A 72,089-nucleotide genomic window follows, 5' to 3' on the forward strand; every position below is an offset into this window, starting at 1 on the left:
CCGACTGCAGCAGCCAGTCGCGGTGGTTGTTGGCGTCGGTGGTGTTGTTCGAAAAAAAAAATTCTTTTTTTTTGTTTTTAATACTAAATCTAATTATTGTTCTTGGGTTTTGTGATGATTTTATGGTATTTGATTATAAGTATGAAGCATATAAATTTTTAGATTCGATTTTTTTGAATTAAAAAGCCCCAAATTTCAAACCCTAAATCTCTAAGTTTATGTATATTGGTGGAAATTGATTATGGGTGATTTAAATGATTGAAATAGGAGTTTTAAAATATATTTATAGCAAGTTTTGATGATTCATAAAGCTAGAATTTTTGTATATAATCCATAATTAAGGTTCTTGAAAGGATTTTTGACTACCCATTAATTAGGGATTAAAGTAAGGGTTTTAAATTAAATTTCAGCTTATTTTAAATGATTAATGAGTGATTTAAGAAGTGTATATATTGCTGAAAATTTGTATGGAATAGGTATTAATGCCTCTTTGTAATTTTGGATTGTAGGAGATTTCCAAGTGAGTGATTTTGTGTAGTCGTGGCGATTTTGAGATCGTATTCAAATTACGTTCGCGTATTTAGCAATTATTTGAATATATAGAAGCATGCTAGGCTTTGATTTATTAATTCCAAGTAGTATCATGATAGGTATTTATTGGAATTTTGGATTGATGTAATATTGGTGATTGAATGGTGAAGTATGGATTAGTTGTGGTGATTTGATGATTGGAATTAATTTTATTGGCATGTTGAATATGAACAACACTTTTATTATTGGCATGATTGAGAGCATGTTTAATTAAAATAAATATTTAATTTGGTTTGGAATATTGAAAGAGAATTTTATTATGGTTCATGTATTTTTTATTGATGCTATGAGCATGAGGAAAGAGCACTTTAAGTGTCTAATGACACGGAGATTAAATTACAGGTTTGGTGCCTAAGTTCACTTAAGGTGTTTCCAACGCCGAGGGTAAGATTTGTGGCGCATTATGCGTTTAAGGTGTCTTTGACATCGAGGTAGATTAAAAAGGGTTCAACATTAAAGATTCTGTGGTCACTAATCATTCAAGAATTAAATAAATATACTTTGTTGCTTGAATGGTATTGAATATTGTTATTGATATGGTTTGCGTGTCATCACCGAGTTAAATAATATGTAAATAACGTAAAGTGAAAGAGATTACACACCAAAACTCTTGGAACGTATATACCTTGATTTAGAACATATAATTGGAATTTTGCGACTTTATATTTGACCATAACTTCTACTAGTTCCTTTTTTTAATTAATGCACAGGAATTTCAATTCGCCACTTGCGAGTGGTTCTTTATATTGGCACGGTTAGCTCTCGTGTTAATACCCCTTTATTGGGGCCGGTTAGGGGGAAATCCGTTCGATGCGTAATCAAGTTAAATAAATAATTTAGTTATATATTAAATGTTCATTTGTTATGTTGTATGCTTGTAAACAGGTGCAACAAGGCAAGTTATGTGATTGATAGGATGAAAGCATGTTAGTGTGTTTCATTACGTTTATGTACCCAGCTTTGTTGATTGTGTGTTTGCATGTTTGTTTGGTTGTTTCTTTACCTTGGCCATACGACGACCCATTGCTAATGAGGAGTAGTGGGGACAAGTAGAGAGAAGCTTTTCAGGTGATGAAGCATATTTATGATGGGCATGAGTGAAGAGCGAATCATGCTTAGTTCTCATAGGAATATGATGTGTTTCGTTGCATTATTATTATTGTTTATTTGTCGTGCTTGCAAACTAACGCAAAGGTTTGGTATTTCATAGTTTTAATAAGGGCTTACAATGGTTTCAAGTTGTAGGTTGACTTTGTTTGACTTCTTTTGACTTTGGTTTGATTTTAATTCCGTTGGATTTTAACTTTAAAGATGATTAGTTTTGAAAGGTTTTAAAAATAGTCTTCCTCTATGTGCCTTTGATAATTGCCTTAGCCGTTTTCACGGTGGTGGTAATATCTTAGATTTTCTTATTTCGTATTTTAAAGAAAAGGAAATTCTAGTGTAGCGCTTTTCTCTGGCGCCGGCACCGCGACTGATCTCCCTCCCCTGAACCACCATTTCACCTCCCTCCCACAAGAAAACCCGCACCTATTTTCTTTTTCGTTTCTCGACAAAAACCCACCATAATCCGTCGTCGATCCACAAATCCACCATTAACGGAGGGCGTCGAAGCTCGTTTAGGCCAATCTTCTAGCCGTTACGGCACAACCAGCGACATCTCTCCCTTTCCCTATCCCTATTCCAGTCGCACTCCCATTTCCTGGCTCAAATTCGACCTTCCTCATCGTTCCTCACTCCAATTTCGGCCTCCTCACCTTCCTTCGTCCCTAATTCAGCCGCCCAGACCTTCCTTTGCCCCTAATTCAGTCGCCCAGACCTTCCTTCGCCTGATTTCAGCTTCCTCACCTTCCTTCACCCCAGATGCTGCAATTTGGCGAGCTCCGATCTGACGGTTGTTACTAGTTTCGATCGAGTGCGGTGGCTGGGGTTGGTGGAGGGGGTGGCTGACTCCCCCTTTTTTTTCTTAAAAATCATTTTTTTTTTAATTTAAAATTTTAGACAAATTGTATAGTGACATGTGTATGTAATACTTCGTATTTTTTGTTATATTTTTATATACTACCTTCGTTAATTATTATATGCAACAAAGGGGTATTATTTGTGAGACATAAAATATTCCTGTGTTGCAAATTATAATTAACGGAGGTAGTATATACATTATTTATTTTATTTATTTTGTTTATTAAAATGATTCATTTTATTTTAAAAGAAATTAATTATTTAAATAATATGTAAGTGTGTATAAATTAAATGAGTCGTTAATTGAGGCTTTCTCTTTATATTAATTTATTGGGAAGTTAAGAAACTTGAAGGCCCAATAAGTTTGCCCCAAAGTTAAGGTGAGTAGGATTTAGTAATGACAATGTTGTAATTAAGAGTTTTTGTTTTAAATGGGGAGTATAAATACTTTAAAAACTCAAGATTTTTCCACTCAAGATTCATAATTGTCAGATTTCATAAAAATTTCAAAGGTTTTCTCTTTATATTCTCTCTCCTTTTTCTCCTTATTTTTTCCTCTTATTTTCCCCTTCTTTTTCTCTCTTCTCTTCCACGCCTCTTTCTCTCTTCTTCTTCCCCTCATCGGCGCCACCACCACCACCGGCGGCAGCAACAGCGCCGACATCCACCACTGTCGGCCACCATCTTCTCCTTCTGTAATCCCCCATATTTTCAACCTAATTAAAGTATATTTATTTATTATTTATACAAATACTTTTATTTTAATTTTATAGTATGAATTATTTTGATGTAAAAGTATTAATATTTTTATTATTAGTAAGATAAAGTTATTAAGTTTTTAGTCTAAATTATAACCCTCTTTTAGTTAGTAGCAAGGGCGGAGCTAGGGGGCTGGTGGAGACCCGGCCCCCCTGGCCCAATTGCCAACTCCTTTATTTTTAAATCTGACCCCCCTAAATAAATAGTATAAATGTTAATTTCTCCGTAGTTATAGTGATGTTAAGTTATTAGCTCAACTGGTTATACCCCTATACTCACCAACACTAGACCCAAGTTCAAATCTTATAAGCCTTAGTTGCCTTTTTTTTTAAAACCCATTTTTGCTTCTTAGCTTACGTAGTTACATTTTTTTATTAATGAGTAATTACAATAATAAAAGCAGTATATACAATTATACATTACTGTTTTACTTAATATGTAGTATAAGTCTTGGCCCCCCTAAATTTTATTTCCTGGCTTCGCCCTGGTTAGTAGCTCAATATTTAAATGTTATTCAAGCCCAAACAACAATCCTACTCCTACATACTTCGATTAAGAAAGTTAAGCCCATACCCTTACAAAAACATAAAACCCCAAAAACCCTTACTTTCCCTCACTTCTCTTGCTCCTCTTTCACGGCGTTCACAAGAGAAAAAAAATTCAAAACTCCTCACTTTGCTGCTAGCCGACGCCCACCTCTCCGGCCACCATTTGCCAACAGCCGCACGCCACTAGGTAGCCTCCCACCTTTGACAGTCTGCCCTCCTCTCTCTTCTTTCTTCACTTCGCTTTGTTTTATTAATTTGATTTAAGTTTCAATCTTTGATTAAATTTTGTTCTAAATTATCATTATTATGATTTGATTATATACATTTGATTAAATTTTGTTCTAAATTATCAATATTGTGATTTGATTATATACATAAGTTATAAAATATCGTGAATTTATGAATTTTGATATGTTTAAACTATAATACAAAATTTCAGATTTGTTTAATTAAGAAAATAAGGGTTTGAATATTGATTTTTCATATTTAAGGGCTTGAAAACGTGTTAAACAAGTTACCAAATCATACTATGTTTAAATTACGTTAAAGTATAATTATTTTGATTATTTATAAAATTTCAAATTATTAAAGTTTCAATTTTTATGAACAAGTTGTGTTAATTTCATATTTTTATACTTCTAATCTTAAAATAATGTTTTGGGTATTTCATGATTAAAAAGCCTTGAACTTTAAATTCTAATCTCAAGAATAAATTTTCAGATTATATACTTTTTATTTTGAAGCCTCTAACTGCATTGAATTGATATTTTTTGGGTTTTTAACATACTAACCTGCTATATAATGATTATTTCAAGTAATTATGTTTATGGGGTTATTTTATATACTTAACCAAATTTTTAGATTATTCACTTACTTTAAAGTTGCTGGAATTTTATGTTATAAGCTACTGTATATTTTTATGATTAGAGCACATAAAATTAAAGTGAACTAATGAATTATTAACTTTGACTATTGGGAGTAATTTAAAAACATTATTTTGATGGTTTAAGAGTTTTTAAAGTAGTTTGGTATTGCTGTAAATTTACTTGCTTGGGTGTTGATTTAATTCTTGTTGTTTGATTTAGGAGAGAACTTTGTAGAAGGCAACTTCTAGTTCCTAAAGTGGACAACCGAATCGTTTATACAAAGTACGTACGAGTTACGAAACCTTGCCTTTAGATGCATGTGTAGGGATGTATTGAGAACTTAGTATCATATATAGAGAAGACTGGGTTAAATTGTTTGGTTATACATTGTGATTTCCATATGTTGTGCACTATTCTATATTGCAAGTGTTATTTATGCATTAATTATGCAAGATGCGCTTAGAGGAAAAAGGTATGTGATTTGGTGAAATAATTCAATCATTACTCATTCATGATCATGGAGATAGAATGATTAAAGAAAGAATTTAAGTCTTATAAGATGAGGTTAAGATTATATTGTGGGGTGCTTTATGCACTCAAGGTGTTTATACACCGAGGTAGTAAAAGGAATAAATAATAGCTTGTCACTAATAAATCAATAATTGAAATTGGAAGCTTGCTTTACTTGATTGAATTGATATTGGATTATTGTATTGTTTTGCATATGAGTCATCACCAAGTCTAAACTTGTAAATCACGTAAAGTGCAAGATGGATGAGCAATAAAACTCTGGATTTGTGCACATCTGGAGTAATGTCAATCAGGGTTTGGGGTACACGGGGTATTAGCCGTGCACTTTTCTAGAAGTCGTATGATCTACGAGTCTCTTATTTCAAATATTTTTCAAAAACTAGGATTTAGATGATGAGGTCTCATACTAGCTACGGTCACGGAGTCGCGCCCGTGGTCATTGGGTGTTTTATTATTGATGTTTCCAAAAGGAGGCATGGGGTTTTTCTTTTATTGATTTTCCAAATGGAGCATGGGATGGACAACCTTGTCTATTGCTTAATTTAATGAATAAAATAAAACGATTTAACTACTATTAACTAGTGAAGTCTTAGTAAACTGACAGTTGAGTCGTGTATTGAGTCTATAATTTGATGATGCGTGTTGATTGATTATTAGTAGCATGCTAGGGATGTCTTATTATATTTCGCAACTTGTATTTACTCAGCTTTGATGATTGCGTGCTTTGTGTGTCTTTCTCTTGTCATGGCCTTCACCTTTCAATGACCCTGTGACGATCTAATTTTTACACTTGTAATATTGTGGAGCAGTTAACCACAGGTTCTTACACATGCAACATTCGTATCTAGGTGGTGGGATCTTGAGTGGAGTGTTGGTTGCTTTTCTCAATTTATTTGCTACTTATTTTGAAGTTATTTAAACTCGATTTCATTTTTATACTAATTCTACTGGTTTGAGTTTTGAATAAGGAACTTAATGGTTCCAAGTTGTTAGACTTAATTTGGTTTTGTTCGTTGGTTTTGAAACTTATTTACAACTGATTTAGTTTTTCTGCTGCTAATTTCTGATATAGCCTTAACTTTGAACACGTGGCGGTAGTACGTCAGTAATTCTCTTTGATATTGTTCAGGGTACTCACAGGTTTAAAGAGAAAATTATTGGGGTGTTACACCTTCTCTCTCATCCTTGCGGTTTGGTTTTAATAAAAAAAATTATTTCTCTTCTAATTTAATTCTATGGATTTATTGTTTTAAAGGCATGATCTTAATTATGTTTTGGTATTGATTTTAGGATTATGATGTTGTTAAATTATTGATATAAATTTCAGATTTTTATTAAATCAAGAACCCTAACTATGAACCTTAGAAATAGGGGATTTTCTGTAATTGGTTAGGGATTAATTAATAAGCAAAGCTTATGTTTATTGAAATGAGCTAAAGTGGCATTTATTGAGCATAGTTCATGATCTTATTCTCACCAATTTATTATTGAGTTGAGTCAAGAAAGTAAGTTTATTTATTTACTCACCCACATAAGTTGAGGTCGAGTCAAGAGTTAGTTTATTAGTCACTCACGTAGTTGAGATTGAGTCAAGGAAGTTATTAGTGCCTTTATGCACCAATGTAATAATCGTGTAATTTTGTGCACAAAATTAGGCCAGGAACCTTAATTAAAATAAATAGTATGTGCTCACTAATTAGTTCAATAATGAATTGGAAGTATGTGTTGAATGTTGTTATGTTTATTCTTGATTGATTGGTTGGAGCCATCACGAGTTTAATTGGTAAATCACGTAAAGTGTAAGAGGATACGCACAAAAACTCTTAGAATGTATACACCTTGAGTATGAATACATGGGGGGAAGTTATGTGATTTTATATTTGAGCATAGCTTCTACAGGGGTACAGGACGCTGTGATTTATTTTATTATTTATGCGCTGAAATTCCGTCACCAAGTGTGACATAGTAGGTGCCAATTTGGGGGTGACTCTCTGATTGGAAGCTCCATTTTTAATGGCTATTTTTAAGGAACGAAACTCGTTCGATACGTAATCCAAAGCTATTATTTAATAAATAATATTGTTAGTTATGAGTTAAAGGTAAGTTGACTTGTGTTGTATGACAAACATGTTTTATTTATTTAATTAATTAATTATTGTCTATTGCTAAGATATTCATGCTAGTGTGATCATTCCTATTGGTGCATATGCATTAAACTTTTGTTGATTTGTACTTTTGTGTTTGTACTGTTTGACTTTTCTTTGGATTGACCCTACAATTACCCATTTTATATGACGAGTAGTGAGGTTGAAATAAAGAGAAGTACGGGTAGAAGGAGCATGTCAAGCATGGTTGTATTGGATTATTTACGTAATTGTGACATTAAGGTTAATTATTGTTTATATTTTAGTTTGGTTTTTAAGGAGGGCATTTAATGATTCCAATTTATTGGTTTAATGTAAGTTGGTTTTAAACTTGAGTTTGCTTTTAATAAACTTTATTTTATTTGAGTTTTAAAAGTTAATATTCCGCTGTGTGACTTTGAAAATAGTCTTAGCCGTTATCACGATGGCGATAATACTTTGAATATTTCCTAAAAATGAGTTTTATTTGGAGTAAGAACGTATTTTAAAGGAAGAGAATTTTCAGGGTATTATAGTGTAGGGCTGAGCAAAACTACCCGAAAAACCGAAAACCCGAAAATCCGTTCCGTTACCGTTTCGAAAATTAGGGTACCCGATCCGATAACCATAACGGTTCGGGTACCCGTTCCGATAATTTGTTATCGGATATGGTTATTGGGTATCATTTTAAAATTAACGGTTACCCGTTCCGAACCGATAAGCATTTTTTTTGTTTTTTATCCTACTTAAATCTATTTTTTCCAAAATCTAAACTCTTACTTTACTTCATAATCACTATATAGTATTAATGATTAGTAATATAATTAATAATTTAGTCAAGATCATGTTGTATTGTTGTTAATTAGTGTTAAAATTTATCATAATAAATAATTTATTAAGTTTAATTATCACTATTAGATACTTTATTGGGTACCCAATAACTGTTCCGAAAATTCGGGTACCCGAACTTATCGGTTCGGTTTATGGATATCACTTTTAGTGATATTGGTTATCAGGTACCCGAACCGTTAATACTAATGGTACGGGTACCCGTCCCATGCTCACCCTATTATAGTGTACTTCAAACCCAAAAAAAAAAATTACCTTATTAATAGATAATAGGTCACATGAGACCATTGGAAACAGATTAAGGGTAAATGTACAATTATTTTTATTATTATTTTTTTTAAAAACTAAATATGCAATTATTTATAAATATCCAAAAATTGAGATTATTTTTTGCGGACGATAGGCAATTTTTCCTACTAGTATATTAATTGTGGGTCAGATTTGGTAGCGCTGCAAAGCCTGCAATGCAAAAAGATTTCAAAATAGTTGTCTGACTAAACTCACGTTTTTCATAAATTTTCATAGGGTACGGTGAATGTGGATATAATAAAAAAATGTTTTAACTTTTTGGCTTCAATACAAACAAGAAATAACAAAGAAGCAACTCAACGTGAAACTTCTTGTTTTTGTATTTTAGGTGTAACTAGGAAACTTCTTGTTTTGTTTTTGTATTTTAGGTGTAACTAGGAAACTTCTTGTTTTTGTATTTTAGGTGTAACTAGCATAGTGTCGTGAAATGCACGGTTCATAAATCAAATTATTAAACCCGTAGAAAAAATAAAAATAAAAACAAAGATAATGTATTTACTATTAAAGGATTTGGTTACTAATGGTCAATAAAAAAAAAAAAAAAATTAAAGAAACGTTATTTGAATAGTATTTTATGTTATTTGAATTTCTTTTAATTTTTTATAATTTTATTTTATTAATTGAATAATACTCCACATAGCTATATAAGAAGTGGACTAATTTATTTATATCTCCCGTTGAGAAAAAAACTATAATTTTCTTATCATACCATCCGCATCAGTAGCTACAATCAATCTAATATATACATGTTTTATTTACCTGTCGCACTCATTAAATCTATAGACACAATAATAACCTTATATTTGACCTACCAGAACATATATTTTCCTAAGTTAACCATTGTGCTAAAAACTATACATTATATAATAGTCACATATATAACCAACAGCTGATTAAATATAGTATACAACACAAATACTTCGTATATAGGTATGGATACTGATAATTTTATATAAATAAAATATACGGAGTATATATTACTAAGATTTATCCCTACCTTAGTTATAAAAAGGTTAACAAAACTCTTATAATAGTGCATGGACATTTATATATCTAAAAATGTTCTTTTTACATATATTTTCCCCCATTTAATTTTAAAAGCCTTTAAATTGTCTCTTGAATTCGCTAAATTGATTTAAAATGTTATATTTATTTCAATATTTAAAGCCATTTACTATTTTTTATTTCCTTTTGTTTTAATTTTTCTATTTAGAATTTATTAGACTATTAGGTTTCAAGATCGAAGTCAATATCTTTTTACCGTACAATCACTAAATCAAAGTCGCTCAACTAAAGTTTTGGAAATTGCATAGCTACACAACATTTAACACATTTAATGATTACATGCAAATAATTTTAATAAAACTACGCATTCGATATAAGTTATTAAACAATTTAACTATATATACATTTTGATAGGTTTATATCTTTCATATTAACAAAATTTTACAAATGTTATTATTATATTTTGAAAAAAAAAATTAGACTTCGGAGTTTTGTATAAGATAGATAAAGGATAAGTTAATTCCCGTCATATATGCATTGAATTTTGGGTGTTCTATCCGGTTTACCCTTTAAGCTATTCCAGATTTGAGGATCAGTTCTAGGTTATTAGGTTCTATTCCCCTTTCGATTGTTGTTGCAGGGGAGCGAACACAGGTCCTCCCTACCTAGTGTAGTCTCAATCACCACTACACCAACAACCAATTGGTGTAGTGGTGATTGAGACTACACTTGGTATTGGTGTAGTGGTGATTGAGACTACACTTGGTATGGAGGACACGTGTTATAAAATATTATATTATATACATATACTTTTTTATATTATAAAAAATATTATATTATATACACATACTATTATAGTTAAAAGTATAATTATGTATAAAACAACATAAATTATTGCACATGATTGTTGTATATCTAGTATAGTACATGAGCAATGCACGATTTTTAAATCAAAATGTTAGTTTTTCTAAAAAAAAAATTCATAAGTAATAGCATTGTTAATACGAATATTACAATTTAAAACACGAGTAATAGTTATAATACATTTTATATCTTTCCCTTTTCCGTCAAATGTCTAATTCAATTTAACTTTTATTGTTTTTGTTTAGATTGGTTATATATTGGTTCAGTTTTTTTTTTATGCAAGAAAAACAAAAGGACATTGTAAAAGACATTGTATAGAAAATGAAAGGCCGATTAAAATTAAATTTATGTTCAAGATTATGTATTTTTTTCCAAGACAATATTTCAGCTCAGCATTCAGTATTTGTCAAGGAGTACAACAAACGATAAAAGTAATGTTTACACTATTTTGTATCTTTATCAAAAACTTTTGTATTCATCCGATTACTTGAATTGAATTAGGATAACTTAGCTTGTAGACTATTTTGGGTAACTTTTATCAATAAAGCATAAACAACTTTCATTCATTACAGGGTAGCTTTTATAATAGGTGCACAATGTTTGTATTGATTTCATAATTGACGTCAAACTAAATTCTATAGGTTTTATTTAATTTTCATTAAAAAAAAAACAATATTAGCCTTTCAAAATACGAAATATTTGTTTCCTTAATTATGTCACTTTAATCATATTGCTTCAAATTAATTATTATTCTTTAACTTCACTATAAATAAAGATTGGAAAGACTTTATGGATTATTTGTAGTATTGGAAAATATATATTTATTATAAAAAAAATTAAATAAATATTTATGTTAGGAAATCATGAAAATCTTATGCATGTATAGAAACTTGCTTTTATTGTTTGAAGTTTAACAAAAATAAGTATGCTTGAATATGTAAATAGTAATTATATAAATATATTTTATACATAACATAAGCCAATGAGAGGGTGACATTTTTCATCCTCACATTGAGGCGCTTGTCTTTTAGTATAATATATCTATATAAAATGTTTGTATTGATTTCATAATTGACGTCAAACTAAATTCTATAGATTTTATTTAATTTTCATCAAAAAAAAAAAAAATATTAGCCTTTCAAAATACGAAATATTTATTTCCTTAATTATGCCACTTTAATCATATTGATTCAAATTAATTATTATTCTTTAACTTGACTATAAATAAAGATTAGAAAGACTTTATGGATTATTTGTAGTATTGGAAAATATATATTTATTATAAAAAAAAATTAAATAAATATTTATGTTAGGAAATCATGAAAATCTTATGCATGTATAGAAACTTGCTTTTATTGTTTGAAGTTTAACAAAAATAAGTATGCTTAAATATGTAAACAGTAATTATATAAATATATTTTATACATAAGATAAACCAATGAGAGAGTGACATTTGTCATCCTCACATTGAGGCGCTTGTCTTTTAGTATAATATATCTATATAAAATGTTTGTATTGATTTCATAATTGACGTCAAACTAAATTCTATAGATTTTATTTAATTTTCATCAAAAAAAAAAAAAACAATATTAGCCTTTCAAAATACGAAATATTTGTTTCCTTAATTATGCCACTTTAATCATATTGCTTCAAATTAATTATTATTCTTTAACTTCACTATAAATAAAGATTGGAAAGACTTTATGGATTATTTGTAGTATTGAAAAATATATATTTATTATAAAAAAAAATTAAATAAATATTTATGTTAGGAAATCATGAAAATCTTATGCATGTATAGAAACTTGCTTTTCTTGTTTGAAGTTTAACAAAAATAAGTATGCTTGAATATGTAAACAGTAATTATATAGATATATTTTATACATAAGATAAGCCAATGAGAGAGTGACATTTGTCATACTCACATTGAGACGCTTGTCTTTTAGTATAATATATGGATTTCCATGAGAATTTGTATTTCATGGGAATTAAATACTTATATTTAACACCTAGTAATTGTCTAAACTTGTTTAGTTAAGATAAAAGAAGTCGTAAATTATGAGAATTTTGAGTTACTTAGGGGGGTTTGGTAATTAACTTCCTATGTTTTGTGAAAAGTCACAATTCCCATGAATTTGCAATTCCCCCAATTACATTTTTTATTGTCACCAAACAACTCACTCATTTGCAAATTCCCATGAATTTCCACTTCTCCCATTTTCTTTGTGCAACCAAACAAACCCTTCCTTATTTGTTGGGGACAAATATTCATCTAATTTCATCTAGTACTCGAGTTTTAACTTGCACTGTTTTAGCCTTTTAGGCCGCCTTGTACGAACAAACAAATAAAAAAATAACCTTTAAATCATGTTTTGCACTAAAGGATAACTAGTGATTGTTATATACATCCGGATGTACGTTACATCTAAGGGTATTTGTTGTTCATTTGATGATAAAATGAGCAATAATCATCGAAATGGGCAAAAAGTATACTTTGGTGCACCGGGGTGAATTGTGTAAAAACAATTTCTAAAGAAATTGAGCAGATGTTTAAGTTTCAAATACAGAGTATAGGTTATTTTTCTAGCTCACATATTATACATTTATACTCTGTTTGTAAACGATGATACATTACGTAAAATACGAAGGGTTTTCTAATTTTGTAAAAAAGAAATAATAAGAGCTGAAAATTCACAAAAATAACCGAATTGATCAATTCAAAAAATTTCTTTCAAAAAAAAAAAAAACAATTCAAATATGATGATTGTGCAAGTTTTTTTTTTAATTATTCGAAACGAATCGAGTACATACTTTAGGGTTCGTTCGGCATTGCTGTGATTTTTTTTTTTTTTTTGGTTTTTTGTTGTATAAAAGTATATGATACATGTCACATAATAAATAAAAAATTATTTAAACTTATTAAAATCATAATAATTTTGAAAAATGACAACAAAAAAGTGGAAACACCTTTTCTTGTTTCTTGTTTTTGGTTTTTAGTTTTCAAAAAAAAGAAACTAAAAACAAAAAATGATGTCAAACAACCCCTTATTTTTTAAAACTAATATACATTTTAGGAAAAACTATTAAAATTAAGCAAAAGCTAATAAATGTCCTAGATTTTTTTTTTCTAGTCTCATTTTGACCTTTTAAAGTCAAACTTTAAAAAATGTGATAAAAAATTCACATTAATATAGTTATGTGATACAAAGTATATTGTTAGAATAGTCTCGGTTTGTATTATTATCAAGAATTTATAATTTTGGAAATATATAATTAATTAAAGTTATTAAAAGTCAAATGAACAACTTAGAGAATGTACAGAGCCAAAACGAGACTATAAAAAGAAAACAGAGAGAGTAGTTATCAATGCATGCGCTAAGGGCGGTCGTTAACAATATTCATAAATTTTATTTGGCAGCTCATCAGTGATCAAGTTTGATAAATTCCATGGTCAATTCCCAAGTTTGAATCTGTCTGCAAAATCATTCACACGTCTATAAAATTTTTAAAATTAAAAAGAGCTATAACTGCCCACATTAACATTGGTTCAATGCATCTTTTTCATTTTAGGTTTGCTCAACATTTCAACCATATCCCTGAATTGTCAGTATTGTTATTACAAAAATTACTTAGATTAAGTGTGACAATAAATAAGTAATAAGTACTCGAGGAAGTACTAATGTAGGTTTGATATGTATTTGCAAATACATATCAAACCTTAAAGTATTGTAAAGCACATAAGGGTGAGAGAAAAGGAGGAGAGAGATGGGCACGTGAGACCAGTTTTAAATGTATCAGTGGAAGCTTGTATAAAATCATTGACTATGTAGTGATACTATTTTTACACGTAGTTAAGCCCTGTTCTGTTCACCTTAAAAAAATAATATTAAGTAAAAATTATTTCAGTTCAGTAAAAATAATTTCAGTTCAGTAAAAATAAGTTCAGTTCTGTAAAATTAATTTCAGTTCAGTAAAAATAATTTCAATTCAGTAAAAATAAGTTCAGTTCAGTAAAATTTAGTTTTCTTAAAGAAGAATTATAATAGAAAATCAGTAAAAATAATTTCAGTTCAGCAAAAATAATTTCAGTTCAGTAAAATTAATTTAAGTTCAGCAAAAATAATTTCAGTTTAGTAAAGATAATTTCAGTTCAGCAAAATTAAGGTAAAGAGAACAGGGACTTAGTACCACTAAATGAATATACAATACCATTGAATAAATATATAGTACCACTGAATGTTCAATGATACTATTTGATCATCTAGTGATACTATTAATCACCCAGTGGCACACTTAAATTCAGCACGTGGGGTTGAGAGAAAGGAGGAGAGAGATGGGTAAATTTCATGCGAAATGTCTTTTATGCCCTTAATATGTATGTCCAGGTACCTATCAAACCTCTATTTGGAAGGCCGTATAAGTACTCATTCCATTCCTTAATTAGATTCTCATTTCTCTTTATTACGTGAGCTCTCTAATAAAGGGACGAAGAGAGTAAATTTTACGGAGTACATATTTAAAGCTACTTCCAATTCTTTTTATTTATTATGTTTTGACTTTTGTGATCAACTTTTAAAAATTTTAAGTATAAAAGTACTACTCATGTCATGTGTGGACAAGGATTATTAACATGACTATAAAAGCTCCTCTTAGTGAGGACAAGGATTATTAAATCAAAACCAAATCATATGGGATGCGTGTTAGATTCGTCTTGAAATGAATTTTCTAAAATTTGATTTGTAATAATTTTAACACAAAATCTATTTGAACATCTTTTTGTACAAAGATATGCATTGGAGATAGTAAAAATCAAATTGTAACATAGAAAAAAAAATGAAAGAGATGAAAGAAATATTAATAAGAAAATAATTAATTTAATTATTTTAGGGATCATATACTCATGTCGTTTGCTGGAAACTAAATATGATACTATCTTTGGGTACGGTCATGCAATTAGGCTTACTATTAACTATAACTAGACCCTATAAGGTCACACAATTAAGATAAATGATGCAATTGGACTCTGATGTCCCCAATCTACATCGAATAAACATTGGTGGCACCATTAAATTAAACAACAATGCTCAATCATATTGATAGAGTATAAAACATATTCCTGAGCCTCAACCATCAGCTTAAACTTTTGGTTGAGTTGGTCTTCTAATATGGTATCGGAGCCAGCGTGACATAAAGGTCACGGGTTCGAATCTCATCCACCCCTCTTTCAAAGTGGAATTAATTCGCTGGGTATGGGAGGGTTTGTGCTGCATCCACATTTCAAGCCCAAAGAGCCTTTCATGTAAGGGGGAGTGATAGAATATAAAATATATTCCTGAGCCTCAACCATCAGCTTAAACTTTTGGTTAATTGGTCCTCTAACACATATTGCGATAAATGATGACCCAATACACCAAAAGTATAAAATAAACAATCATATATAGGTAGACCACACAATATCAGAATTTGAACACACGAAAGAGGTTAACCAAGTTTTGCTTCTTGACTTATAATTCATCTGTATCATGCAGTAGCGGATCCAGGATTTCGAAGCTTGTGAGTCACCCTAAATTATTTATGACGTGTAAAAGTACCAAAAATAAATTTCAAATCCAAAAATATTAACAAAAAAACACATATGACAACCAACTTGATTTCAATCAAACAAATAAGACATAAATATCCATAATACAACCAATAGTACTTAAATAATTCATCTTACAAGTTACAAACCAAAAGTACTACAAATAATATATTTCAAGCACATAGTACAATAAACTGTTACAATTGTTATTCACGAAGAGTTTTCATTTTTTGATATCGATCTATAATGTGATCTATTTTGACATTGGAAAACAAATCACTTTCTAGAAAAAAGTCAAATAATCATTCAACATTTGATCTCCCATGCTATTACGCAATTTATCTTTCATGATCATCATACCAAAAAATACTCTTTCAACACTTGCGGTTGCAACGGGGAGAACCAACACCAACTTCAAAAGCAAGTATATTCTACTATGTGTTTTGGAAAATCCCATCTCAACGAGTTTATTTGATAACTCAGTAAGACTCTTCAAATTCAAACACCTTTCATCTTATCTAACGACGACAATGAATTTTTGAGGTGCATGTGTGTTCAAAGTAAATCAATTCCGAGCTTGAAAATTCATTTGGATAGAATGTTGCTAGCTTGGTCAATTTGGATTTGTCAAAAGAAGAGATCCGATTAGCTGGACTAAAACAGGACATACACACAAGAAGTTCTTTACTTATCTCGGGAAATCGATTTTCAAGCTCTTGTAACTAAAGATCAATGACACTTATAAACACCTCAACTCGAAAATGATAAAGATTGGACACCCCCGGATGCTTACCTCCGAACATCCTTCTTCCGGGAGCAATACATGACGCAACCATATCTGAAACCTCAATCTCATATTTGGTTGTGAAATACATACAAGATCTTCTCCATAAGGGAATCCCATCCCTCAACTCTTGCAAATTAGTCTTGTTTGCGTTAACCATGGCCATTGCATTAACAATATCTTGATCATGTTTTTGCAAAGCAACATTCAACTCATTTGTAATTGCAAATACAGTAACTATTAAGTGAGCCACAAACACAAAATCAAAAGTCATTAACCAACCAATAATACTTTGTGCTCCGTTAAAATCATCTTTCATATATTTTGCTTCAGCAGCTTTAGCAATCTCATCAAGTGAGCCAAGGATCGCAGGAAATATATCAAACTCATTTACAATTGTTTTAAAGTGGGAACCCCAACGAGTGTCACAAGGTCTTCTTAACCCCCATTCTTGATTTAAACCCAAACCCGTTTCAAGTTCACCTAGGGATAATGCATCAACAATTGCTTGAGCTTGTTTTTCACGAAGAAATTCTTTTCTCTTTGGTGAGCATCCCACAAGATTCAAGAAAGGTGCAAGCATGTCACTAAAGATCCAAGCAGAATCGGGATTCTTTCTAGCAAGTGCAACTTTGGTCCGCTGAAGTTGGTGAGCAAAGCAATGAACAAAGTATGCTTGTTTACATTCTTTCTCTATTAAGGTTCTAAGGCCATTAATTGAACTTGCCCCGTCATAACCCTGACCCCTAACTTGAGATTAAGACAAAGAATGTTGAATTAATAATAATAAATATTAGCAAGATCATTTTCACTTAATCTAACACCATCTCTCAAAACATTAAGAGGACAAGATTCTTCCACTTCATTTTGAGGGGAGTTATGAGTGGAATTTTGAGGTCAGCTATTTTGAGGTGATCTTTGAGGGGAAATTTGAGGTGAATTGTGTGTGGAAGAGGTATGTCGTTCACTAGCATGATGTAGAGTGGAAATTTATTCACTTGGAGAAGAGTTTTGTTGACTTGAAGGATTACATTTAGTGAAGAAACTGGCGATATTATGCATTTTATTTAGAGTACGCTTCTGCTTCATTCTGAAAATCATTTAATAGATAACAAAAAATTCAGCAATTCAAATATCCAATAAAGTATACAGATTTTCACTTCATTTGAATACAAATAATACAATCAAATCTGAAACAAATCAAACTATCAAAGTATGCAACAATACCTTGTTCAGTTGCTCTGCTTCAATCGATGGTCACAAGTCACTCACTCGATGTCTCGATCACTCCGGTCGGTGGCGCCAGGCGGTGTGGCGGTGTGCGTGCGACAGGCAAGAGAGTGAGGACTAGCTGGTGGTCACAGATCTATAGCAAAAAGGTGCGCTGGTGGTCCGTGGTCGTCGTAGATGGTGGCTGGTGCGTACTGCGGTACTAGTACGGTGGGCTGGTGGCTCATTCGACGTTGGCGATCGGAATGTGAGAGAGCGAGTCAGAGAGAGTTAGGGTTGTGTCGTTTGAGTTTCGTTTGTTGTGTTCCTTTGTCAGTCTTCGCTTCACGCGTTTTGCCTTGTTTCTTTTTTTAAAATAAACTTAACTTTTTTTCCCTGTTGAGTCACGTGACCCAGCAGGCATACATGTAGGTCCACCCTTGCCATCATGTAACCAATTAAACTAATAAGCAATCCCTAGTAATCAACTCGATAGATGTCACTACTAGAATAAGTCTAATTTACGACGAAAAAATCCGTCGGTACAGGCTGAAATTTTGTCGCAAATCACATTTCCGACAAAATTCCGTCGTTAGCGTCCGTAAGAAACATGGTCGTAGGAAGTTTGCATTTTTTTGAGGAAAAATCCGTCATAAAGTTGGTTCCGACGGATTTAAGTACTTCGCAAAAAAATTGACTTTTGTTCAAAGTCCGTCGCAAGTCTCCAACGAACAAATTCCGTCGCTAATTCTGTCGTTGATTTAGGTTAGCAACGGAATATTCGGTCGAAAACCGAATTATTTACGATGAAAATTTCATCGCAAAATTTAAAAATTACGAGGAAATATTATTCAGTCGCAATATTTCGACGAAAATATCCATCGCAAATTTGCGACGAATTTATATTCCCTTGCAATAATTAAATTTTGCGATGGATTTCACATCCAATTATTTCGTCGCAACAGGTTAATTTTTGACGGCTTATGCCATATAATTTCTGTCAGAAATCAGTGATCATTTCTACAAATTCAGATTGTATTTTCAAAAAAATAAAAAATTGCAACATTCAAAACCTATACTCCTGCACCTAATTCCTGTTAAAATTTAAATCATAATCGAATTACGGAAATATTTTTTATATATATTTCTACAAAAGCTATGCCCCTAGTTGAACATAATCAAAAGCTACATAATATGTAGTCATTTCCACATGAGCGGAAATATAATGAAAAGCTACATAATTTAGATTAACTACATGTCCATACTACATAAACCTGAGTTAGGCTAAACAACTGTCGAGGTACCCTGGCCTGCTCCTCCACTACCCGGGTCGTCCCTTGGGTCTCGATGCTGAGGCTAAATGGTGGAACATGTGTCGTTGCTGGAGAATCGACTCATGAACTCATCCCACCTCTCCTGGGCTCCCCTCTCTATTTCCGCCACTTCAGCTTGAATTCGGGTTTGCATCTCAGCTTCCATTTCACTCCGAATAATTAAAATAAACTAAACTAACATATTTCTATATACAATTATATTTCTATATTTCACTAACATGTCATGTATCAACTAAACTAATAATTTTAGGGTTTATATATAATGTCACTCACGCAAATGTATGTATAATCACATTAGTCACAAAGCGTATTGATTATACATTATCCATCAAAGTGTCATGGAAATGCAATTAATATGTTATTTTAGTTTAATTAACTTAAATAAACTAAAATAAAATATTATTTTTATCAAAGTAAACTAAACTAAAGCTTATTTTTAACCAAATAAACTAATAACATACATAATTAAACAACAATAAACTAAATAACATATTTTTTTTTTCAAAATAAACTAAACTAATGCCTATTTTTAACCAAATAAATTAACATATATAATTAAGCTTAATTTAACTACAATAACATATGTTTTTTTTCAAAATAAACAAAACTAATGCCTATTTTTAACCAAATAAACTAATATACATAATTAAAATAAACTAAACTAATATATTTCTATATACAATTATATTTCTATATTTCACTAACATGTCATGTATCAACTAAACTAAGAATTTTAGGGTTTATATATAATGTCACTCACGCAAATGTATGTATAATCACATTAGTCACAAAGCGTATTGATTATACATTATCCATCAAAGTGTCATGGAAATGCAATTAATATGTTATTTTAGTTTAATTAACTTAAATAAACTAAAATAAAATATTATTTTTATCAAAGTAAACTAAACTAAAGCTTATTTTTAACCAAATAAACTAATAACATACATAAATAAACAACAATAAACTAAACTAACATATTTTTTTTTTTCAAAATAAACTAAACTAATGCCTATTTTTAACCAAATAAATTAACATATATAATTAAGCTTAATTTAACTACAATAACATATGTTTTTTTTCAAAATAAACAAAACTAATGCCTATTTTTAACCAAATAAACTAACATACATAATTAAAATAAACTAAACTAACATATTTCTATATACAATTATATTTCTATATTTCACTAACATGTCATGTATCAACAAAACTAAGAATTTTAGGATTTATAATGTCAATAACCTCTAGATCTGCACTTTTTATTGAAAATGATTTAGAGTTTATGATGTGAGATTTAATTATAGTGTTTTAAAAAAAAAATTAAGAACAACAAGACTTACTGATTAGGGTAAAAATATCCTAGACGCGTGGACCAATGAGAGGAGGCCACGTGTCGAGTTCAGGATGGCCCACGTGGCTTAATATCCTCTTGACACATGGCCTCCTTGGGTACATCTCTGAAATGGCGGCCTTCGAGGGCCCAAATCCCAAGAAGCGCCGTAAAACAGCACAGCCCACTAAAATCTAGGTCAAGTGACCTAGATGGGGGCACATTCTCCAACGACCCTATAAATAGGGAGATATTTCCCCATTTTGGAGACACATTCAATCATTTATTACACCTACATTCTCTCACATCAGAGAAACACCTGAGCTTGGAATCCAAGCAGATTCCCACCTAAATTTCCGCATTCTTTACCCTCTTTCAAGTTACTAACTTGATCGTCGGAGGCGAAGCTCCAACCACCCAGAGTCTCCGTTGTTTTGCAGGTACAACTCAGCCGGATCAGACTTCGTGACGTAACTCTCCCGAGGGACAAAATCACCCAAAACATTTGGCGCCGTCTGTGGGGAGAGTACCTCAAAGATGGTTCAAGTGTCTGTACCACCTCCTAACCGTCTGGGCGATGACCCGGAATTTTTTACAGACCAGGAGGATGATGATCCTCAGGTCGAAACCTATACAGCCAATGATGGCTCTCTGATAATCAAGCGCATCCGGCCCAGAGACACTCTGGAGCGGGGTGCCTCCCAGGCGGGTACAAACTGACCCCTTAGGCAGCCGGAAGGGGAAACCCATACGGCAGCTAGATCAGCACCTGTCACCCGAGACGAACTCATGAGGTTCATGACAAGTTTTAAGGGTGAAATTAAAGAACTGATCACTAAGAGCCGGGCTGGCCCAAGTAGGGGTCAGTCGGCCAAGAAGACTCCTCTGGAAAAGGGGAAGTCAGTCAGAGATCGGCAGCCAACTCCTCATCCAAAGGAGAAGGAAGTCAGGACCATTGATTGGTCCGAAATTCTTTCTAAGAGAAATACCAACAATACCTGCCGGACTCAACAACCGGTGGGAAGTAAAAAATCAACTCTTGATGCCCGGGAGATCATGAACCGGAAAAGAAATCAACAATTGTCTGAGTCGGCTTCTACGTCGAACTTTCCCGATAGCTTCAAAAACACCTCTGCAGGGAATGCACTTTCCCTGCATGAGAGCCAGACAGGCGGTAATACCGTCCATTTTGGCCCTCAGATGATTGAAACTGTACCATATGTACCTTCTCAGGTCTACTGTCAGTATCCTCCTCACTTCATGCAGCCAGCCTTCTTTAGAGGTCAGGCGGCATATAATAATGTCCAGCCACTGGACTGGCAGCTTCGTCTGCTCTGCCTGGGTTAACAACCTTCTACATTCACCCGGGAGATAACCGAGGCGGCACAGCCGGTCAAGGTTAAAAATGTGTTGGTAGGTACCTGTGATGGTACCACCAACCCGGAAGATCACCTCATGGCATATCCCAACCTCATGTACTTACAAGGGTTGGATGATGCCACTTGGTGTCGATGCTTCCCGGCTACATTGAAGGGCATTGCCCAACAATGGTTTGGCAACTTGCCAGCCGGGTCTATTGATAGTTTCAGGAAGCTTGCCTTCCTGTTTGCTTCCAACTTCTCAATGAACATCCCTGCTAAGAAAACAAGTCTTGACTTGAGCACCATTAAGCAGGGAGATAGAGAAGGGCTGCGCTCCTATGTTAGGCGGTTCAATCTGATCAGAATTCAGATTCAAGGACTGTCTGATGAGGTAGCTTTTACAGACTTTTTCAAGGGTCTGAGAGACGGGTCGACCTTTAAGTTCGACCTAGTCAGAAAAGGGGCTTTCACTTTACAGGCGGCCCTAAGGGAGGCGGAAAGCTACATTCAAGCAACCGACCTCTGCTCGCCTGGAAACCAGTCGGACTCCAAGAAGTCCGACAGGCAGAAAGACAGCCGGCCTGCTCAGCCGGCCAAAAATAAAGAAGAGAGCAAGAAATGAAAAGAAATCTGGGCGGTTAGTGACTCTGACCAGCCGTCCCAGAAGAAGAAGAAGGAATTTAAACCGTACGTTGCTAAGTACGAGTTTAACAAGGACTGCAACTCCATCCTCATGGAAATTAAGGACCAGCTGTCCCTAGAGAAGCCGAATCCAATGAAAAGTTCCATCCAATCAAGGAAAAAAAACAAATTCTGCCAATACCATGAGGAAGTTGGCTATGACACCAACGACTGCTTCAGCCTTCAACGGGCGTTGGACCGTCTGGCTGATAAGGGGATGTTAAAGTCCTACATTTATAAGTCCAAAGGGACTAATAAGAAGAATCCGGGGCAGTCATCTAAGACACCCCAATCTGCTAGTAGTCCGGATACTGACAAGGAGCCGGTCTACACAATAGCAGGCGGGTTCTCATGTAGTGGCCCAACCATCCAGGGCACCAAGAGCCATCTTCGAAAGATGGAAAAAGATAATGATGAGCAGGCGTTTGCTAGCTCCTCCTTCCTAGACGTCCTGATCACTGAAAAGGACAGGGGCAGCGTCCGCCGTCCGCATGAAGACCCGGTCGTCATTGAATGTAAAGTTGACAACCAGCTGGTTGGACTGATCCTTATTGACACCGACAGCTCATCAGACATAATCAGCCTCCGGTGCCTACAAAAGCTGAAATACAATGTCAGCAGCATGCATCCGGTCACCCACCCCTTGGTTAGTTTTGGGGGTGGAATGGTTTACCCAGTCGGAAGGGTTGATTTACCAATCCGGCTGGGTGAGAAAGGAAAAGGGCGACACCTGGTCGTCAAGTTTTTGGTCGTTGAGGAGCTGACTGCCTACAACATTATTCTGGGCCGGCCAACGCTCAACGAAGCCAAGGCTGTAATCATCCCTTCCCTCATGCTCATTAAGTATGAGAGGGATGATGGCTCTGTTGGCTCCTTGAATGGGGATCAGAAGACGGCCCGGGAGTGCTATCTCTCAGCCGTCAAAGATATTGTGGCCCCAGACGGCCAGGAACCAATAGACCTTGACAATGTCAAGGATGCCGACCCAGCCCCACCAGCAGCCGGAAAGAAAAGAAAGGCACCTCTGCTGGTGGAGGTGAAGAAAGAGAAAAAATAACAATCACTGACCGGTGAACGGTCATATGAGCTCCGTCCCCAACCGGCTAGAGAACATGTTGATATACCTCTGGACGACAGCCGTCCGGAGCGTACTATAAAGGTTGAGACGGTTGCTTATGTAAAGTTGGGTGCAGACTTGCACCTTCTGCTGAAAGAATTCAAAGACGTTTTTGCCTTTGAAGTGGAAGAGATGCCAGACGTCAGCCCAGATCTTGTTGTTCACAAACTCGCCATGGATCCTAAAAAGAGGCCCATCCGACAAAAGAAAAGAAATCACGACGAGGTTAGAAGTCAGGCGGCAGCTGCCGAGGTAAAAAAGTTGTTGGACGCTGGGTTCATTCGGCCATGTAATTTCCCCGACTAGGTGGCGAATGTTGTGCTTGTGAAAAAGCCGAATGGTACCTGACGCATGTGTGTTGATTACACAGATCTCAACAAGGCATGTCCCAAAGACAGTTATCCGCTTCCTAAGATCGAGAGTCTGGTCGATTCGACAGCCTGACATGCCTTGATGAGTTTTATGGATGCCTACTCCGGCTTCCATCAGATACCCCTGTGGAAGAAATATCAAGAGAAGACGACCTTTGTCACTGATCAGGGGTTATTTTGTTATATTGTGATGTCGTTTGGCTTGAAAATTGCGCCGGCTACATTCCAACGGATGATAAATACGGTCTTCATTAATCAAATTGGGAGGAATGTGGAGGCGTACATTGATGACATGATAGTCAAATCCAAGAGCAGGCGAATCACCTTGCTGATCTCCGAGAAACCTTCACCACACTCAGGCGGCATAAGGTTATGTTAAATCCTAAGAAATGCGTCTTTGGTGTTGACTCTGGGAATTTTCTCGGATTCCTGATTGATCAAAAGGGGATAGAGGCTAACCCCGAGAAGATACAGACCGTAATTGACATGAAGTCACCCCGCACTATCAAGGAAGCACAGAGACTAACCGGTTGCCTGGCGACCTTAGGGAGATTCCTCAGCCGGTCAGGTGACAAATGCCTTTACTTCTTCCAAACAATCAGAAAGAAGACTAGATTTGAATGGGGGGATGATGCTGAGGCGGCCTTTCAACGGCTGAAAGAACACTTGCACTCTTTGCCAAGGCTTGTTAGTCCATTGCCTAAAGAGGTGTTATACATGTACCTAGCCGTCTCAGATCATGCCCTCAGTGCCGTCTCCTTGCAGAGAGAGATGACGTTCAGCTCCTGATCTATTTCATTAGCCATGTTCTAAAAAATGCTGAGTTTCGGTACCCCATGGTAGAAAAATTTGGCCTTGCTCTGTATACGGCCTTTAAGAAATTAAAGTCGTATTTTCTGGCCCATCCGGTGGTAATTTACACCGACCAGCCCCTCAAGCGGCCAATGTCTACCTTGGAATCACCCGGTAGAATGCTGAAATGGGCTATTGAAATGCAAAGTCTTGAAATCACTTTTGAACCTAGAAAGGCAGTGAAAGGTCAGGCGTTTGCCGACTTCATTGTTGAAATGACACGGCCGGTGCAACCAGACAACATTGACCAGGTTTGGAAAGTGTATGTAGACGGGAGCTCAACGAAGAACGGTTGCGGTGCAAGAATTTTATATGAGTCCCCTGAGGGGGACAGATTTGAATATGCACTGCGGTTTAAATTTCAAGCCTCAAATAACGAGGCGGAGTATGAAGTCCTGCTAGCCGGAATCCGCATGTGTAAGGCAGCAGGGGCAACCAAAATTGATGCCTACTCTGATTCACAGTTGGTCGTTAGCCAGTATGAGGGAAAATATGAGGCAACTCATCCGGCTATGATCAAATACCTTAAGGTAGTCAAAGAAGAGGCTGGGGCACTTGAGGAATTTCGTCTGAATCAAGTGCCCAGGTCAGATAACAATCAGGCGGATGCGCTGTCCAAATTGGCTTCATCCGCCTGCTGTGATACGCCTCGGTCGGTCTTCTGGGAAGTTCTTGAAAAGAGAAGCATATATGAAGAGCCCATTGGAATTCTAGACCGAAGCTCTACCTGGATGGATGGCATCCAGGCATTTTTAGCAGACGGCAAACTTCCTGATTCTCCACAGGAGGCAGCCGTCATGAAAAAGCGAGCAGCAAACTTCGAGTTGAGAAACGGAGAGCTCTTCAAGGCGGATTTCCTTAAACCTCTATTGAAGTGTGTTACCCCAGAGAAGGGGAAAGAAGTTCTCGAAGAATTGTATGCTGGGTACTGTGCCCCACATATAGGCGGCAGGTCCCTAGCCGTCAGAGCCAGGCGACATTACTTTTGGCCTACTCTTGAAGCAGATGCTAAAGAGTTGGTGAAGAGATGTGACAAATGCCAAAGGTTTGGGAAGCTTATTCACCGCCCGGCTACTGGCCTGACGGCAATCCACGGCCCAATCCCGTTTGCTAAATGGGGCATGGATATCTTGGGTCCTTATACGCCTGCTCTCGGCGAAAAGCGCTACATTTTGGTGGCTGTGGATTATTTCACCAAATGGGTAGAAGCTGAGCCGGTCAAGAATATCAAGACAAAGGATGTCATCTCTATCATTTGGAAGAACATCATCACCCGATTTGGGGTACCTATGTCTATGGTCTTTGATAATGGCCCTCAGTTTGAAACCCCTCATCTTAAGACTTGGTTGGGAGATCAGGGCATCTCACATTGTTTTGCATCAGTCGGCCGACCCCAAGCAAATGGCCAAGTTGAAGCCTTCAACAAACTTATCTCAGACGGCATTAAAAAGAAAATTGAGAGAGCCGGTGGCTTATGGGTAGAAGAGCTAATTCATGTCCTATGGGCCATCCGGACTACTGCCAAAGGGGCAACCGGAGAAACCACATTTCTTATGGTATACAGTGCTGAAGCCGTCTTGCCAATTGAACACTATGAGCCGACTCTCAGAGTCATGCTCTATGATGAAGAGGCAAATTGGGAGGCCATGCGGCTGACATTGGACTCCCTCCCAGAACGCAGGGGCAACGCTGCCCTGCGCCATGAGATATACCGTCTGAGAATGACCAGAACCTACAACAAAAAAGTGCACAAGCGCCCTTTGAAAGTGGATGACTTTGTGTTACGAAAAATGAAGGCAACTGGTAGGGCCAATGAGGCTGGAAAGCTAACCCCTAATTGGGAAGGCCCTTACCGGATCCATGAAGAAGTCAGGGACAGCACCTACCGTCTGGAAACCCCAGACGGCCGCCGCCTGCTTAGAACTTGGAATGTAGATAACCTAAAAAAGTACTACTTCTGATAATGTAAATTTTTTGTAAATAGTGAGTCAATTAATGAGAATCCACACTTTGTTTGCAAAATTGTTTTGATATTTTTTATTATCCGCCTGGGTAATACTCAGACGGATTCTTTACTTAACTAACTAAGTTTGATACTTGGTAAGGTTATAATTGCTTGACCGCCTGGGTAATACTCAGACGGACCCTTTGTTCATCTACCTAAGTTTGATACTTGGTATAATTTAATAATTGCCTGTCCGCCTGGGTGATACCCAGACGGACTCTTTGTTTAACTAACTAAGTTTGATACTTAGTGTGATTCAATAATTGCTTGTCCGTCTGGGTAACGCTCAGACGGACTATTTCTTTAACTAACTAAGTTCGACACTTAGCGTAAATTCACTTTTGTAATAACGCTCGGCCGATGGTCCGATTAAAAACTGGGCACAAAAACGCTTAGCGGCTATACAACCGGTCTCAAACAAGACCAAAAGGCCGAAATGGCCGGATGGTTGCTTATGTTATAAAATCGCCTGTCCCAACATGGACAAAGGCGTCCGGCGACACCCCTCCGGGTGCAATCGTCACAGAGAACAGACTATTCGTCGGTTCTACGAACCTATGCAGACGGCGAAAATTGAACGACCAAATTGGTCAACTCATAGTCGTTTGACCAGAATAATCTATGAAGAATGATTAAGTTATCGAATACCGGATGCCCCGAGGCATCAATCGGTATCCGGCTGAAGTTCTCACTTAGGTTATTTATTCCAAAGTTGCACTTTCTCTCCCAATTGGGGCAAAAGTTTTTGTGTAATGGCTATGTTATAATCCCAGACGGAATATAACCGCCTGGGTAAAATGCTCAAAGCACCCGCTCTAATGGCTGGCTGTGCACTTGGTTTGGGGCAATCACCATTGTGATTGATTGGCCTAAAAACACTCCATACTTCTCCTAGTATCAAGTGTTTTTAAGCTAATCAATCAATTTACAACAAAACCAACCACACAGCCGCCCAGGGGCAAGAGCACCCGGATTGCAAAACTGCCACATGCTTTTTTAAGTTAGACAAAATATTAAATAATTGCGAACATACGCAAAATTTAAATTGAAAAATTCAAACATATATAAACACCGACTGAGTCAGAATACTGCATAAATATCCAAATGGCACAAAGGCCAGAACAGGTGTTAACCGGAATCACATCCGGTGAAGAAGCTAAAAATTAATTGTTAACCCAACCCCATGGTTGGTAAAGATACAACAATGCACGGCATACAAGCCGGTAAAGAAACATAATGGCATACTGCCGCAGAAAGTGGGAGGCCCGCCTAAGGCTGAGGTGGATGCTGCTGCTCCGGCTGATTGTGGCTGGTTTGGCTTTCATCCTGATCATCCGCCGCCGGTTCCTCGTTGTCAGAGACTTCATATCCCTGTTCAGCAGCCAATCTTTGAAACGAGGCGAAGGAGCCTTACCCAGTACTTGGGCATCATACACCTTAATGGCGTAATCATACCTTAGCTTATAGACCTCAAAGTCTATATCTGGGTAGAGGAGGCTCCAAGTGATCTTCAGCCGAGCCAAATTGTCACGCTCATTCTCCTCAATCAGCCGTTTTTGCTCTTGAGCGAGCTCATCCGACTGCTTGTTTCGCAGAGTGACAAGCTCAATCCCCAGGCGGGAAACGTCTGCCTAGAGTTGAGTGTTTTCTTGATCAGCGTCCTCCAATGCCTTGAGCTCAAATTTAGCATCCTTCAATTTTTGCTCAAGGTCATCAGCCCGGCTGTTAGCTTCATCGTTCGCAGCCGTCAAGCTCCGGATCAGATCCTCCTGTTTCAACTTTACTACTTTAATCTTTAAATCACACATATAATTAGCATATTCAGCAGAGTTGAGGTTTTCAAGGGCCCTCCGTTTGGCGTCATTTACCTTTTCCTGCTTCCGCCTGAAGGGGCCACGGAGCCCGTCCACCCTCAGCATTTCCTGAGAAAAGAGCAACCGGATTATGAGTTACTTAGTAGAATTAAAGGTAAAAGATATCAAGGTTGTGGGATTCTTTACCTCAGCCAGTTGGCCCATTATCCGGTCAAAGTCCACCACCTGCAGATCAGGTATGGAGTTCTTCTTTGACCGGGTGAGGGTCCTCACCATCCGTTTTGCGAAGCCCACAAGATCCGGCTCGTCGGATGTAAGATTTGCATCAAAAGTAGTGCTCTGTGAGAAAGAGGCAGCATAGTTGGCATTCATCCGTTGCCGGCTGCTGACTGAACCCTCAGAGGGATCAACTTTAGTCTTGACTCTCATGAAGTCAAGTGGCCAAGGTATTCCAATCCTTCCCTTACCTTGTCTATCCGGATGGGGCTTAGGCGTCTGCTCCCCCCCCCCCCCCGGTTGTTGCCGCACCGTCTGCAACATTAGGTGGCTCTCCACCCTTTGATGCCGTAGAGACATCCGGTGCTTTCTGTTGCGAGCGTTCCGAGCTTTCGCTCAGAATTTTCATAACAGAAGGAGATTTGCCTCCGGTCGTTGGATGATCGGATTTGGCAGCAGAGTTTGTCCGGGGAGGAGGATCCTTCCTTGCGGCCTTCGCAGCCGGAGCTTTCTCCAGATCTTCTCATTGCCTTTTGAGAAGCTTGGAGAAGGATCGTGGCACTCGCTTTGCAGAGTCCTGAGAAATGAACAAGGGTCAGTATACCCAACCGGCAAATGATATGCACGTGAGCCCCGTGAGGGGCAAATGATTAGGGTAAAAATACCCTAGACGCGTGGACCAATGAGAGGAGGCCACGTGTTGAGTTAAGGATGGCCCACGTGGCTTAATATCCTCTTGACACATGGCCCCCTTGGGTACATCTCTGAAATGGCGGCCTTCGAGGGCCCAAATCCTAAGAAGCGCCGTAAAACGGCGCGGCCCACTAAAATCTAGGTCAAGTGACCTAGATGGGGGCACATTCTCTAACGACCCAATAAATAGGGAGATATTTCCTCATTTTGGGGACACATTCAATCATTTATTACACCTACATTCTCTCACATCAGAGAAACACCTGAGCTTGGAATCCAAGCAGATCCCCACCTAAATTTCCGCATTCTTTACTCTCTTTCAAGTTACTAAATTGATCGTCGGAGGCGGAGCTCCAACCACCCGGAGTCTCCGTTGTTTTGCAGGTACAACTCAGCCGGATCAGACTTCGTGACGTAACTCTCCCGAGGGACAAAATCACCCAAAACACTTACCACCTTCTGCACAGTGGCCGTAGGTTAGAGATGGTGGTGGTTATTGTCGCCGACGCGAGTGGTGGCCCCTATCAAACCAAAACAGGTTAGGGTTAGGGTTTAAAAAAACAAAAAACAACAACAATACTTACAATCGGCCGACAAACGGCGGTGGATGGACGGGAGAACGGCCACGGGAGACACAAGGGGACGGTGGTGGCTGGTCATAATGTGGTGGGGTTAGGGTTTACCGAAAAACAAAATCAATAAAAAAAATTTAGACCACAATTCACTTACCGTCGGTGGCAAAGCGGCGGCTGGTAGACGGGAAAAAGGAGGTGGCGACGCCGGATCTTCCTCAGGGGGAGGGTGGTGGCTGGTCAGGAGTTAGTTGGGGTTAGGGTTTACATAAAAAAAAAACCAACTAACTTACCGTCGGTGGGCGATGGCGGCGCCAAATCTTCCTCTTCCTCTTTCTCTTTCTCCCTTTCGTTCTTTCTCTCTCTTCCCTTTTGTGAATTAGTCAGAGAAGTGAATAAGTCTGTTTTGTTATTATTTAGTTTCCGACCGAATTTTATTTCCTCGAAAAATTATTTTCCAACAAAATATTCCATCGGATATTACTTTTCAAAATTTCGCCTATTTCTAGTAGTGTGTAATCATGCAACATCAGGGCACATATAGTGGTGGAGCCACTCATGGTCCTGGCGGTGCCTGACCAACTATATGTTTATCAAAAAAAATAGTTTACTTATACTAGTCATATACGGAGTAGTAACATTTTTTTTTATGAAATATGGTATATATATATATATATATATATATATATATATATATATATATATATATATATATATATATATATAGAGAGAGAGAGAGAAAGAGAGAGAGAGAGAGAGAGAGAGAGAGAATTAAAAGTCATATATACATAAGAGGATCGATACAACTTTAGGGGGGGGGGAGCCATCAAGGTTTAACCACTACAATACCAAAGTATTAATTCACCAAATAGAGAAAAAGACATATATAAGTCATCTAATTCATAGTCAATGTAGGATGTCATTTATTAGTGTGCTATTTAAAATTGTTTCAATTTCCTACGCTAAATTGATAGGTTTAAGTTGTAACGTATAAGTTTCGAATATTTAAATTTCAAAAATGTTAAATATGACAGCTCTTTAAACAAAACATTTAAGCGGGTTTATTAAGAGAGCGACACGCGAGCAGTGGTGATGTGAGCATTTTATTTTTTAGTAATAGTTAATATATTAGAATTAATATGTGATTGTGTTTTCTATTTTAGTAAATATGTGTGGGAAATGTTGCTACTCCGTATATAAGATGAATGTGCAGTTTAAGGGTATGTTCTCATTTACTGAAATGAGCTGAACTAAACTGAACTAAACTGAACTGATTGGAGCTACTGAACTGAGCTGAAATGAATATTTTATGAGAGAAGGAAATTAGGAGCTGAACTGAACTGATTGGAGCTGAACTGAACTGAACTAAAATTAAGCTGAAGTGAACAGACCCTAAATCATTAATATTAATGTATATACTTTTTTTTTGACAAAAATGTATACGTTTTAGATGCCCAGGAAATTTGTTTCGTGGTGCAAATTTTTCTCTGTAATTTGGTGTTAAATAAGGTTTTTATTTCAATGAACTTGTTGTTTCATTCTTTAGTGGTGTATAATGCTTAGGAAAAATTGATGAGAATAATCCCACCTTTTGAGCATCGGAGATTAATAATCCCACCTTTAGGATTCTTTTTAATAATCCCACCTTTGATATCAATCCACTTTAAATAGTCCCAACTAACCGGTCAAGTAACCTGTTATAACAAGTTACTTGACACGTGGTGGCTTATGATTGGTTAAAAAAATAAAAATAAAATAAAATTTAAAAAAAGTGAAGTATTTTATAAGAAAAAAAAAAATAAAAATAAAACCACCCACCAGTTGCCCAAACTACCACCAGCCCCACGACTCCGGCACCCAACCTCCAACGACAGCTCCTGCTCCGGCACCGTGTCGCAACTCACCCCTACCCTCGTAAACCCAGCTCCGCAACAAAAGCGAAGCGAGCTACCACCAGCCCCCTCCCCTCGAAAACCCCTTTCGATCCCGTTGCGATACCAACCCCTCACCGTCCTCCATCCCTTATCCGGTCGCGTCAGCCTTCCCTATCCCCCATTCCGACCTCTTCGTCCTTCCCTGATCTCGATTCACGCCGTTTTCGAAGGGGTTGCGATTTTTTGAAGGGGTTAATTGGTTTGGTGGGTGGCGATTTTCGAAGGGCATTTGGGGTTAGGCTAGCTGGGTTTGGTTCCTAGTCGGCGTAGTGCCACAGTGGTGTCTTGGTGGCAGTGGTTTCGGGTTGGATCGGGCGATGGTTTCGGGCTGGGTTTTGGTGGTGTGTGGGGATGGTGGTGGCTGAAACTCAGTTGGTGGTGGTGGTGGGTTTTTTTATTTGATTTTTTAATGTTTTTTTTTTTAATTTTGGACAAATCAAATTGTTACACGTGTAAAATAAACTAAAATAAAAAAAAAATACCTCTTCAACCGGTTACTGGTCACCTGGGACTATTTTCAGCGAATTGATATCAAAGGTGGGATTATTAAAAAGAATCCCAAAGGTGGGATTATTAATCTACGATGCTCAAAAGGTGGGATTATTCCCATCAATTTTTCCTAATGCTTAATTAGTAACACGAGTCATTACTCATTATTAAGTTGATCGATTTTTGTTTCAATTGAATTGTGAAATATTAGTTATATTTATTTCATTCTATTGTAAGATTCGATAATTTTTTGAATGTATAAATTAATTATGAGTATAACTTTTGTTAAGATGAAGGACTCTATTGAGCTGGTACCTCTTTTAGCCAGCTTAACTCCGCAGGTTATCGCTTGAGAATAGAGGGGGGAGGTAAAATCCCTCTACTCCCAAGCATTTTGTAGTTGGTGGGGCTTAAACTCATGACCTCAAAGTCACAAGTTGAGTTTCCTACCAACTCCACCAAGCTTTGCAGTAAAACATATAAATTAATACGAGTATAACTTTTTATTTTTATTTATTTATTTATTTTTATTATTATTATTAATAATACCTTCAATTCATTTTAGTTGCAACAAAGTACAACTTTACGCAAACCTAGGCAAAACTTTTAAGGGGCTTAATGCATGTGAAGATTAAGTAATTAAGGGAGTTAAAAAGGAGGGAAAGCATATGGTCCCCTTTTTTAATAAAGTAAAACACGTGGGAAAGTTTGGTAAGGTGGAGTTTTCCCACCCAAAATAATCTGACTTTTCACATGGGTGGGAATTCCCTCCTAAATTTCCAGTCAATTTTAAGAGGGACTTCCCTTTTTTTTTATTCCCACGAATTTTCCTCCCAGATTTTCAAGGGAAATTCAAATTTTTTGCCAAAATACCCCAAAACCTGTTTTCTTAACATTCAAATCAATTCCCCTTATAAAAAAGGGGAATTTCAAAAGCACAAATAGTTTGTTTTTCAACCAAAAGACAGATCAGGGAGGGGTTGGGGGGGTTTAGGGTGAATAATTCATTGTTTACAAAACACAAGCCTACAAATTACAAAAGCCTACAATTAGTTTAAAATTAGCCTAAATTCACAATGCTAAGTTAAACAAAAGCAGCATCCATGTTCAGTTCTTCTAGGCTTCGTTGAAGACCATCCAAAAAATTCCAGCCACCACTTCATCACCTTCAGACAGCCTGAAAAAAATGGGTAAGGGACTCATGGAAGAGTTCTTTGAAGAATTCTTTTTTAATGAAAATCAACTGTACAATGAGGAGAAGACAATGGTAGCATGGCATCATTTCACAGAAGAAGAAACTGAAGAAGACAACAACAACTCAGAAGAAGAAGAAGCTGGTAGCTGGTAATGATGCAGATGATGATGGTGAAATACATGGTCCACTGCATATGTATGGCAGACAAAGCAGAGAAATGACAGTGGAAGAAAAGCGCCAACTAGTTGATGAGATCATGCTCAATATGGAGGGGGACTCTTTGCCAAGAGGATTTTTATCCAGTTTGGCCAGAAAGCATCATGTGCATAGATCAACAACAATAAGATGGTTTAAGGTAATTAAGCAACACGTGTTAGAAGGCAATGTTGTAGATGTTAGGACCAAAAAAATAGGTACTATTGGCAGAAAACAAAAGGAGTACACTGATGAATTCTTAACATCTGTGCCTTTGTACAAAAGACAAACTGAAAGAGGATATGCTGCAGCACTTCATGTGTCTAAGTCTGCTATTCACAGGTTAAGGAAAAGGGGTAGACTGAGAACACACACAAGCACAAACAAACCAGCACTCACTGACCAACATAAAATAGCAAGACTGAAATGGGTTCTGAGTCACATTACCCCAATTCCAGCAGAAGGGGACCCTTCATTTGAAGACATGCAACAATGGATACACATTGATGAAAAGTGGTTTTTTATAAACCCAGAAACAAGGACATTCTATCTTCTTCCAACAGAAGACAATCCATACATAGCACAACAGTCCGGAAGGTTTAAGATAAAGGCTATGTTTATGGGCATGATTGGGAAACCATTGTATGATGCAAACAAACAATTATTACATGATGGAAAGTATGGTCTTTTCCTTTTGTCAAGTATGAGAAAGCAAAGAAAAAGAGTAAAAACAGAGACAAGGGAACCACAGAGGCTAAGGCAGACCAGAGTATTAACAAGGAAGCAATAAGGGACATGCTACTTAATCATGTGTTGCCAACGATACATGAACAATGGCCACCACAGCTTCCCAAGGACATAATTATTCAATGGGACAATGCTAGGTGTAGGGAATATTTCAAGCGTTAACCCCTTAGCTTGAACCCCACTATGATCATACACTAAAGTACGGTGGCGTCCAAATGGAAAAAAGATAGAGCAAAAGAGTCGCCAACAAGTTTTAGGAACTTGTAAACCGTTCATAGGGTGAAGGCTACACCCCTTAACGATCCAAGAGATCGTCAACTCCATAAGGTCTTGAACCAAATAGGGTTCGGGGATGAAGGTGCAAATCCAACCTAAAAGAGATTGAACCTGCCCTAATAATAGGCCTCTACTTTATTCTGATCATATTCATGTACGCTTTCTGACTAACATACAATCATTAGGATTAACCCTAAACCTGTTTATCTATGGTTGAATATTAATGCACAAATAAATCTATTATTGGCGATCACTTGAATTATAATCATATTAACCCTAACAAGATTATTAATTATCTTATTAAACGTGATTACAAGTACAAATTCCCTTTAAACATGCATAAAAGGCGTGATCAAGCAATAAAATAAATATCATAATTATCAAAATCAAAATAATAATCATAATCATAATCATAATCAAAATCAAATAATAATTGAAATAACCACGATCATATTAAAGCACAATGATAGTAAGATCCTAGGCATGATACTAACAAGATTAATAACCAACCCTAGCATGTCACTAAGCATTAAAAATCAAAGCTTTAGCCCTAACATGATACTAACATGCTATTATGAAAGAATATAGAAAGCATCATAACAATCATACTTAGTATTAAATTTACCCTAGATATGATACTAGGAATATCATAAAAACAACCTAAGCATGAACTCTATATCATAACATCAATAAAAAAACCATTAAAGTACTTACTTTGATGCCTCGTACCTCTTTCTAATAACAAAATGCACACGTTAGTAACTTCAAGGAAAATAATAAACAATTAAATTAAATAATTGAAAGAGAGATTTGGGACCAAACCCTCATAAATTAAACCTTTCACGTCTAGGGCGAAGGCAACTTCGAATATGGCTAGGTGTATCTAAATCTAATGAATGCGGAATTTTTATATTTGAGAGAAAGCTAGTTTAGAAAAGAGAGAGAGAAAGTAATCAAGAAAATCTTAATGAGAGTTCGTGAATGAAAATGGGGTTTGTAGCACGCTGTTTATAGATAAAATCAGCCAAAAAGATAAAACATCAAAAACAGAGTTCTGACGCAAAAGGCCAGGTTAGCGCCAAACGCTGACCTTAGCGCCAGGCGCTAAGGCTAGCGCCAGGCACCAAGCGTAGCGTCAGACTCTATAGCTGGCGTTTGGCGCTGACTCAGAAATTCACGCGTTTTCTTAAAATCAGATAGAAATTGCCGTACAGAAGGATAAAATCGTATTTTCCTCAAAAACGTTCTTTGATTCTGTTCAAAACTCTAAAAAGTCAACAATAAGTCAATTTATCAATGCTAATTAAATTAGGAATGAAAAGAACCTTCTAGAAGAATCTAGAAGACTAAAACCATTCCTAATTGCATTAGGAATGATAAATCTATATTAGGCCCTCCTCTAGATCGTTGGGCCGCATATAAGGCTCAAACCAGGCCCAGTTCAGTAATTTGGCCATAACTTCCTCAATATTCATCGGAATTAGGCTTATAATATATCGTTGGAAAGCACTTTTCAAGCCCCATCCAACTACACTATTATTGGACCCTTATCATGGACCAACCAAACTGGATTGGTTGTTTTCTTAATATAGGTTTTTAAAAACAGAGAGAAGAGAAAAGAAATTAAAACTATCCGCAACACTAAACTTTCCACACTTTCACTTCATTCGATTATGATTCGACGTGAAAGGTACTCATCACTGGCTTTGGTTTTGGGGAGACACAAATGGGTGTCTACACTAGGCCTCACCAAATACCACAAGATCCAGAATTTCAAGAAGCATGTCAAGCATATGGATTCAACATACAATTTGTTTTTCAACCAGCTCAATCACCAGACATGAATGTTCTAGACTTAGGACTATTCAATGTCATTCAGTCACTGCAGTATCAGTCATTCCCTCAGAATTTAGATGATCTCATCAAAGAAGTTGAAATAACATTCAAAGGATTTGATCCAGAGTTGAACAAATACAATTGGATTACACTTCAGTCATGCATTATTGAGGTATTAACAAGAAAAGGAGGAAACAACTATACACCACACATGAAAAAAAGAAGTCTAGACATGCAAGGTATTTTACCAGATTTGCTTCAGCTAGACAAGGAATTAATTGCAGAGGTTGTTTCCTATCTTGATTCAATCACAATCCCAAGTACAAGTGCAAATGAATTTCAAATGGAAGTTGATGCAGATTGAAGAATACAAGGAAGCACAATCAAACCATCTGAGCCAAAGACTGCCACACATAACCAGTACAATCTTAGCATGTTTTTTTGTTGTTTTTATTGGTATTGGTTAGGTGTATTTTGGTACATACTTAAGTTACACATTCTTAGGCAGTCTTGTATGCTACTTTAGTTTGGTTTTGTACAAATCACAACCTTTTGTTATTAATGGAAACACAACCTTTTTTGGGTACTAATCATCCATCAGAAAGGGTTACAATTCTCTTTCAAGGAATCAATAAGTTATGGTACCTCAATAAAAACCTCAATCAGAGGTAACTAGAGCAGCCATGACACTCAAATAGCTATCAGATGAGTCCCTTCATCATTTGGATGGGATTCAATTTGATGCAAGTTGTGGGGGGGGGGGGGACTCAATGCATCACAGAAAGGGGACTCATCAACAAAATCATACCAGCAGTCAACCAACACACCAACACAACTCCTCAAGTCAACCAACGGACCAGCTCATATTCCAACAACAATTCATAAACAAACAACCAACATCTCAAACCCAAACATAATAGCCAAACATAACAGGAGACTCATCAATTTATATCCAAATCAACAATTCATACCCAAACAACCAACAACTCATACCCCAAAATCATATCCAAACATAACAGGGGACTCAACAATTCATTTAAAAAACAACAACTCATACCCAAACAACCAACAACTCATACCCAAACAACATATCCAAACATAACAGGAAACACATCAAATCATACCCAATGAACCAACACTATCATACTAGGCATAACAAAGAACAGGGGACTCATCAATAGCATAATTAACCATAAATTGGAACAGAAGAACAAGATTAATTAGGGTTTTAGAAATTACGCTGCCCAATTAGTGTTAGGGTTTGGTGAGGCCGACTCACCGCGGAAACAAACCCAAAAAACAAGACCGCACTCGCAATAAATAAAACCATAAACATAATTAAATTAATCACAAGATTAAGATAAGCTAATTACCTTTGACGCGTGCTTCGCTCTAAAATGAGCTCTTACTTGAAAGCTTCAAGTCCCGCTCACACGGAGACCTCCAACGAAGTCCACCCGCACCAACAAAACCGACTAGGTCCAATGTCTTGGGGTTAGCAAGACCCGACCAATAAAACCCGAGTAATTATATTGAGTTCAAAGGTTTTCACTAATTGTGATGCCTTTTTCAACTCTTACTCAAGCATCATTCCCAATGCCCATACTTGGGTATTTATAGGAAATGATGGGAGTATCATTTACTCTCCCATCAATGTGGGATAGTATGATTTTTCCATTTTATTTTAAAGCTAAAATAAAATTAATAATCAAGCTAGTAATAAATCAACAAGTGGCAAGCTCATGTGAGTGGTTAGGTGAGGACCACTTGGAGAAGGGGGGACCAAACTTGCTCCCCACTCCCTCTCCCATAACCGGCCACCTCACTCCATACACACTCAAGGACCACAAGCCACATGGCACCCACCCTTGGGCACCAAGGCAGCCAAGGTGGGCTGCCATGTGCTGCTGTCCGTGGCAGCCACGCCCAGCAAGCCCACCAGGCCCAGCACTCGCATGCGGGCTTCCAGGCACTGCTGACCAGCAAGCCCAGCATGCTTGTGCGGGCTGCTGCTGGCCTTATGCCTTGGCCAACGTTACTAGGCAGCAAGCAATGGCCTAGCCATGCTGCTGCTAGCTGTGGCGAGCTGGCGCGCCTAGCGTGCTAGCTGCTGCAGCTTGTTGCGGCATGGCTTGCTAGCCATTGCGCGCACAAGGCTGTGCCTAGCATGCTAGCACACACTAGGCAGCGCCTAGCCTTGCGATGCTAGCATGGGTGCGCTAGCACGCACCAGCCAGCCTAGGCTCGGCTTGGTGCGCATGCTAGCCACCATGCTAGGCCATACGCCCTTAGCACTCGGTTTGCTTGGGCATTCCGATGCTAGGGGTATTTTGGTCTTTTGTTGATTTATTACTATTTCTCGTCTCGTCTTTCACTATTTTTTGACTCGACTTCCGACGCTCGGTTTCGACGCTCTAAGCTCGAATTTCCGACGTCTAAATAAATATTACTCGGTCGACTCATTAATTCCTTCCGAATTAATTCGTCGTTTCGGTTTGTTGAATGCTTGGGTGTGACCCGAAGGGTTCAGTCAAGATTAAGCTGTAATATTAATTATTCATTAATATTACTGATCGGAAGCGGCCTCCACCCAGGCATTCCGATCACTTGACCTCACTGAATATATTAGCTTTCTAATAATTCTTAACCCACTAACGGAATAGTACACTTGTTCGAAGGACACCATTCCTTTCAATCTCCCACTTGTCCTTCCGGACAAGTGCGCATTTTGTGTACAGCCTTTTTCCTATGTCTCTTAATGTCTCTTCATGAACTATAAGGTAAGATTTGTTTTGTCATCCTTATTACGTCCAGAAGTGTTTCTCGATTCCGAGTCCGACTGTCAATAAACAGATGATTTCTAAAATCCATCCGAGCACGGCCATGCATTTTACAGTCTCGCTCTACGAGAGGCCTTGTCTACAACAAAGACATCTTCCCTATTTTAGTTGGGGGGACATTCCCAATCTTGTAATGTAGCTCCTCTTACTGAGAGGACCTAGTCGCCCGAGTGTTGCCGTTATAATCCCCTATTACGGCAGACGTTTGACAACATCAAAGCGAACTAGTACTCAAACAAGAGAACTCACAATACTCATGGTCGAGGAAATAGGTTCCGATATCCATAATGAGAAGTATACTTATGACAAATTTTTTTAATTTCTTAAAGTATTCTCATAGGTCGATCCAGTATGGTTCTAAACCAATACCTGTGCAAATGATTTATGACAATCATGTCCTTGTAGCACATGAAACGGTGCTATAAATCAAACTACACACTAATCTCAATCGGTCATTAATCGTCCATCGTTTAAATGACCTTGATTAGGGATAATTTTCGATTATAATATTCAATGTTCACTTAATAGGTGTTTCCTTACCAAGACTGGTCTTGATACCCTATTTTGAATATTCTTAGAATCGAATGGACTGATTATTTAATCCTAAACCACAATTAAATAGCATAACGGAGTAATAAAATATTGAATGAAATTTTATATTACTCCAAAACTTGAATGGTTTTCCTTAGCGTCTTACATTAATTTTTCTCAAAATTAACTAAAACACTAAACAAGGAAATCAAAGCCAGTCTCCTACATGCTTGATTCCCATTGCCTCAACGTGCTTGTTGTGCTTCACTTGAGGCAAAGGTTTAGTAAGTGGATCGGCTACATTGTCATCCGTTCCAACTTTGCAAATTCTGATTTCACCCTCTGATTTCCATTCTCGAATCATGTGAAATCGCCGCTTGACATGTTTGACCTTCTGATGTTCACTAGGCTCTCTGGCCTGAGCAATAGCTCCATTGTTGTCACAATAGAGGGCTATTGGACCCTTTATAGAGGGTACAACATCAAGTTCACTAACGAACTTACGAAACAAAACAGCCTCCTTAGCTGCTTTAGCAGCTGCTAAGTATTCGGCTTCAGTTGTAGAATCTGCAGTTGTATTCTGCTTTGCGCTCTTCCAACTAAACGCCCCTCCATTTAGACAGAACACATATCCAGATTGCGATTTGAAATTGTCTTTTTCTGCCTGGAAGCTTGCGTCGGTATAACCTTCCACAACTAAATCCTCTGCACCATCATACACCAGGAATTTATCCTTGTTCCTTTTCAGGTACTTTAGGATATTTTTGGCCGCAGTCCAATGCGCCTCTCCTGGGTCTGATTGGTAACGGCTCGTAGCACTCAAGGCATACGATACATCTGGCCTAGTTTATATCATGGCATACATGATCGATCCAATAAGCGAAGCATATGGAATCTGATTCATTCTTACCCGCTCATCAGGTGTCTGTGGACACTGCTTCTTGCTTAGGGTTATGCCATGTGACATTGGCAGGTGACCTCTCTTGGCCTCCTCCATGCCAAATCGAGCAAGTACCTTATCAATATAAGTACTCTGACTCAATCCAATCATCCTTTTCGATCTATCCCTATAGATCTTGATGCCTAGTATGTACTGAGCCTCTCCCAAGTCTTTCATTGAGAAGCACTTTCCAAGCCAGGCCTTTACAGACTCTAATAACGGAATGCTGTTTCCAATGAGCAATATGTCATCGACATATAAGACTAGGAAGGCGATGTCACTCCCACTAACCTTCTTGTAAACACAAGATTCATCTGGATTCTTGATAAAACCAAACTTACTGATGGCTTCATCGAATCGCAGATTCCAACTTCTTCTTGCTTGCTTTAGTCCATAAATGGACTTCTTAAGCTTACAAACTTTCCTAGCATTGTTTTGGTCGACAAAACCTTCAGGCTGTGTCATATACACAGTTTCTTCCAAATAACCATTAAGGAAGGCGGTTTTGACGTCCATCTGCCATATTTCATAATTGTAATATGCAGCAATCGCTAGGAGGATCCGAACGGATTTAAGCATTGCGACTGGTGAAAAGGTTTCATTGTAATCAATACCATGAACTTGTCTATAACCTTTTTCCACCAATCTAGCTTTGTAAATGAATACATTTCCATCTTTGTCGGTTTTCAACTTGAAAATCCACTTACATCCAATAGGTGTATAACCTTTGGGTAAGTCAACCAAGTCCCAGACTTGATTTTCAAACATGGAATCCATTTCAGATCTCATGGCCTCTTGCCATTTAGCAGAGTCGGTGCTTGCCATCGCTTGCTTGTAGGTTGCCGGTTCATCTCCATCCATAATCAGGATGTCCTGATTCTCGGTTAATACTAAACCAAGATATCTATCAGGTTGAGATCTCGACCTCTGAGACCTACGTAGGGTAATGGATTGAGCATTTGCATTGTCGGTTCGACTTTGCACATTTTGATCATTTTGACTCGCGTCAACATATGTTGTTTGAGCACTTTGACTGTCATTATGATTTTGTTGCTCATCCTCACGAACTTCGTCGAGTTCGATTTTCCTCCCACTTGTCATTTTGGAAAGGTGCTCCTTCTCCAAAAAGACACCATCGCGAGCAACAAACACGTTGTTCTCCGATTTGTTGTTGAAGTAATACCCTTTGGTTTCTTTTGGGTAGCCCACAAAGTAAACCTTGTCAGATTTGGGATGAAGTTTGTCAGAAATCAATTTCTTGACATATGCTTCGCATCCCCATATCTTTAGAAAAGATAACCTGGGAGGTTTCTTCGTCCATAATTCATATGAAGTCTTTTCTACAGCTTTTGATAGAGCACGGTTCAGTCTTAGTGCCGCAGTTGGAAGTGCGTGTCCCCAGAAAGAGATAGGAAGATCACTAAGACCCATTGTTGATCATACCATGTCTAACAAGGTCTGATTTCTCCTTTCGGATACTCCGTTCCATTGAGGAGTTCCTGGAGGTGTCAATTCTGAAAGTATACCCTTTTCTTTCAGATGGTCATCGAATTCTTGGCTCAAGTATTCACCACCTCGATCCGATCGAAGGGCTTTGATTTTCTTGCCAAGCTGATTTTCAACTTCACTCTAAAATTCTTTGAGCTTTTCAAATGATTCAGATTTATGCGACATGAGGTAGACATAGCCATATCTACTATAGTCGTCTGTGAAAGTGATGAAATATCGATGTCCATTTCTTGTGGTTGAGCTCATTGGTCCACATACATCGGTATGTATAAGACCCAATAAGTCACTTGCCCTTTCTCCCAAATTGGAGAATGGTTGTTTAATCATCTTGCCTAATAGACATCCCTCGCAATTCTCAAACGATTCTAAATCGAAAGAGTCAAGAACACCTTCTTGTAGAAGTTTCTTGATGCGTTTGATGTTGATGTGGCCAAGACGACAATGCCACAAGTAAGTCTGATTTGACTCTATGGTCTTAGCTCTTTTGGTATCATTATAAACAATTTGTCCAAAGACACAAACGTGTCATTCCATAAATATAAACAAGATGATATGTCTTGTGATCAAGTTCAAAATGACGTCCAACGCCACAAGATCAAAATATGGTAGATAAAACTAAACAAGTTTTAAATCTAGACAAAATATGAGATTACAAGCTTTCTTTGAAAGATTATCTTCTTCTTCCACTTGTGTACTCATATCCACTTGAAAAGCACCGCTCACTTTGTTCCTGAAACAGGAGCATATAGTGAGCCAATTTTCCGGTATCTAATATCTTATAAATGGCTTATGTTCAAGTGTAAAGATGATACCTGAGATTGAGGTTACTTTTCTTTTCGCCTCATCTTCTAGATACATGCTACATTCTCTTTTGTAGTGTCCGGGTCTACTACAATAGAAGCAGCGCATCTTAGCTTTGTTCTTGAACTCCTTCTTCTTTGGTCTCAGAGCAACCTTAGCCTTCTTGCAAGAATAGGTTTTCTGGAGCTCTTGAACAACTTCCATCAAGGACAGTTTGTTCCGCTTGGCCGTAAGTCGCATCTTTAATGCAACATACCCCGAATGGAGTGAGCTTAGTAGCATGAGAGTCGCTTGCTCATCGTCCACTGGTTTGCCAATTAGCTCCAGATAAGTGAATAGCCTTGTCATGTTGAGCACATGAGCTTGAAGTGGCATCCCGGGCCTAAGTCTTGCATTATAGACCTTAGCCCATACTTCTTGTCTCTCTTTCGTGAGACACCCATCTTGCGGTGGCTTGATCCTCATGTTCGAGAGTGACCTAGTCACATCTTCCACAAGTCCATCATAGTTGCCTCTAGTACTTTTGGTGACTCTCAAATTGACTACATCTTCTAGAGCTTTGAGCATCATGTCCGGAAAATAGTTGGAGAACTTCCCCTTCCATTGTACCGGGATGGAGTTTGCAATGAGTCTGGAAACTCTTTTACAATCCACACTCCATACCTCATGTGTCTTATCACTCATAATCCCCTTTGAGTAGAAACTCGGGATTTGAGTGTCCAGAATGTGCTCTAGGTAGCAATTTCGGAGGGTCTTTCGGAGTTCCTCTTCCCATTCCTTAAATTTTACCAAGTTCAGAGAAATTGGCAACTTTTCGGGCAATTCCGGGAGCATAAGGTCGTTGACATTAGTTGAAGACATGATTCTACAATTGAAAGAATTTGAAATAAAAAACCATTCATTGTACTTAAATAAGATTGAATTCATGCATTTTAATCAAACTTATTTAAAACGTCTTATTCACACATTAAAGATTGTCCCCATTTTAGGTGAGAATAAGTCGATTCCAAGATCCACAAAAACAAAGAGTGGTTAAGCATGCTTTGGCTTGTCTTAACACTCAATCTCCTAAGGTAAGCAACGCTTTGCTAATGGCTCCAAGCCATTCTTGGTTGAATAAATCGTCGCATCCAATGCTCTCTAAACAATTTATTCACTTTTCCACGACATGTTAGGACTCCATCACTCATATCGTTGAGTATAACCAAAACCACCTTGCATACCCGGTATGCCTTACGTTCCTTGGAGAAGTAGTGATGCCTCGCTTTGGCGTAGCCCACCACTACCCTCGTTCGGTTGGTAAGTGTGTTTTGGAATGGCAAGTTTTACTCAATATTTTAGGGACCTAGGGTTTATATGTTGGTTGATTTAAGTGAACTTAATTAATCATCTCAACATTCGAAATCCTAAACATGCATCTAACATATAATTCATATATATAAACATAAATATATATCGAAAACATAAATAGAGATGCATTTGGCAACTAGCATGACCCCTTGAGATCTTCAAGTCTTCAAAAGGTCTTCATTTGCAACTTCATGGCTTTGTCTTCTAAGAACCCCGTGATGTGTCTATTTTATATAGTATTTTACCCCCGTCCCTTGGTCATAATTAGTAGTGTTTTTGGCTCTTTAGAGCCACTTTTATTACTAATTGGTGTTTTCTAGTGTTTTCGTAGATTTGGTTGACTTTTGCAAGGATTTATGCTTTTAGAATATTTTCCCGAGATATTTTGGAGCAATCACGAGCATTGGAGAAACACGACCAGATTTTATAGCCCAGGGCCGGTTAGAGCCATCGAACCGGTGATTAAGGGCTCGGTATAGGTGATACCGGGACATTTGGACCGAGTATTCAAGACCCAAAGAGGAAACCCAGATTGGCCCGAAGAATTGGAGCCCAATCGTAGTCCAAATAGTGGCCCAAGAGAGCCGCCCGGCCAAAAAGGCTGGCGCCCGGAGGCGTGCCCGGCCGGGCGGGAGAAGCAAAGGTCGGCGCCCGGCCAAAAAGGCTGGCGCCCGGAGGCGCGCCTGGCCGGGCGAGAGAAGCAAAGGCTGGCGCCCGAAGGCGCGCTCGATCGGGCGGTGCCCCGCCCGATCGGGCGCGTGTATTTCTTAGGAGATGTTTAACGTAGTTTTAATTTGTTTTAATTTAGGATTTTGTACGGAGTATAAACACTCCTCCGTAATACGATTTTAGTATCATCTCATCTTCTTCTCTTTACTCTTTCTTTACTCTCTTAATTATTTTCTTAGAATCCTTTCTCTCAACTTTTGTTCTTAATTCTACTCTTAATTCCAGATTACTTTTCGGTAACAATTTCTTCCCCTTTAACTTCAGTTATTTTATTTGCTTCCTTGATTATGCTTTTATTTATTTATTTGATTAGTTTAGATTTAATTATGTGTGAGTAGTTTTATTTCTAGGGTTTATGGGGATCCTTAAATAATATGAAGGGGTAATTTATTGTTGTTGATTATCAATGCTAGATTAATTTCCTATTGATTGATTTAATGCTCTGTGACTAGATTAGGCCTATCTTTTATGCATGAGTTTGACAATATTGATTCAAGAATCGAGAGATGAGAATTAATGTTTAGGTCTAGTTTCAATAGGCAAGTTAATTTATAAATGGTTAAGTCAAGATTCGAGAGATGAGATTTAATACCGGTAAATTAATTGTGTGATTGTAATACTTAGCGAGAGCCCTTTACAATCTGGTTAATTGATGCATTGATGATTGACTATTATTGATTATTGGTATTGCATGATGATTTCTTATTGGATTGTTTTAATGTTTTACAATTGCGGCTTGTAAAAGTATAGCAATATTGAATTGATGAATCGAGCATATGTTAATTTGATATTAAAGGCTATTTTCAATAAGAACTTAGATCTAGTAAATTGCGAGAGCCTGTTAGATCTTTGTTGATTAATAAATTGCGAGAGCCTGTTAATCGTGTTATTTATGCAACGTCAATGATTGATTACTATGTTTTACCCTGGAGTATTATTTATTGGTGAACCTATACCCTAGATCCTTTCATATATTGTTTTCCTCCTATTCTCAACCTTAGTAGTTTAGTTTCTTATTCAATTATAAATATTAGTCACTTAAATAATTTAGATTATAATAATAAATTAGGAGTAAAAAGACTTGTTTCCCTGTGGAGATCGACCCTACTTCCCTATCTACCTTAGTTAGTGATTTAGGTAATTATTTTTTATTAGGGGATACGACTTTACCCTGTCACCCCATCTTCAAGACTTGACCAAAATATTACAATTGCTAGTATCTACGATTAGGACTAATCTAAATATTAAGGTACAAAAATACTCAACGGTTCGCAGACCGTATTTAGATTTACAAAAATACATCACGGATCCGGGGAAACGGTTTTATTTTTATTTCTAGTTATTATTAGTGTCTAGATTATTTTTAATTTATTATTATTTTTTTTTTTAATTTTTAATTTTTTTTTTTTTTGAGTTGAAAATATCCATGCTTATGTCACTACAAGAATTATATAATTTTTATGCCGCACCTAACTACTATAGTTATCAACGTCTTTGTCATGAAAATCCTGAATGCCCTTATAGTGAGTTTTTTGTGCGTGCTCCGGATGATTTTAGAGTCTTTCCGTATACATATGATCATATTCGGAAACGATTAGTTGCTAATGAAAGTTATTGGAAGGCTCTTGATGAAAAAGTCTATGGACGCTATAATAATATGAATGTTATTGAGGATGAAGAATCATCGGTTATAGAATTTGTAGTTGAAAAATCATTGGTTGACGAATTAGTGATTGAAAAATCATTAGTTGTAGAAACGGTGGTTGATAATTCCTTTGTTGATGATGAGGTTATTTGTGAAGGTAAAATTTTAAAGTCATTATTGGATGATAAAGACAATGACTGCCTCCATGTTCGTTATATTAATTCTAAATTTTTAGCGGAGGAAGTAGAAGGTTGTGGTGTATTTTCATCTCCCTCTTTTGATTTTTCTTTCTACCTTGAGTTCTCTTTATGTGCTCCTAACTTTTTCTTTGTAGGGATAAATGATGTGCTTGCTATTAAGCCCTATATAGTGCTTAATGAAATGTTTGCAGGAGTGTTTGATAAGTTACTCAAGGCATTTAATTCTTCCGATTGAGAGAAGGAGTATGGTCGAGCGGGACCTTGATAAACTAGCGCTTTGCGGGAGGCAACCCGTATTTTGTTGCTTTTTATTTATTTTTTATTTATTTATTTTTTTGTGTGTTTTCTTTTTGTTTTGTTTTAGAGAGGTAGAGGAGAGTATATCTTATATTTGTGGGAGTGTGATTTTGTGCACAGATACTAGAAAAGTTGAGAAAAGATCGAAGGGCTAAAGGAATCCCGGGGCAATTAGCAGCAGCAAGCTGCCCCGTCAAATCAGTAGCACGGGCCCGATCGGGCAAAGCTCGCCCGATCGGGCGCGCGTACGCGTCAGCAAACTACGTCAACTTCGACAGGCCATAAGTTTTGTGTTTCTTATCCGATTTTTGCGTGTGACCTGTCGTTGGAAAGATCTTCAAAGATGCATTGCAATCCTCGAGGCTTTGGTGACATTGATGTGGTGATGATGAAGAGTAGTCACCTTGACTACTAGCTTCCCTTTAAGACAATGAGGACATTGTCTGATTTAGTTTGGGGGGAGGTTCTCGTGTTCGTATGGTACATCTTTCACTCTCTCTCTTCTCTTTTTATTTTTATTTTTCTTAGTATATATTTTATTACTTTCTTAGGTTAGTTTTGTTCCAATGAATTGTAAATCATGCTTCCCTGTGCCCCATACTTGAGAAAAATTGTTTTGATTCTTGGTTTTTGATGATGAACATTGTGGATTTGTTGGTCATGATTTGAAGTTTGATTGCTTGGATTCCTAGACATGCGTCAATTTTGTCCAACTACTTGTGAATATAGTGCTTGACTAGTTGATTTGGTTAGGAAATGTGTGATAGTTCCATAATTCCTGGTATGTCAATGAATTTGAGTATTGATTTGCAACTATGAGTAGTGTTTCATGACTCATTATTATGCACATTGTGGAGGACGAAGGCATTTGTTCTTTTAGGTAGCCTCCAGATATTGTAGATACATTTGTTCCCTTCTTGCTACCCATGTTGTTGCCTTGACTTTTTATTGTTTATTAGCCACATTACAAGCCTATTTTGCCCCATTGGTTACTAGTCCCAAGCTTGGCTTGGGGGAGCTATTAGTGAGTGAGGTGAGGGAGTTTGTAGTGTACTTATTATTTGCACAATTTGGGTGGGCTTTTGAGAAGTTGTTTTGTTGTTGATCATGTTTATTTTTGATGAGTTTGAAAGTTATATTTTCTTGAAAAAATAAAGCATGATGTTATGAAAAAAATAGAAGTTCAAAGAAAAAAAAATGTAAAAAAATAAGTGAACTTCAAAAGAAAAGAAAAGTGTTCAATGTTCAAATGTTCTAGTTGGAGGTCGATCAAAAGAAAAAAAAAATTGAGCTTCAATGAAAAACTCAAGTTTGGAAATAAAGTTTGATTATTCACTCCACTTCTTCATTATTATATTTTTATGAGTGAAATTATAAGAGTTCGGATTATTTATTATGATTGGAGTATTTTTGGTTGATGTTAGAGTTGGTTATGTAGGAGATGTTGATCATTATTTATTTTGATCATGGGCTTTATTAGGATTTGCTCCCTTAAGCATAGCTTTACTCTCACTTGTTCCCAAATGATTCCTACCCTTTACCCTAGCCTTACATTACAAGCTTTAAAGACCTTCCGACCTTTGTGCATAGAATTGTATGAATATGAAAGTGTTGTTTATCAATGCAAATTATGATTTGACATATTTCGAGTCGACTAGTAGGTTGAGCGTTCGTTGTTTTATACACACGAGAGTGTGAGTTGGGAGGGCATTGTTCACATAAAGGGGTTGGATGGAGAGCGATTGAGTACATCTTTTACTCGCCACAAAAATGAGAGTCAAGTGTGTGAGCACTAGTCTTGAATTCTATATGCTCTTGTGGTTTGCTCTATTTGACAATTGTTAGGGAATAAAGGTAATTGGATGGATTTGATTGGTTGACTTTGAAGCATGTTTATTTGATTTACCCTGGATCGTTTGTGCTTGATTTTTACTTTTTGGGGTGAAGCATATTTATTGATTCATTGATGAGATCTTTGCTTAGGGACAAGTAAAGGTTTGGCTTGGGGGAGTTTGATGTGTCTATTTTATATAGTATTTTACCCCCGTCCCTTGGTCATAATTAGTAGTGTTTTTGGCTCTTTAGAGCTACTTTTATTACTAATTGGTGTTTTCTAGTGTTTTCGTAGATTTGGTTGACTTTTGCAGGGATTTATGCTTTTAGAGTATTTTCCCAAGATATTTTGGAGCAATCACGAGCATTGGAGAAACACGACCAGATTTTATAGACCAAGACCGGTTAGAGCCATCGAACCGGTGATTAAGGGCTTGGTATAGGTGATACCGGGGCATTTGGACCGAGTATTCAAAACCCAAAGAGGAAACCCAGATTGGCCCGAAGAATTGGAGCCCAATCGTAGTCCAAATAGTGGCCCAAGAGAGCCGCACGGCCAAAAAGGCTGGCGCCCGGAGGCGTGCCCGGCCGGGCGGGAGAAGCAAAGGTCGGCGCCTGGCCAAAAAGGCTGGCGCCCGAAGGCGCGCCCGGCCGGGCGAGAGAAGCAAAGGCTGGCGCCCGAAGGCGCGCTCGATCGGGCGGTGCCTCGCCCGATCGGGCGCGTGTATTTCTTAGGAGATGTTTAACGTAGTTTTAATTTGTTTTAATTTAGGATTTTGTACGGAGTATAAATACTCCTCCGTAATACGATTTTAGTATCATCTCTTCTTCTTCTCTTTACTCTTTCTTTACTCTCTTAATTATTTTCTTAGAATCCTTTCTCTCAACTTTTGTTCTTAATTCTACTCTTAATTCCAGATTACTTTTCGGTAACAATTTCTTCCCCTTTAACTTCAGTTATTTTATTTGCTTCCTTGATTATGCTTTTATTTATTTATTTGATTAGTTTAGATTTAATTATGTGTGATTAGTTTTATTTCTAGGGTTTATGGGGATCCTTAAATAATATGAAGGGGTAATTTATTGTTGTTGATTATCAATGCTAGATTAATTTCCTATTGATTGATTTAATGCTCTGTGACTAGATTAGGCCTATCTTTTATGCATGAGTTTGACAATATTGATTCAAGAATCGAGAGATGAGAATTAATGTTTAGGTCTAGTTTCAATAGGCAAGTTAATTTATAAATGGTTAAGTCAAGATTCGAGAGATGAGATTTAATACCGGTAAATTAATTGTGTGATTGTAATACGTAGCGAGAGCCCTTTACAATCTGGTTAATTGATGCATTGATGATTGACTATTATTGATTATTGGTATTGCATGATGATTTCTTATTGGATTGTTTTAATGTTTTACAATTGCGGCTTGTAAAAGTATAGCAATATTGAATTGATGAATCGAGCATATGTTAATTTGATGTTAAAGGCTATTTTCAATAAGAACTTAGATCTAGTAAATTGCGAGAGCCTGTTAGATCTTAGTTGATTAATAAATTGCGAGAGCCTGTTAATCGTGTTACTTATGCAACGTCAATGATTGATTACTATGTTTTACCCTAGAGTATTATTTATTGGTGAACCTATACCCTAGATCCTTTCATATATTGTTTTCCTCCTATTCTCAACCTTAGTAGTTTAGTTTCTTATTCAATTATAAATATTAGTCACTTAAATAATTTAGATTATAATAATAAATTAGGAGTAAAAAGACTTGTTTCCCTGTGGAGATCGACCCTACTTCCCTATCTACCTTAGATAGTGATTTAGGTAATTATTTTTTATTAGGGGATACGACTTTACCCTGTCACCCCGTCTTCAAGACTTGACCAAAATATTACAATTGCTAGATCTACGATTAGGACTAATCTAAATATTAAGGTACAAAAATACTCAACGGTTCGCAGACCATATTTAGATTTACAAAAATACATCACGGATCACAGTCCGTATCTTCTATCCTAATCGCGCCCCACTAGTTGCCATTTCATAAAACCTGTGAGAGAATTTACATTCCATTCATCCATTCACTATCTGTGAATGGCCCATGCATTTTACAACGATAAACAAGTAACAATGCATAAAACGTGCGAGAACTAGTAACTAATCTAGGTGGTTAATCCAATTAACACGCCTAATTAAACTAGTCAAAGTTGTTTTAACCGGTTATGGAAATAACTAAAAAAGACGCTCCCACTAAATTCCGCATCCAACTTAACTAATCCAATTAATTAAGTCGGTGAACCCAAATATTTGCCAAAATTAATTTTGCAAATGTCGCTCAAAACCCGAGGCCTAGCCTCCAAAAATTTTAATTAAATAAACAAAATAATTAAAATAATTAAAACGACAATTGAAGCAAAATACGTATTCCAAAATGTCTAAGTGCCTAGCACTAAGACTTGGAGTCCAAAAATTACCTTTACTTACATATTAAGCAATGCTAAAATTAACTTTAAAATAGCATCGCCTTAATAATCCGGGGTTATTGTGCCAATTATGGGATTGTACGTACCGTACAACAAGCACGTAGTATGCCCATGCGCACCCCTGCAACACCAAGCATGCATGTGGGCTGCTTGTGCTTGCATGCGCTACGCCCAGCCCAGCCAAGCGTAGCAGCACGCACAGCGCGCACAGCATTATGCTGCTGCTGCGCCTTGCTGCTGCTTGCTGCTGGCAGCGAGCAGCAGCCCACGCCCTTCCTCGCACACACACACGCACAGCACCAAGCACCCAAGAACGAAGTGCCCAGCAGCCTCGGCAGCCACATATGGGTTGCGTGTGCAGCCCAGCTGGCCGAGAGCTAGCTCGGGGCTCTTAGGCCTCGTGTTGCGTGCTAATGCTTCGTAAATTATCGATTTTGTGTGTGACATTATAAATCAATTCTAAATTAATTTTAGAATTAATTTTGAGGAAAAATGAAAAATTACAAGTCCAACTTAAATAATTCATCCAAATGCAATTAACCAAATTTATTTCCAAGAACCATTCTTTAATAAAATTGGTTTAACTTGGTGTAATGAAATAAATTAGGGCAATTCTCACTATTAATTTAATCACTTTAAATTAATCTTGAGATTTTGACTAAATAAAAGGGAGTTGGAAAAATGAACATAAGTTCAATAAAGACTCCAACTTTAATACTTGTGCCTTCATGAAAAATTATATCTTCCAATATGAAGATAAACCAATTTCAATCACAAGTTTTAAACTTTATGATTCCAATCAACTAAAAAATGATTAAATCAACAAAGTTTAACCAAAATTCTTGGAATTTAGTAACTCAAAGTTTCAATCACTTATCATAAATAAAGATTGAATCTTTAGTACTTGGAAGCAACAAAGAACAACAATTTCACACTTAATGCAATTAATTTGCAATTATGTGAAAAAATAAAACCAAACTTTCAAGCACCAATTACTACCAAATAATCATGCTTAAAGTGGTCTAAAATTGCATATAAATAAAGGAAAGAACCAAATTCATAACCACCATAAATATGCAATCAATTTTCAAGGTTAGAAAGACTTAAAATTTTTCGTCAAAACGAAAAATCCCTTGAAAAATGCATTTCTAGTCGTTTTTTGGCTAAAAACAGAGTCCTAAAAGGATAAAACCATTTCCAGAACGCCTTTTCCACCCAAAATTCACTATTTTTGGGTCGAAATCTGGGTTCGGGAGCTAAAGACAGCTCTAATACGAGGTAAAAATTGGAAAAACGAGTTACTAATCTAATTAGCAACTTAAAACCAGAAAAATTAAGCCATAAAAACACCTTGAAAATATTATGATTTTAAAAATAAACGAGCGAGGCTCCGATACCGCTGTTGGGGTTTGGTGAGTCCGACTTACCGCGGAAACAAACCCAAAAACAAGACCGCACTCGCAATAAATAAAACCATAAACATAATTAAATTAATCACAAGATTAAGATAAGCTAATTACCTTTGACGCGTGCTTCGCTCCAAAATGAGCTCTTACTTGAAAGCTTCAAGTCCCGCTCACACGGAGACCTCCAACGAAGTCCACCCGCACCAACAAAACCGACTAGGTCCAATGTCTTGGGGTTAGCAAGACCCGACCAATAAAACCCGAGTAATTATATTGAGTTCAAAGGTTTTCACTAATTGTGATGCCTTTTTCAACTCTTACTCAAGCATCATTCCCAATGCCCATAATTGGGTATTTATAGGAAATTATGGGAGTATCATTTACTCTCCCATCAATGTGGGATAGTATGATTTTTCCATTTTATTTTAAAGCTAAAATAAAATTAATAATCAAGCTAGTAATAAATCAACAAGTGGCAAGCTCATGTGAGTGGTAAGGTGAGGACCACTTGGAGAAGGGGGGGACCAAACTTGATCCCCACTCCCTCTCCCATAACCGGCCACCTCACTCCACACACACTCAAGGACCACAAGCCACATGGCACCCACCCTTGGGCACCAAGGCAGCCAAGGTGGGCTGCCATGTGCTGCTGTCCGTGGCAGCCACGCCCAGCAAGCCCAGCACGCCCAGCACTCGCATGCGGGCTGCCAGGCGCTGCTGGCCAGCAAGCCCAGCATGCTTGTGCGGGCTGCTGCTGACCTTGTGCCTTGGCCAGCGCTGCTAGGCAGCAAGCAATGGCCTAGCCATGCTGCTGCTAGCTGTGGCAAGCTGGCGCGCCTAGCGTGCTAGCTGCTGCAGCTTGTTGCGGCATGGCTTGCTAGCCATTGCGCGCACAAGGCTGTGCCTAGCATGCTAGCACGCACTAGGCAACGCCTAGCCTTGCGATGCTAGCATGGGTGCGCTAGCACGCACCAGCCAGCCTAGGCTCGGCTTGGTGCGCATGCTAGCCACCATGCTAGGCCATACGCCCTTAGCATTCGGTTTGCTTGGGCATTCCGATGCTAGGGGTATTTTGGTCTTTTGTTGATTTATTACTATTTCTCGTCTCGTCTTTAACTATTTTTCGACTCGACTTCCGACGCTCGATTTCGACGCTCTAAGCTCGAATTTCCGACGTCTAAATAAATATTACTCGGTCGACTCATTAATTCCTTCCGAATTAATTCGTCGTTTCGGTTTGTTGAATGCTAGGGTGTGACCCGAAGGGTTCAATCAAGATTAAGCTGTAATATTAATTATTCATTAATATTACTGATCGGAAGCGGCCTCCACCCAGGCATTCCAATCACTTGACCTCACTGAATATATTAGCTTTCTAATAATTCTGAACCCACTAACGGAATAGTACACTTGTTCGAAGGACACCATTCCTTTCAATTAGTATGGGGGAAGGGACTACTGGGGGTAGTAAATCCGGAGGTAAGCCTCCAGTACGTCATTTGGATCTCGCCCCCCTAGAGGTAAGCCTCTCAGGCGCTTAGTACCAGCGCCAGTCCCAGAAGTACTCCCACCCATCATGGGATGGGAAGCAGGTGGCTGAAGGACTTCTCCGGCAGTCAGCTCCTGGAACAAAGAAGACCCAGTTTCAGAATTGGCGTCTGGTGGTGGTGAAGCAGCTGAAACAGCCATCACAGCAGCAGATCCACCTTCTTTGGTGGAAACAACCTTCCGATCTGGGCTGTGAGGTGGCGGAACAGGCCTTTTAGACCCAGAAAACTTTGTCGGCTTCTCATCCTTGTCGCTTGAGATGTATTCAGCAAGCTTCGCCCCTACAATCTTCCTCCTAGCAATTACAGAAGCACGACGGAGCGGCTTCATCACACCAGAACCACGACGAGGTATGTACGTGGTTGCCTCAGGTTTAGGTGGGGATCGTGTGGATCCAGAAGAAAGGGACTCATGGATACCAGATCTATTATTTTTGGTTGAGAAGAAGACATTTCAAGAGTGAATTAAGGTGAATCGTTGTAAAAAAAACCCAGAAGATGAAGAGAGAGAAAGGGGAAAGAACCTAGATTTTTTGAGGAGAAAGAGGAGGCGAAGAGGAGAGAGAATAAGAGAGGACGAGAGTGAGAGATTTAAAAAGGTAGGGTTTGAGAGGGGGGGTGTGATTTCTGGAAAAAATTTCCAGAATTTAATTCTCCCAACCATTTTCCAGAATTGAATGCAGATTCAATGAAGGTGGTTGGGAGATGAAGGAATTTAAAGGGGAAGGGGGTAAATTTGGTGGGAGTAGTTAAATTAATTAATTAAATTATCAAACTAAGCAAATGAAATTAGGAGTGTTAATAAAATAGATTAGGAAAAAAGTAAGGGCATATATGTCATTTTACAGGCCAAAAGTTACCAAATAAGGAAAAAAAAAATTTGTTCCAAGTAATTTGAACCACCCCAAAATGGAAATTGTTGCAACTAAAATGAACCGGAGGTAGTATTGTATTACTAACTTTTTTATTACTAATTGATATGTGGTTTATATACTTATTTTATTAATTATTATTTGGTTTATACTTTGGCTGTATTGACCAACCATCCATGGGATAACACTAGTCAAGAATAATATTTTACTCTCTCAGACGTAAGAAGTTTCCCAATTATCCTGCTTCTAAAGTAATTCCGCCAACCTTAGGACATCATCAAAGAATACATAATTTGATGTTTCTACCTCATAAGAAATCAATGGTATCCAACCCTTCATGTATTATGACTATTTTTCAATCTTCATTTCCTTTAATTTTTCAACAAATAACAAAACATGCATATTTCAAACAATTTAGTGAATTTATTACACATTAAAATTCTTGTCAAAGATGATTAATTCAATCTATATTCTTAATTGCATCTTCAACTCACTCAAAGTATTAATTCGTGGTTTATCTACTACTTCTCTCTATTATGTGAGGAATAAATGCTAAAAGTAGAAATCAACTAACGGAGGATGTAAGTTCTAACAAGTTCAAATCTTAATCTTTGTTGCTGAAAATTTCTCACAATTCCCATAGGCAGGTCAATAATGAATCTTTCTTCTCCAACCATTGCGTAGACAAGGTTTCAACCTGCTAGTCTCGATTTCTTCATTTAACTCACATTAAAAAATGCCTTCATCATTGTATTTAAAGAAACCGGATCTTCTTTATTGGGAAAATACAAGTTCATCAGCCTGATTAACATATTTTGTACATCAGGGGATGCTTTCGTCTTTTCACATATTTAGTAGAGGGTAAAAACGTAACCACACAAAGAAGGTTAGCAAACATTAGATTCTGGTTCATTTTCTTGACTAACGGCTTTGTTAGTAAAGCCATTTCACACCGTTTATTTCACTTTCCCAATCTGAAGCCCTAATTTATTTTTACTACTACTTCATCTTCTCCAACCTATGGTGTTGATTTTTTGTAATTGAATTTTACTGCGACACCTTCTGGTCTTGAATTTATTTTTATTCCACGACTAATTATGATGTCACGGCATTCTCCGAGCAATTTATTGCAATCACTAATTGCCATATTATTCTACAAAAATGCCATAATTGGTGCCCAAATATCGTAACACATGATGAATACTAACTATAAATTACAAACACATTATCTTACTTTAAGCAAATCAGCTAACCCGACATTCCAAAAACAGATCTAAACAACACTAATCTGTACAAACAAACCTAATTTAAAAACAAATACCGAAATCCTAACACCTGGGATTACGAGTACGCAATTATAATTGTGTGGACACGATGAACCTTCTCCTATGTCATCTTCCAAAACTCACGAGGATCTGCCAGTAAATCTAAATGAAGATGTCAATTTGGGATGAAAATGTTGTCACGGGCTAAACCCAAGGAACACGTACTACCTCCGGTCTAAATTACTCGCAACTTTAGAATATTTTATATTTCACAAATAATACCCCAAAGTTGCGAGTAATTTGGACCGGAGGTAGTATTTTGGATTGAAATATTAAATTAACCGTTTTCTTTTCGACGTTTCTTGAGACTTTGGTTGCCCCACATTAACGGTAATTTTCCGTCAATTAGCAAGAGAAGTACAAGTGAATATAAAAGCAATATTCGGTACACTGGGGCCCACAAGGATGACTGATTGACAAAATTTTGCCAATCAGCCTAATTGCCTAAGGTCTGGCTCCTTCTTTATTAATATAAAACAAGCTATTAAGCAACTTTCTACCGCAATTAATAAAAACAAAGCCTAAACCAATTTAAATAGTAATTTGGATAAGACACACTAATCGTCCCAAACTCCTGATTAGGGATGTCAGTGGGGCGGGTCAAGTTGGAGACCCGCCCCATCCCCGCCCCAATGGGGCGAGGATGGATCTTGGTTTGGCGAGTGGTGGGGCGGGGATAGGGATAAAAACCATACCTGCCATGAGTGATGGGGCGGGGGTGGATTTTAAGTTGTACCCGCCTCATCCCCCTCCCCGCGCCCCACCCGCCCGACTTCATACCCACCTCATCCCCACCTCATACCCCGTCTATATATCTTTAAAAGCAAAATTATATACTTCTATACTATTTTATAAAATAATTACGTGAAATAAAATATTAATTATAATACTTTGTACTACACTATATTATAAATAAAAAAGTGTGTAATTTTAAGAATTTATTTTTATTATTATAATCCGTATTAATTATGTAGGATTGTGTATTTGAGAGACGGAGATAAGGTGGGTCTTGGGTAGGGATGGCAATATTAAATGGATATCCGCTAACTCGCTCCACCCGCTTAAAATAAATGGACGAAAACCCGAATTAAATGGTAAATGGATATCCGCTAACTCGCTCCACCCGCTTAAAATAAATGGACGAAAACCCGAATTAAATGGATGAGAAGCGGGTGACGGATGAAGCGGATGATGGATCGGATCAGATGTGGATGATATTTTTTTCACCCGCTAACCATCCACCCATCCGTTTAACATAGATTAAATTTTTAATCAAAGAATTTTACTAATAAAATATAGAATGTGCAAGAAAATTACTTGTCTTTTTTTGTTGCAAATTAATTTTTCAAACAATATGTTGCTATTATTTCTTTTTTATTAATAAATTAAAAAAATTATTATATAAATAACCGAAAATTAAAGTTTATGTGAGTTTTTTTTTCATTTTAGTACTCATCCATTTGTCATCCGCTCCACCCGTTTCATCCGCGGATGATAGACGGACAGATATGGATGATGGGTGAAGCGGATGACGGATGAATGTGGATGGAGCAATTAGGATAATGGATGGATGCGGGTGAAGCTCCACCCGATCCAAATCCGATCCATTGCCATCTCTAGTCTTGGGTGGGTATTACGTGTGTCTTTGGTGGGGATAATGTGCGGATGAATATCCAAGTGGGGGGGAGGCGGGGATGGTTTTGGAGTTGTACCCTCCAGGGCGGAGATGGGGATGAATATTGAACCCGCCAAGGGGATGGGGATGAAAATATTAGGTGGGGATGGGGATGGGAAGACCAACATCCGACCCGCCGTCCCATTGACATCCCTACTCCTAATGAGATATTGTCATATATACTCAAGTGTACGGTGCTCCCATACGTATTTTAATCTCATTTTGATGATTGTTTTTCATTTAACATCAAATAAATAGCAAAAAACAAACCTTGGGTTAGTTAGGTGCACGGTGCACCTGCACCTGAATATAAAAAAAATAAAAAAATAAATAAAAATCAACTCCTAATTCAATACCAAAATATTAATACGAGAAAATATTCCCCCACTAGATCTTTAGTGTAAGTGAATGAACTCAACAAAGCAACAAAACTATAAAGTTTATCAAAAAAAAAAAAAAAAACAAAAAAAAAAAACCTAACTTAAGTTTTTCCTACAAGTCTACAACAATGTCAATCAAAATTTCGCAATTTTGTAAGGCGCCCACCCGTAAACAGAGATTTGACGAAATTCTGTAACTCCCCCCCACCCCCCTCTATCTACTTAGGAATCCAAAAACATCATATAAATAGTACGGAGTATATAATTTAATTAAACTAATCCCAGAAATAATAAAAGAAAACAAAATAGCAGTGCAAAGTGATTTCTGCCAAAATCCAGTGAATACAAGCTTACAAACCCAGACTATTGATACCAATTTAATGCATGATTAGAGGCAAGGTTATGAATTTGATTATGGAAAAATGCTAAACAAAAAACGCAGCTGACTTTTAAAAACCCTAAACTTAACAAAGTTTTCTTCAAGCTAAGCTAACCGTCATAAGAAAGCTACACATAATGAAACAAGGTAACCCACTTTGGCCCAAACACTATTAAAACAATAAAAACATTGACAAAACTCACCTTCATAGTAAGGATAATCAAAAGTAGCTTATTTATAAGGTGTAAACTGATTGGCATTATTTGAAAAACTCCTTAAAATAAATTAATTTGGGAGAAGCGTACAATCACATCAGATCAATGCATTTTAACCAGTTTCATTGTAATATGAAATAAGCCATAATTGATTACTTCAACGAAAATTCAATTTAAATTTTAACCAACTTCAGCTTCTACAGTAGCACTCCATATTTTGCTTCAGATACTTTTAACCATTAATGCTCCATCTGTTTTGACGGAAAATTTTCCATTGTTTGATTGTTATTAAAGAGATGACAAACAATTTTTCCAAAGGTGGAAAACATTTCTCCAAATAGTAGAAAATGTTCTTCTACAAAGAAAGTATGCCACATTTTTCTCCCATATTTTCCCCTTCCTATATACTATTAGAGATAATATCAAAGATATATCTTGATATTATCCTTGCTGCATATATGCCATGAACAGTTAGACTATATCAATTACTGATCTTGTATATAAGTTGTAATCTTCTATTTTTGTGTAATTATTATCTCACTATTGTACATAATATCTTTGAGTCAAAGATATTATTTCTTTACTAATTAGCTAGTCCTACGTGATTCTAATTGTGTAGTATATATAATTGTATCTTGCCTCTTATCATATATGCAATATACTCTTAAACCTTTCATGGTATCACAGCACGAAGATTCCTAAACAAAAAAATTTTTCCTTCATCTTCATGCACTATGGCAGCCAATACTATTCCCAATTATATTGAGCCCTCCCAACCTTTGATTGTTGTTAATCTTACCAATATCCTCAAACTCACTAATGCCAACTATCTCTCATGGAAGTTGCAGCTTGAATCCACTTTGATCGGTTACGGACTCTTCAAATTCCTTGATGGTTCACACCCCGCACCTCCCGCCACCATCACCAAGGAAGGTGCATCTTCCCCAAACCCGGCTCATACTACATGGGTCAGACAAGACAAACTCTTGTTTGGTTCTTTCATAGGCACTTTGCATTCAAACATTGTCCCTCTTGTCTCACGAGCCACTACTACCAAGGAAGCATGGGATATTCTTGCTCACACCTTTGCCCGTCATGCCAAACTCATTAAAGCCAACATGAAGGCTATAACCAAGGGCTCTCAATCAATTACTGATTACATGAATGCGATCTGCATTTGTGCAGATCAATTAGCTATTCTTGGTGAGCCATACAAACCTGATGATCTTATTGAAAGATTACTTGAAGGCTTAGAGGATGATAAATATCAATCTGTAATTGACTCTGTGAATGCTCGTGATTCGGTGATTAGCTTTGATGACTTGCATGAGAAACTCCTTATTAAGGAGGTGCAATTACGCAAGACTATCACACCCACTCCACTACCCGTCACTGCCCACGCCACCACCACACGTTCTAATCCACAACAAACTTATTCTAATGACACCAATAACCGAAATTCTTACCACCACAATAAATCTGGCCAACCCTATAAGAAATCCACAAATAACACTACCAAGCCCCAAGGTTATCAAGGCAAGTGTCAATGGTGTCATGCCTTTGGACATTCTCTATACCGCTGCCCAATTTTTCAAGAAAAGTTTCCTAATGCTATGCCTACCCTACCACCAACATCCAACTCTCAACATCCTCCTCAAGCACATATGGCTACATCCGCTGCAACCGGCCACCAAGAACCTTGGCTCTTGGACACAGGAGCTTCTCATCATGTCACTCGTGATTTATCCAACCTCTCTCTTCACCATCCGTATGATGGCACCGAGGAAATTGTCATAGGTAATGGGATGGGTATACCCATTACTCATACAGGCTCTGTTTCTATACCCACTCCCTCCAAAAATATTCTTCTACCTAATGTTTTATGTGCTCCTTCTATGGCTCGTAATATCATTTCTATTTCTCAATTATGTTGTGACAATAATTTACTCATTGAATTCTCTTCTGATTCTTTTCATGTGAGGGATCGCCTCACGGGGGCACATCTTATCAAGGGTCCAACTAGACATGGGATATATGAGTTGCCATCTTCTTCCACCATTCTAGCTTTTTCCACTATCAAATCTCCGGCAATAAATTGGCATCACAAACTTGGCCATCCATCTTTAGCTATATTTAAAAAAATTATTTCGGAGTTTAATATTGATGTTTCTAGTTCGTTGTCTTTTAATTGTAATGCTTGTCAATGCAATAAAAGTCACAAGCTTCCTTTTCATCATTCTACTTTGATTTCACAATCCCCTCTTGATATTGTTTACACTGATTTATGGACCTCTCTGGTTCACTCTCTTGATGGTTTCAAATACTATGTGATCTTTGTTGATCATTACACTAGATACATATGGTTTTATCCTCTTAAAAAAAAATCCGACACTAAACCCGTCTTTATAAGATTCAAAGCTCTAGTTGAGAAATTCTTTGGGAGATTGATTAAATTTCTTTACTCTGATAATGGGGGAGAATATGAGTCCTTAGCATCTTTTCTTACTATTGATGGAGTATCTCATCTTACAACTCCACCTCATACTCCGGAACATAACGGTTTTGCCGAACGCCGTCACAAACACATTGTTGAAACCAGTTTATCTCTCTTATCTCATGCTCAATTACCTCTTACTTTTTGGTCATATGCCTTTTCTACTGCTTCTTATTTGATAAATAGGCTACCCACATCTACTTTATCGAATAAATCACCATATCATTGCTTATTCGGATCTCCTCCTAATTACCTAAAATTACGAAGTTTTGGGTGTTTATGTTATCCATGGCTTAAGCCATATACTTCTCATAAATTGGATCCAAAATCCAAATCATGCATATTTATTGGTTATTCAAAGACTCAAAGTGCTTATTATTGTTTGGATCCTACCACTAATCGTGATTATGTTTCTAGGCATGTTCGGTTTATTGAAACTGAATTCCCTTACTCCCTCATCGTCAAAGAAGACTCGCCTACTTCCATTCCTCATCCCGATTCTTGGTGTGCAATTAGTTTACCAATCCTTCAACATCCAATTCACAGGCCTACTCCTGATCAAATTGATTCCCCAGGCCCAACATCTATCCCAAACACTCCCTCCTCTTCCACTTCTTCTGCCCAACCCAACTCCCAACAAATTTCTTCATCTCCTACCACTAACTCTTCACATGAAACATCCTCCATTAATTCCACTCCTATACCTACGGTACAACAAGCCCACCATCCCACATTAGACCCACAAAATGTGCAACCCACTTTACCTACATGTGACCCACAAAATACCACATTAGGCCCACACAATGGGAAGCCCACTTCTTCCACATTAAACCCACAAAATGGGCAGCCCATTTCATCCACATATGACTCACAAAATATGCAGTCCACTTCAAACCCAATTCCTGGCATCATTACTAGATCCAAGAATAATATTATTAAACCAAACCCAAAATATGCACATTCTACTACTGTCTCCTCTAAACCCGTAACACCTACTACTGTTAAGCAAGCATTGCAAGACCCTCTTTGGAGAAAAGCCATGGAAGAGGAACTAGCTTCCTTGCACAAGTTTGGTACTTGGGATTTAACTTCCTCCAATGATTTTCGTAACATTGTCAAGTGCAAATGGGTTTTTCGAATTAAATATAACAAAGATGGTTCAATAGAACGTTATAAGGCTCGTTTGGTAGCAAAGGGCTTTCAACAACGTCCGGGCATTGATTATTCAGAGACTTTTAGCCCAGTTGTTAAACCGACTACAATCCGTACTTTATTAAGCCTAGCTGTCACTCAACATTGGCATCTTCGTCAACTTGACATTAACAATGCTTTTCTGCAAGGAACATTACATGAGGAGGTTTACATGGCTCAACCTCCCGGTTTTGTTGATGCGACATTTCCTACTCATGTTTGCAAGCTTAAGAAGGCAATTTATGGTTTAAAGCAAGCACCACGGGCATGGTACACCGAGCTCACAAATTTCTTGATTGGAAAAAGCTTCAAGCGTTGTGTCTCCGACACATCACTTTTTATTCTACATCATCCTACTACACCTATTTATCTCATAGTGTATGTGGATGACATTATTATTACGGGGCCGGATGTTGCTTATATTGATCAGTTTATTACACACTTCGCAAGTCGATTTTCATTAAAAGACTTGGGTACGCTCTCTTATTTTCTTGGGGTAGAGGGATGCCTACTACTCATGGATTATTCCTCAATCAACGCAAGTACATCATCGATCTTCTTGAACGTATGGGCATGCTTGACACTAAGCCGGCAACTACACCTTTGGTTGTCACACAAACTCTTTCAATCAATTTGGGTGTCCCATTGGAGGTGCCTAGTGACTTTCGGGCTGTTGTAGGAAGTCTCTAGTATCTCACACTAACTCGACCCGATGTTGCTTATGCTGTTAATAAACTCTCTCAATTCATGCATTGTCCTACCTCTGACCATTGGTCTGCTCTAAAGAGGCTTATGCGGTACCTTAGTGGCACTCTAGACATGGGTGTCAATATATATCGCGACTCTCCACTTATACTCCATGCCTTTTCCGATGCCGATTGGGCAGGTGATAGAGATGACTACACCTCTACAATGGGTCACGTTATATTTATTGGTCGTACTCCAATAACTTGGACCTCAAAGAAGCAAAAATCATTAGCACGCTCATCCACCGAGGCGGAGTACAGGTCAGTAGCGTCAACTACAGCAGAGTTAATGTGGATACAAAATCTTTTGACCGAATTGAATGTTCGTCTTCATCACACTCCTGTTATTTATTGTGATAACCTTAGTGCTACTCATCTAAGTGCCAACCTAGTTTTTCACTCAAAAATGAAACATCTGGCACTTGATTATTATTTCATACGTGAGCAAGTTCAAAAAGGGGCTCTCCGAGTCGTACATGTATCTACCGGTGATCAACTTGCTGACTTTCTCACAAAACCGTTAACAAGACCACGGTTGGATGGTTTCTTAGCCAAGATCGGACTTTCCAACCCACCGTCCATCTTGCGGGGGCATATTAGAGATAATATCAAAGCTATATCTTGATATTATCCTTGCTGCATATCTGCCATGAACAGCTAGACTATATCAATTACTGATCTTGTATATAAGTTGTAATCTTCTATTTTTGTGTAATTATTATCTCACTATTGTACATAATATCTTTGATTCAAAGATATTATTTCTTTACTAATTAGCTAGTCCTACGTGATTCTAATTGTGTAGTATATATAATTGTATCTTGCCTCTTATCATATATGCAATATACTCTTAAACCTTTCATATACAGAGTAAATTTTCTTGTAAAAAAACAAAGAAAAAAATATTTTTACAATTGTGTTTCCTCTTGGAAATTATTTTCAACGGAGAATCATTTTCCCAAACAGCTTAAAACAAACGAAGCCTAAACCAAATAAGCGGGATATGAAACTTTAAAACCAACAAACAGGTAAGAGTTCCAGAAATGTAAATCAAATTATTTCAAACAAAATACAGGTCCACAAACTTATTCCATAGGGTTAACTCCAAACCAAGGTTTAAGTATGACTTATGAAATATGTTTAACTACAAAAAATAAAGATGAAAAAAAAAATCCACAAAGCAAGCTAAATAAACCTGAAAACTTGACGACCCAGAACAAGTATTTCATATACACAAACTTCATGTCGACGCATTGCCACCTTGCCGAAGTAACCACAAATTTATAGAACTTGGACTAGGGCCACTAAACAAGCTACCTTTTTAACTTCCTACTTCTTGTTTTGTCACTGCCATCATGTTGTCATTGGTTGGGGGCGCCTGCATAAAATCATGTAAATTAGCTAACTAAAAACAAAAAATCAGACAAACCAAAATCACTTCGAAGATATTCCTGAGGGCTTCATCCTGTTCAACGAACCAGCAGATGCACCCAGCTATCAAAATACTCGGTAGAGAAGAACACCATTCACAGTACAACACTGCAGTAAACACCAAAAACATGGAACCCCATGAGGGAGAAACGTTTTCCAGAAAAGAAAATTGAAAAAGAATGGTTGGGCAACCAAAATCAGACCACACAACAGCCATCTTTCCAGAAATATGAACAGAATGATCATGTCACCATGCAGACTGTTTATTAAAGCTTATCCAAAATGAGCAGCCCAACGGAAGTTTGAATTTGGTTTACAGGGGAGGCAAAGGAAACAATCCTCTTTCCATTTCTTACTGTTCGGGTTTTACATGAATCCCATTTGACAGCTTTTGTCGATATCACTAATTCCCAACGAGGGGAATTGACACCCTCACCTTAAAAGACCAACCCCACACCAGACACCATTGCTAGCTAAAAACACCAGAAGCAAACTGCTGACGACATGAACAGTCTCCATTAGCCAATTTAAATCCCGAATCCTCTGACCGCATAGCATCCCAATCAAAGCAGACACAAATTCTTTCATTTCTTTACCCCTGTATAATGGGGGCACAACCTACCCTCCATTAAGCCCCTGCAAAAACCTTACACCTCAACCCTCCATCAATCGAAATACCCTCAACACTCATCAATCGAAAAACGATTTTCAACAGAATGAAAAATTATTACGACCCCAGGATCTGTTAAACTGCAACACAAAATTCCATTTCCCTAATCACCTACACAAAATCCCCTGTATTTATTGCTCCACTCCAAATCCCCAAACATAAATAGATCTAATTCTTCCACCATTACCTGATACTACCCCTATGCATCATCACCATGTCATATACCACCAGATAAAAAGAGTAGATACCTGGACACAGTAACTTTACAGAAACCAACACAAACATCAACCTATAGAACAGCCAGGAATTTTGTAATCCAACCTATAGTGGTTGAATTTGACCATTCAAGGTTCCAAAGCACAAATTTGTAACCCAGCCTATAGAACAACCGGGAATTTCAAATCTAAAAGCAATACTGAGATAGGAATAACCTTTGTTATGGTAGAAATTGAATTTGGTAGTTAAATTAAGGAAGGACATACTAGAAATTAAAAGAGATATAAATGAAGGTAAAACATATTGATGAAAAAAACTTATGAGATTCTACTCCTTTAGCTCCCATTCCCTTTCCCTTGGTGAAACAAATGGTACTACTCACCAAGAATTAAGCACTTCGGAATAATATGAAAGCTAAAGATTTGAGACTTCTGAGTACAACAAGAAAAGACATTCGAAAACGAATAAAGGAAAGATAATGGATAGAGGAGAAGGCCGGGAAACAAGGGGGCATAACAAGTGCAGCTTATCAACAGAATAAGTCAACAAAAAAAAAGCCAGATACTAAAAATCCGCTAAAGGGAGGGAGTTTAGGTGAGCCAGATCAGTACATGATCAGATTCTGGAATAAGGTTATGAAAATGATAGGATATTGGGTCTGCAGCAGTGTGGCCACAAATGATCAGACACATCAAGAAGGCCTAATACAACAAAAAGAAGTCTTGTTTATTGAATTGATTTATATCTAAATTCATCACGTACAATAGTTGCAAAGAGTTTAATCATTGCCATGGAGTTTGATTTAAAATCACTCCAATATATTTCCACAATCAATACATCATCATCACTTAATCCAAATAGGTCAGTCAGTATTACAAATTTACAATGTCAACATTTCACTAAAAAAATAATAAACATAAGTTCAAGAAAATGATGAGAATGTCAACATCTTAATAATAAATAATAAACATAAATTCAAGAAAATGATGGGAATACTTCAGAGGCAATATAATTCAGTAGACAACTGAGGGCAAATAATAAGAAGAATTTTCCATCATGATCAATAAAGTTCAGAGGGTTCATCATGTGGAGTTCAAAAAAAAAATTATTATTTTTTATCAAAAGACTCACAACAAGAACATATTTCATGAATGATGTAAACAAAGAATTGTTTAAGAAATTTGATATTAAAATAGGATCACAATATAGGACGAGAATTCCCAACATGGGTAATCAAAAGGGCACGTATACAATTTATACACTGGGGCCAAGAGTTGAACTTAAAATTGGACATTAAGTTTCAGATGCACATGCATACAGGTGCATAAGTGTTTCCCATACTTGGACACTAACTGATACACAATGATAATATCACCTCAAGAGAAATCAAGAATAATAACAAATAATGATAACAGACAGAACAGCCATATCTACATATTTATTTATAAAACAAACATATCCTGATAACAGCAGCCGCTGATGCCTAAGACTTTCGCTAAAGACATGCAAAAAGAAAAGTACATGAAGATAAAAGAAAAGGAGAGAAAAAAAACCAATAATTACCTTGAAGCTGAGTTCACTAATCGTAGACCTCAACAACGTATCTCCAACAATTAGTCTCAACTCCTTTACAAAATCCTCTCGAGAAATTATCTTGTTCTGATACAACACAAACGATTGAGGAAAAAACCAACAAAACACAAGCATAGAGATTGAAAAGGGTGACCAAGACAATCCATACCCTGAATAGCTCATAATAAGCAAGCAACAACTTCATTTTATTTCGCGGAACTTGCTTTGAAATTGCTTCAAATAACATCGGAAACGGCATCCAAGGGGATTTAGGAAATGAACTCACACTTCCACTTTTTTCTTTACTTCCATCACTTGTCAAATTCGACACATGATCATTTGCCTGAAAATGTATGGTAATAGAGTTATTTAAGGAACACACATCGTTGATTACAATTGTGCAACTCAATCTACACAAACCATAATCAATAAGCTCAATATTAATACAATGTGCAAAAACTTCAACCAAAAGAAGTCTTCTAAATTGTTCTACAACCATTAAACGTATGAGATGTCACAGTTGGTGTCAGCTTTCGAGACCAGAAATTTGAAATTGTTTGGAAAATGGCTTTTTTACAGGCTTTTAAATTTGGTCAAACAGATTACAAAAATACTCCCTTTTTTTTTGGCACACTAACTACTACATAGAATTTCAAGAGAGATATAAGGTAAGTATATATATATATATATATATATATATATATATATATATATATATATATTAGGATGTGAAATTGAAAAAAATAAATAAAGGAGTTAGGGCCACAAAGAGACTTAATTTGAAATATAGTTGTGTGGACAAAAAACAAGAGCAAATAAAAAAATAGTACTCCCTTTGTTTTTTTTTTTTTAATTATTTGCATCACTTGAGAATGCACGAATTTTTAAGAGAATAATATATTATTGTGAGAGGATGAATAAATTATTATAGTAAAAGTAAGATAGGGACCATGAAAGAGAAATAAGCGAGAGAGAATAGATATTTTTATTATTTAAGTGGGGACCATGGAAGAGAGAGAAACGATAAAATAAATTTATTTTTTTTTTACGGCAATGATAAAATAATTTTAGTGGGGTTTAAAGTGAGAGGGAAATGATAAAATATTACCAAATATAGAAGTGATGCATTTAAAAAAAACACCCATAAAAAAAGTGATGCAAATAGAAATAAATAAATAAAAAAAAAAATGTTTCCGGGATAAAATGTATTAGAATTCGTATTTTAATTTAACAATTATTTTAAAATTACACATATAACCGAGCATGACAGTTCCATGTCTGGTTCTCAAATTCCAGTCAAGGGATTCCAAGTAGTTCAGCAAGGGATGATTAAGGTTGTCAGGACTCAGTAGCCAGCTTTCTACTTTTCTGGATTATCTCTGTAGACCGAAGGGTTGTTTTTCCACAAGTGCTCCCCAACCAGGCCACCCCCTGTTATTATTATTAATTTTTATCTTAAATCCAAATGCTTGCAGTTTGATTTTTGTCAGGCAATGGAATTGCAGGGTTCTTTGTTTTCTGTCATGTTGCTATTGCATATTTAGTTTAAGAAATCAAAAGGATGTTCGTCCAGGAATCCAGTCTGCTTACTGGCAAAAGCTTTTCAGTTTAGGCAATGGAATTGAATAATTCTTTTTGGCATGTCAATGTGAATTGGTTCGGTAATCAGGAGGATGTTTGTGTAGAAGAGTCTGGTCTTTACTGTTAAAACAGTTTTAAAACTGATTCTATTTATCCCAACATAATTTTATAAGGGTTCGTTTGGCATCACTGTGGTTTTCTGTTTTTTGGTTTTTTGTTTTTTAAAATCATATGATATATATCATGTAATGAATAAAAAATTAGTCAAATTTATTAAAATTATGATAATTTTGAAAACTGACAACCAAAAAGTGGAAACACCTTTTTCTTGTTTCCTGTTTTTAGTTTTTAGTTTTCAAAAAAACAAAAAATTGAAAACAAAAAACAATGCCAAACAAGCCCTAAATTGTGCCATATTATTTTTGCATTTCATTGAAGCTTATAATAATTATATTAGCCTATATCATATGTATTAGCCATATATTGAGGTTTGTTAAATTAAAGTGTACTTAAGCAAATAATTGCTAATTTTAAAAATTAGCACAATTCAACTCGAGACCTTTTTGTATGCATTTGTTAAGCGCTAAATTTCTTAAATTCTGTAATGAAAATGGCTCTCACAATTTTATATTAAGATAGTTCACATTAATTTTAATCTCACGACATCTCAATATATGCGAAATTAGGAATCAATTTAAAGGTCACTTGTGGGAATCGGGTCAAAGGTCAGCAATGGATGATTGTGGATGTCAGAATTCACTCAGCTTTCTATTTTTCTGGATTAACTGATGGGTTTTCTTCCCACAAGTGCTAAGTTGAATTGAGATCTATCCAAGATTGTTATGGTGAATCAGAAGATTAGAATGTTTTGTCTATGCCTTGTGTGATTGTGATATTGATAGACAGATTAGTGAAATGGTAGATTGGTGGGATCAGATGAAGCAAGTAGACATTTAATGATATAATAATTATGAAAATTTGGAATCAGTTTCAAGGCTTGTGGGAAATAGGCTGAAGTTTAGTAAAGGAAGATTGTGGATGTCAGAATTCATTATTAAGCTTTGTTTTTCTTTTTTTTTGGGATGTCAGAACTCAAAATTCATTATTTCATTAGCAAGCTTTTGATTTTTTTTTTTTTTTTTTTTTGGGTAACTGAAGGGTTGTCTTCCATAAGTGATTAGTTGAATTGTGCTTTATCCATGATTGTTGTGGTATATCAGAAGCTTAGACAGACTATTCTTTCTTTTTTGTATGGCTTTTGTGATTGTGAAATTGGTAAGCAGATTAGTGAATTAGTAGATTGATTGGCATCATAAATGCAGCAGGCAGAAGTTTAACGGTATACCAATTTACCAATCTACTATTTTGCAGATCTGTATACCAATTTCACAATCACAGGACCTGAACAGCACTCCTCTTTCTCAGCAACGAATGAAACCTCTAGATCACCCATCTTTGCAAAATCACAATGCTAGATAGAGTTTTGTTATAATCACTTTAAATAATCAACTTAACTCATGCACAAACAAAAAACAAATGCAATGCGAGCAAATATGTATGTAATCCATTCCACTTTATGAAATTTCTCTACAACCAACTATATTTTTCTTGCATAACCAAAAGTCTGCATAAGATATTTTAAAGCACATATTATATGTAGCTAAAAAATGTCTAATCAGAAAATGACTGTAGCAATTACACTGTACAGGTCACAGAAGATCAGCAAACTTATCATGTCAGCTACAGCATCACACTAAAATACACATAAGATATTTTAAAGCACACATAATATGCGAATAAAACATATCTAATCAGAAAAAATGACTGGTGATTACTGTACAGGTCACAGAAGATCGGCAAACTTACAATGTCAGCTACAATCTCCATTTTGCACTGCTTCATAAAGCTTTGATGACCGATCTTGACACTTACACTATCAAGGTTGCCATCATTCTTCAATAGTTGACCTGCAATATTCATTTTCTAGTTCTCAAGCAAAAATAAAGAAATCCAAGTGCACAAATAAAATAAAGTGCAAAGGCATGTGTATGAATTGATCATGTCATTCCAACAAAAATTTTCCTCGAGTATATTAAATAGCGCTTGAAGCATGGACAAAATCAAACATGAAACTCTTGCCCGAGGAGAAAATCGGAGTACAAATTACTTGGCAATTTGACTTGTACCCTAACTTCATAGAGACACACAGAGAGAGATAGAGAG

The 72,089-nt window shown here is 36.9% G+C and overlaps 3 protein-coding genes across 4 annotated transcripts in view; 1 reads left to right on the forward strand and 2 right to left on the reverse strand.

Moving 5' to 3' along the window:
- Positions 1 to 16,710: 16,710 nt before the first annotated feature.
- On the reverse strand, positions 16,711 to 25,829 carry LOC145643159 (uncharacterized). Its single transcript, XM_081694316.1, has 2 exons — positions 25,758 to 25,829; positions 16,711 to 17,412 (listed from the first exon to the last, which is right to left on the reverse strand). Exons 1-2 carry the CDS (start codon positions 25,827 to 25,829, stop codon positions 16,711 to 16,713), a joined length of 774 nt encoding a protein of 257 aa, XP_081550442.1.
- An 8,336-nt stretch (positions 25,830 to 34,165) lies between these two features.
- Positions 34,166 to 34,933, forward strand: LOC145643160 (uncharacterized). Its single transcript, XM_081694317.1, has one exon. The coding sequence runs from the start codon at positions 34,166 to 34,168 to the stop codon at positions 34,931 to 34,933; it is 768 nt and encodes a 255-aa protein (XP_081550443.1).
- Positions 34,934 to 65,431: 30,498 nt separating this feature from the next.
- LOC145641971 (putative inactive poly [ADP-ribose] polymerase SRO1) overlaps positions 65,432 to 72,089 on the reverse strand; it is a 14,058-nt gene continuing 7,400 nt past the window's right edge. For both annotated transcript variants that reach the window (XM_081693008.1, XM_081693007.1), the window contains exons 6-9: positions 71,733 to 71,833; positions 68,455 to 68,628; positions 68,277 to 68,372; positions 65,432 to 65,774 (exon numbers count right to left, since the gene is read on the reverse strand). In XM_081693008.1, coding sequence (XP_081549134.1) covers positions 65,718 to 65,774; positions 68,277 to 68,372; positions 68,455 to 68,628; positions 71,733 to 71,833 — 428 coding nt within the window. In that variant the 3' untranslated portion in view covers positions 65,432 to 65,717. The remainder of the gene's footprint in view (positions 65,775 to 68,276; positions 68,373 to 68,454; positions 68,629 to 71,732; positions 71,834 to 72,089) is intronic.

This window comes from Chenopodium album, chromosome 8 (assembly GCF_948465745.1).
Source record: "Chenopodium album chromosome 8, dcCheAlbu1.1, whole genome shotgun sequence".
NCBI classification, from domain to species: domain Eukaryota; kingdom Viridiplantae; phylum Streptophyta; class Magnoliopsida; order Caryophyllales; family Amaranthaceae; genus Chenopodium; species Chenopodium album.

Bases quoted from the DNA above. Each gene is read 5' to 3' on its own strand.
- LOC145643160 (XM_081694317.1), top strand. From the start codon at position 34,166: ATGACAGTGGAAGAAAAGCGCCAACTAGTTGATGAGATCATGCTCAAT.
- LOC145643159 (XM_081694316.1), bottom strand. From the start codon at position 25,829: ATGACGGCTGCCTCCTGTGGAGAATCAGGAAGTTTGCCGTCTGCTAAA. The intron at 17,413-25,757 runs GTAGAGCTTCGG...CACCAACTTCAG, and splicing joins CCTGGATGCCATCCATCCAG to CGGACCAAAGTTGCACTTGC.